This window comes from Erinaceus europaeus, unplaced genomic scaffold, assembly GCF_950295315.1.
Source record: "Erinaceus europaeus unplaced genomic scaffold, mEriEur2.1 scaffold_882, whole genome shotgun sequence".
NCBI lineage: Eukaryota > Metazoa > Chordata > Mammalia > Eulipotyphla > Erinaceidae > Erinaceus > Erinaceus europaeus.
In genome coordinates this window covers 1-52,518 of record NW_026647929.1, presented here as the reverse complement: position 1 = coordinate 52,518, position 52,518 = coordinate 1, and the positions used below count along the sequence as shown (strand labels likewise).

General features: G+C 43.5%; 1 protein-coding gene, 1 non-coding gene and 1 pseudogene across 2 annotated transcripts; 1 reads left to right on the top strand and 2 right to left on the bottom strand.

The window, feature by feature from the left end:
• Positions 1–4,578: 4,578 nt before the first annotated feature.
• Positions 4,579–38,097, bottom strand: LOC132536528 (tyrosine-protein phosphatase non-receptor type 11-like). Its single transcript, XM_060184531.1, has 4 exons — positions 37,885–38,097; positions 12,380–12,502; positions 8,336–8,530; positions 4,579–4,933 (listed from the first exon to the last, which is right to left on the bottom strand). The coding sequence occupies exons 1-4, from the start codon at positions 37,896–37,898 to the stop codon at positions 4,594–4,596; spliced, it is 672 nt and encodes a 223-aa protein (XP_060040514.1). The 5' UTR covers positions 37,899–38,097; the 3' UTR covers positions 4,579–4,593.
• A 270-nt stretch (positions 38,098–38,367) lies between these two features.
• On the top strand, positions 38,368–40,414 carry LOC132536529 (PHD finger-like domain-containing protein 5A; annotated as a pseudogene).
• Positions 40,415–42,639: 2,225 nt separating this feature from the next.
• Positions 42,640–42,770, bottom strand: LOC132536530 (small nucleolar RNA SNORA17). The gene has a single exon (XR_009548072.1). It is a non-coding gene; the product is annotated as a small nucleolar RNA SNORA17 (small nucleolar RNA).
• Positions 42,771–52,518: the final 9,748 nt, after the last annotated feature.

Genomic DNA, 52,518 nt, shown 5'->3' with positions numbered 1-52,518 from the left:
GAACATGTAACACTCTGAGGAGCGTTATTTTATTCAAAAGAACAAATGACAATATTTTTTTTTTCAAAGAGAGGAGGAGGAAGAAAAAGAAAAATTCAAAAAAGAGGACCAGGTGATGGCACACCTGATTAAGCACACCAGTTACCATGCACAAAGACCCAGGTTCAAGTCCCCAGTACCCATTTGCAGGGAGGAAGCTTCACGAGTGATGACGCAGTGCTGCTGTGTTTGTCTTTCTCTTTTCCCTCTCAATTTCTGTCTTATCAAATAAAAAGAAATAAATATATTTTTTAATGAGGGCTGGGGAGATAGCACAATGATTATGCAAAGAAACTTTCATGCCAGAGGCTACAAAGTCCAAGGTTCAATTGCCAGCACTACCATGAGCCCGAGCTGAGTAGTGCTCTGGTCTCGGTCTCTGGTCTCCTGTCTCCTCTCTCTCTCTCTCTCTCTCTCTCTCTCTCATTAAAATAAATATTTTTTAAAAAATGAAATGGCTGACTCATGGAAGAACAGCAAGCTGTATGTATTAACTTGCCCTAAATTAAATGTATTAATTTATTCTCAGCTCCTGAGTAACCTTCAAAATCAACAACCGTGTAACTATCGTAGCTGTAAAAACAAGCAACCTGGCAAAACCCAGAAGGACAGTGGGGATTTGGAGCTTTCTCAAGAGATCTATCTCTAGAAAACTATCACTACCTGGCTAGTTTTGCCACTCCTTGTAAAAGCACTGAAAACAGTGCTTGTATTTATTTGACTGGTTTAGGGCTCACTCAATTCTGTCTCCAGGGAATCTGCCAAAAACAATCAGCAACAATTGTTTAATAAATATCAAAGCCGTCTGGGGCAGCACAATCACTTAGGTCAAATAAGAAACTGGTCAAAAATTAAAACGTAGGCAATGTCTTTAGGAGGTTCTGGATGCCTCCAACATATTCTCAAGAATCTAGAAGGCCTTGTGCAGTGTTGTGTCCAGGGTAGATTCAAGAAAGCTCTAATCATCACCTCTAGTTGACCTTAAGGTTTTCCAAAGACAGGAAGTGAAAGCAACAGCAGTCTTAAGTTGCCAGAACCTGGAAGACGTGCCCCAACACACAGACATCCACACTCCTTTCGGCAAAGGGTAGACTTTGAAGTTCAAGGTCCAGGAGGTGGCGCAGTGGATAAAACATTAGATTCTCAAGCATGAGGTCCTGAGTTCAATCCCCAGTAGCACATGTACCAGAGGATGTCTGGCTTTCTCTTTCTCTTTCTTTCTCCCTCCCTCCTACTTTCTTCATGAATAAATAAAATCTTTAAAAAAATAAAAAAATAAAATAAAATGTTCAAGGTGTTAAGGGAAATCTCTGTCCCACTATTAACTGACCACTAAACTAGCCAACTAAAGACTTCAGTGGCTACCCATGACAATAAAGGAAAGTCAATTAACAGAAACAACTACAATCATGCCTGCAAGCCAAGGTAGAGCTCTGCCCCTGGCTAATTGAAGGAAACTGGTGCTGAGAGGGCCCCCCCCTCTTTTTTCCTCTTAAAGATTTTATTAACTAGAAAGATAGGAGAGGGAGAGAGAGAGAGAGAGAGAGAGAACCAGACATTAATTACTCTGGTACATGTGCTGCCAGGGATTGAACTCAGGACCTCATGCTTGAGAGTCCAGTGCTTTATCCACTGTGCCATCTCCCAGACTACTCTTTCACTCTCGCCCCTCACACCCCTGCCTCTCTGTCTCTATCCAAAGAAGTAAAAAACAATAAAAGATAGTAATGACAAACCCTGGGTAAGTAGGGAATCTTGATTTCCAGAGCTGCTACACTGTATTACTTCAGAAGTCGAAAGTAAAAAGTTATGAGAGAGGACAGTATGATATATACACAAGATAAAAAGCTGTCCTTGGGGAGTCAGGCAGTAGCACAGTGGGTTAAGCACAGGTGGCACAAAACATAAGGACTGGCGTAAGGATCCTGGTTCAAGCCCCCGACTCCCCACCTGCAGGGGAGTCGCTTCACAAGCAGTGAAGCGACTCCCCGTCTTCCCCTCCTCTCTCCATCTCACTCTGTCCTATCCAACAACGACAACGACATCAATTAACAACAATAATAACTACAACAACAATAAAAACAAGGGCAACAAGAAGGAAATAAATATTTTAAAAAGCTGTCCTTGAAAAAGCTTGTTTAAATATGTTCAAAGAACTGAAAGACACTAGCCTAGAAATCAAATGAAAATATGAGCAAGATGTCTCCTCAAATAAAGATTATCACAAAATGCATGGACATTATACACAGTATACATGTGTGTGCACCCGTGTGTATTGATATTTTTATTTACTTTTTTATATTTATTCCCTTTTCTTGCCCTTGTTGTAGTATTGTTGTAGTTACTGTTTTTGATGTCGTCATTGTTGGATAGGACAGAGAGAAATGGAGAGAGGAGGGGAATACAAAGAGGGGGAGAGAAAGATAAGACTAACCTACAGACCTGCGGCACCGCTTGTGAAACGACTCCCCTGCAGGTGGGGAGCCAGGGGGCTCAAATCAGGATCCTTACGCCGGTCCTTGCACTTTGTACCACCTAAGCTTAACCTGCTGTGCTACCACATATTCACTTTGTTTTAAGATTTTTTTTTATTATTATTCATGAGAAAGGCAGGAGGAGAGAGAAAGAACCAGACATCACTCTGGTACATGTGCTGCCAGGGACTGACCTCGGGACCTCATGCTTGAGAGTCCAATGCTTTATCCACTGTGCCACCTCCCAGACCACTGTATAGATATTTTTATACACACACACAAATGTTCACAGCAGCATTATTCATAATAGTCAAAATGTTCACCAATATTTAGTGAGTTTTTTAAGTTTTTTGACTGACTAGACAGAATGTGGTATTACCTATACAATTACCTAGACAACCGTATTAGACAACAAAAAGGTCAGTGACACATGTCATCCTTGGGGAAAAAAATCACAGAATATTGTTCTGGGTGCATAACTTATCAATATACTAAGAACTAAATTTTTTACTTTGAATTTAACTGTGGGTGCCAGCAGTAACTCTGGTGGCAAAAAAACAAAAGTGAATTGTATGATGTGTTTTTGTTTTTTTACTTAATTAGAATACAGAAGTAGGGGGCTGGCTGGCAACACACATGACGGAGCACACAGGACAGTGCACAAGGACCTGGGTTTAAGCCTCTGCAGGGCGATGCTTCACAAGTGGTGAGCAGCACTGCAGATGTCTCTCTCCCTCCACATTCTCTCTCAGTTCCCCTCTGTCTCTATCCAAAATAAACAAATACATTTTTTTAAATGTATTTTTTTTAAATGTCTGGGATATGGTGCAGTGGATAAGGCACTGGACTCTCAAGTATGAGGTTTCAAGTTCAATCCCTGGCAGCACATGTACCAGAGTGATGTCTGGTACTTTCTATATTTCTCATTAATAAATAAAATCTTTAAAAAAAAATACAGAAGCAGTAAGTAAATAGACAGTTTCGATTTAAGAATATGTCACAGCTGGGGAAACAGAATAATGGTGATGTAAAAAGACTTTCATGCTGAGCAGGGGTAGATAGCATAATGGTTCTGCAAATACACTCTCATGCCCAAGGCTCCATCGCCCCAGGTTCAATCTCCTGCACCAGCATAAGCCAGAGCTGAGCAGTGTTCTGATCTCTATATTGTTCTCCCTGTATCTCTTTCATTAAAATAAAATAAATATTTTAAAAAGTAATAAGGGCTGGGTGGTGGCGCACTGGGTTGAGCACACAGAGTGATAAGTGCAAAGACCCATGCAAGGATCTGGGTTTGAGCCCCTGGCTCTCCACCTGCACTTCACAAACGGTGAAGCAGGTCTGCAGGTGTCTTATCTTTCTCTCCCCCCTCTGCCTTCCCCACCTCTCTCAATTTCTGTCCTATCAAAAAAGAAAAGAAAAGAAAAAATGGCCATAGGAGGTGAATTCATAGTGCAAGCACTGAGCCTCAGCGATAAACTTGGAGGCAAAAAAAAAAGTAATCTTTTTTTTATGAGGACAATTTTAATTCTTTTTAACTTATGAGAGAGAAAAGAGGAAAAACTGGAGTATCACTCTGGCAAATGCAATGCCAGGAATCAACTCAGAACCACGTTTAGAGCTCAATACTTCATTCACTGTACCACCTCCTAGGCTACATAAATAAATCTGGAAGGAAAGGGGGAAAGAAAGAGGGAAGGGAAGGGAGGGAGAAAGAGAGGGAAGGAGAGTAGCAGGGGAGACATCTCAACTGGCAGAGCACTTAGCTTGCACACCTGAGGTTCCCTGTTTCATCCCCACATATACTAGAGTGATACTCTGGTTTTCCTCTCAATATCTCTCCAGTATCTCTCTCTTTCAATATATATATATGTATTTTTTTTTTTAATGAAGACAAGCACTGTCTGGGTTTGACTGTGACAATCCTAAGAAGGAGTTGAGGCCATCACTTTAGACACAGAGAACAGAGGCAGACTCCAGCTGTGATCCAGTTTAAGCAGATTAGAAATGGCTGGATAGATGGTGATACACTAAGGCATGATTTAATCTGCCAAGATAAGCAGGAAATAAATAATTTAATCTAGCTCTGGAATGATGAGACACTGGGAGCAAACCAGTGCAGCAGCCCAAACTTCCAGCAAAAGGAAATCTGACTCTGGGAGCAGTGGAGCCTGTCTTCCGCCAGCAGGAAACTCTGCGCCAGACCCACAGCAGCACTGGGCCTTACCTGACAGCGGATCATGACGTGGGTCACTTTTGACTTGCCGTCATTGCTCTCCCCTTTGTCATCACCAGTTCGAACGGAGAGGACAAAATCCCCAGGGTGGCTCTGGCTCTCTCGGACAAGAAAGCTGCCGTGTTTTCCTTTCTCAGTTAACAATTTCTCTGCTTCCTTCCCAGAGAGGTGTCCGTGAAACCATCTAAATGTTCAAAAATGAAAATGAATTGCTTTTGCCCCCAGGTTCTCAACATTCTTTTATCAAAATTACCATATATAACCAGCACTCTTAGACACGATTAAAAAGCAGACACATTCCTCTTGGAGAGTGAGCAATCCCCCATAAAATGAGATTTGCATCCCAAGCAGGCTGGGAGAAGGACAAAGGTGTTAAAAATGGGCATTCTATTTCTCAAATGAGCCCACAGTCATTTGGAGATACACATTCTTCATCTTTTCCTTTAAATCTCCCATCTTTTTAAGAATGCAATTTCAGGGCCTCAGGAGATAGCACAGTGGTTTATAAATGCAATTTCAGGGCTTCAGGGCTAAAGAAGTAACTCAGGTAGAGCATGGGGCTGAGATACTTGAGGCCCTACATTTGATCCCGGCACCACAAATTCAGGAAGCTCAGTAGTGTTCCTGTCTCTTATCTCTCATAAACATAAACAACCAAGCCAGCCTCAAAAAGACCAACTAAGTAATTACATCTTTTTTTTTTCCCCTTGCTAGAACTCAGTTCTAGCTTATGGTGGTGCTGGAAGTTGAACCTGGGACTTGGGAGTCTCGAGCATGAAAATCTTTCATGTAATTAGTGTGCTACTCCCAAGCTCAATCACATCTATTTATTTATTTATTTATTTTATTTATTTATTTTAAAGTTTTTTATTTATTTATTCATGAGAAATGATAGGAGAGAGAAAGAACCAGACATCACTCTGGTACATGTGCGGCCGGGGATTGAACTTGGGACCTTCATGCTTGACAGTCCAAAGCCTTATCCACTGCACCACCTCCCGGACCACCAATCACATTCATTTAAATAAGCTGTAATACAAAGTCACAGTAGAGACAGAGAATTGTTCAAATGCTGCCCCTCGCTTTGACACTTGGAACATTACATAAGAAAATCATCATGCCTGGGGCTCTAAAGTCCCAAGTTCAATCCCTATACCAACATAAGCCAGAGCTAAGAAGTGTTGTGGTTAAAAAAAAAAAAGAAAAGAAAAGAAAGGGGCCAGGTGGTGGCGTACCTGGTCGTGTGCACATATTATAGTGCACAAGAACCTGAGTTCGAGCCCCCAGTCCTCATCTACAGGGGGAAAGCTTTGCAAATAGTGAAGCAGGTCTGCAGGTGTCTCTGTCTCTCCCTCTCTATCTCCCCTTCTCCTCTCCATTTCTGGCTGTCTCTATCCAATAAATAAATAAAGATAATTTTTAAATTTTTAAAAATATATAAAAGGCCTACATTAATAATCTTCCATATTTCTAATACATATACTTCAATAGTTCCATATGGCATCTCTAGACTATATACTGGATTCTCATCTCAAATTTTAATGCACAGAAGATATGGAATAGGGAGGGCTGAGTGGTAGCACATCTGGCTGAGACCACCTATTATCATGCAAAAGGACCCAGGTTCAAGACTGATCCCCAACTACAGGAAGCTTCACAAGTGGTAAAGCAATCTTTAGGGAGGACTCAATTTCTTGCTTCCTCTCTCTCTCTCTCCCCTCTGAAATTATCTTTATCCAAAATAAATAAAAAATATTTTTAAAAATTTAGAGCCGCAGGGCGGAGGGTAGATAGCATAATGGTTATGCAAAGAGACTCTCATGCCTGAGGCTTCAAAGTCCCAGGTTCAATCCCCCGCACCACCAGAGCTCAGCCAGAGCTGAGCAGTGCTCTGGTTAAAAAAAAAAAAAAAAAAAAATTAGTGAGTCCAGTGGTAGCACAGTGCTTAAGTGCACGTGGCGCAAAGCACAAGTACCGGCTTAAGGATCCCGGTTCAAGCCCCCGGCTCCCCACCTGCAGGGGGGTCGTTTCACAGGTAGTGAAGCAGGTCTGCAGGTGTCTATCTTTCTCCTCCCCCCGTCTTCCCTTCCTCTTTCCATTTCTCTCTGTCCTATCTAACAACAATGACATCAATAACAATAATAACTACAACAACAATGAAAAACAACAAGGGCAACAAAAGGGAAAATAAGTAAATATTTAAAAAATTAGAGTAGGAGTGAATAGACTAAGTTGGAAGGCTTTTAGCAAGCTGTGTTTTTAACCAGCATAACATCATCCTAATATTAGCTGTCCAAAGACAGGCTTTGAGACAATACTGCTCAAAATTACTATAGACGACATCTTAACATAGTCATACTAATAATGTGGCTTTTCCCCCTCAGGATCTTAGTAAGAAAGCAACATTATCATGGCAGCAGTGCTAATGACTCATCTCTAAAGGGAATGTGCTTTGTGCTGTTTGTCATCCACCTTCAACTGAATAGAATAAAACTTAGAAATAACTGCAGTTGGTTGACAGCCTCTTGCTTGAAGCTACAACACTAGCTGGAGAAACAAATTATCAGCACATAATAGCAATGATATAAAAAGTACAAGATGAAGAAACCTACCTGCAGAGAGAAAACAGCAAATCTCAAAAGACCCTGAAATTGTTCTGAGTCAGAAGAGAGAGTGGGAATGCAGAAACTCATTAAAATCAATACCAATAAATCAAGCCTGAGCTTTAACAGCTTAGTTCCAACAGGGCTGGAAGAGCAAAATCTCTGAACTCATTTAATTCCCTCTAAGCAAGGTCATTCTTACACATCTGTGACCAAGATACAAAAGAACCGATGAAATAGTAGACCCTCTGAGGGCACTCTGCTTTTCCTCTTCTGAGCCTAAACTGACATCTGTTGGTGGCAACGCTGAATAACCGGTCAGAAGCTCCTATAGAGAACTGTTGGTATTTCGGTGGCAGCGTTGTCATTTGCTCTCTTCTCATAACTCTCAAATTTTATTGCCAGCTGAAGTTAGATATTCTTCAAACACACCTAAAAGTACTGTATGTGTGGTCCGGGAGGTGGCACAGTGAAGGCACTAGACTCTCAAGCATGAGGTCCTGAGTTCGATCCCCAGCAGCACATGTACCAGAGTGATGGCTGGTTCTTTCTCTCCTCCTATCTTTCTCATGAATAAATGCTTAAAAAAAAAAAAAGGGCAGGGGTAGATAGCACAATGGTTATGCAAACAGACTCTTGTGCCTGAGGCCCTCTCAAGTCCCAGGTTCAATCCCCTGCACCACCATAAGCCAGAGCTGAGCAGTGCTCTGGTTAAAAAAAAAAAAAAAAAAAAAAAAAAAGAAAGTACTATATGTACCAAGTATATAAAGGAACAGTCTGAGACTCCTAGAGAATGAATGCAAGACAACAATGAGTGACGCTTTTGAGTCACAAAAAGGGCACTTTGAGAAGATAATACTCCTGTTACTCTTGCGTTAGTAGAAAATGGAAAGCCTCAGTTTGAGGAACAGGCTATTCACCAAACTTCCATAAAGCATTTGCATCTACCTGTGGCACGCGTGGGAGACATATATGTCACTGACCTTTCAGAGGTAGGATCTGCACAGTTCAGAGGGTATTTGAGTTCAATGACATCGCCATTCTTCTCTTTTAGTTGCCCATGGTGCTCCATGTAATACTGGACCAACTCAGCCAAAGTGGCAAACTTCTCCCCTCCATACAAGTCATAGTAATCACCAGTGTTCTGAATTTTGATGTGGGTGACAGCTCCATTTCTTCTAAAATAGTCCATGGGAGGGGGCAAAAGAAGCAAGTTGAGAGCTACACTAGTGAACATAAATCTCAACTTCAATATCAGACTTCACCCAAAACTCTGAAACAAAACCAAGCAACAGGCTGACCCTCCTGTTAAACTCAATGGGTGAAAGAACCATACAGTCAAACAGTTCAATGCAAAGGGCTCGGTTTATTATTAGTTTCTTTCCCTTAAGCATCTTCTATAAAGTCTTAACAGATGAAATTGCAAATATTAAGTCATAATATTTTTTTTATAGGACAGAGAAATTGAGAGGGAGAAGAAGATAGAATAAGAGAAAGACAGACACCTGCAGACCTGCTTCACTACTTGTGAGTGACACACACACACACACACACACACACACACAGGTGGGTAGCCAGGGACTCAAACAGGGATCCTTGTGTTTTGTACTATGTGCACTTAATCCAATGTGCCACTGCCTGGTCCCTCCGTCACAATAATTTTCTCATCATTAAATAATTAAGACACAGGGGATTCGTAGTGTAGGCACCAAGCCCCAGCAATAACTCTGGAGGCAAAAAATAAAATAAAATGTAAGAAAAAAAAAAAGACATATGAATTAAAGTTAAATATATAACTACCTTATAATTCATTCCTAAATGCTTTAACCAAGAGAACTGTCTGACTACTAAAAGACTGATTTAAGGGGAGTCGGGCGGTAGCACAGCAGGTTAAGCGCACGTGGCACAAAGCCTAAGGACCAGCTTAAGGATCCCGGTTCAAGCCCCCGGCTCCCCACCTGCAGAGGAGTCACTTCACAGGCAGTGAAGCAGGTCTGCAGGTGTCTATCTTTCTCTCCCTGTCTTCCCCTCCTCTCTCCATTTCTCTCTGTCCTATCCAACAACTACGACATCAATAACAACAACAATAATAACTATAACAACAATAAAACAAGGGCAACAAAAGGGAATAAATAAATATTTTTAAAAAGTGTGATGAAGGGGGTCGGGCGGTGGCGCAGTGGGTTAAGCGCATGTGGCGCAAAGCGCAGGGACCGGCGTAAGGATCCCGGTTCGAGCCCCCGGCTCCCCACCTGCAGGGGAGTCGCTTCACAGGCGGTGAAGCAGGTCTGCAGGTGTCTATCCTTCTCTCCCCTTCTCTGTCTTCCCCTCCTCTCTCCATTTCTCTCTGTCCTATCCAACAACGAATTGCGTCAACAAGGGCAATAATAATAACCACAATGAAGCTACAACAAGGGCAACAAAAGGGGGAAAAATGGCCTCCAGGAGCAGTGGATTCATGGTGCAGGCACCGAGCCCAGCAATAACCCTGGAGGAGGAAAAAAAAAGTGTGATGGAAACAGCATAACGGTTATGTAAACAGACTCTCATGCCTGAGGCTCCCAGGTCCCAGGTTCAATCCCCGTAACCAACATAAGCCAGAGCTCAGCAGTGTGCACTAGAGGGAGGAAAGAAGGGAGGGAGGAAGGAAAGAAAAGAAGGAAGAGAGGGGGCAAGGGAGGGAGGGAGGAAGAGAAAGATAGGGGGCAAGAGAGGGAGGGAGGGAGGGAGGGAGGGAGGGAGGAAGGAAGGATAGAAATGGGTCAAAGCAGTGGTGCACCAGGTTAAGCACACATAGTACAAAGCACAAAGACCCACACAAGGATCCTGGTTCTAGCCCCCAGCTCCCACCTGTGGGAGTGTGTGTGTGTGTGTGTGTAGGGGGTCACTTCACAAGCAGTGAAGCAGGTCTGCAGGTGTCTGTCTTTCCCTCCCCCTCTCTATCTTCCCCTTTCCTCTCAATCTCTCTGTCCTAGCCAATAAAATGGAGAAAGAAAAAAATAAAAGACCGCCAGGAGCAGTGGATTTGTAGTGCCAGCATCAAGCCCCAACAATAACCCCAGAGGCAAAAAAAAAAAAAAAAAAGAGGAAGGAAGGAAGATGGGAACTTAAACAAATAAAATCATCCATATTGATAATTACTGATAGTACTTCTAATTTTGGTAGACAGTCTTTTCTTTTTTTTTAATTTATTTCTTTATTGGGGAATTAATGTTTTACATTAATCAGTAAATACAATAGTTTGTACATGCATAACATTCCCCAGTTTCCCATTTAACAATACAACCCCCACTATGTCATTTATCATCCTTCATGGACCTGTATTCTCCCCACCCACCCACCCCAGAGTCTTTTACTTGGGTGCAATACGCCCATTCCATTTCAGGTTCTACTTGTGTTTTCTTTTCTGATCTTGTTTTTCAACTTCTGCCTAAGAGTGAGATCATCCCATATTCATCCTTCTGTTTCTGACTTATTTCACTCAACATGATTTTTTCAAGGTCCATCCAAGATCGGCTGAAAACGGTGAAGTCACCATTTTTTACAGCTGAGTAGTATTCCATTGTGTATATAGACCACAACTTGCTCAGCCACTCATCTGTTGTTGGACACCTGGGTTGCTTCCAGGTTTTGGCTATTACAAACTGTGCTGCCAAAAACATATGTGTACACAGATCTGGTAGACAGTCTTTTCTAGCAGGTGGGGGGGGGAGTTTAATGATTTAGCCTCTTTGTCTCAGCTTACTCACCTGTCAGATGATGCTGGGTATGGTATTCACTGACTGCTGGAAAAATTAAGTCAAATCCCATGGGCAGAGCGCTTGGCCCAACGGCACAGTATCTATGTCAAGTTTTTCAGTGAGGCCTGCCACCATCATTATGACCCTCACTGCTGTCAGTGAGTCATCTCCATCCCAATTCTCACAGTTTAAATGTCACACCACGTCAGCTTAGAAGTCTGTGCAGAGGACAAGCCCAAGAAGTTTTCCACCCACCCCTGATAGCAAAACGGAAGTAAAAGGCAGCAGCTAGGGCTCCTTGAGAAACTAGTCTACACCAAAAGGGACTTTCCAAGTCCCAAAGAGATCCTAGTGTCTTACTCACTTTTTTACTTAAAAAGAAGAAGCACACATTCATAAGGCAGTGCAGTTCTAGCTTCTGGAATGTGAGTTAGAATCAGGAAAATGAGGACATAAGAAAAAGTCAATTTCTAGAAAAGCTTCCTAACACCTGCTCAAAAAAACATGTAACAGGACTGTGGCCATACTGTTGAGAATAATGTAAAACAAACTGAAAATAGCCCAGTGCCCGACAACAGGAGGCTGGTAAAATGCACAGTATGGTGTACGGTCACACTGGGTGCATTTTATAGCCACTAAAGCTGATGTTTAGTTCTGTACATGCTGGCAGAGAACGTGAAAGTTTTTAAAAGGAAATTGCAGAACAGTGCTGTACAAAGCCATGAATGTGAGTTTTTAAAAACACACAAATCGACTTTACATTGTCCACATGGCACAAATGCCGTCAAACACAAAAACATGTTCAGGAAGGGTTCAGGCCAGCCTCTCACGGTGGCGGTTTCCTCTGGGGAGAGAGAGAGGGGAACAGGACCAGGCAGGGGCACAAACAGGACCACAACTTCCTCAGTAGTGTTTTATTTCTTGAGAAAGCAAAGTGACCTGAAGGAACTCTTTGAAAAAGTATTGTTGACATTAAGAAATCAACAGAAGGGAAAGGAAAATGCAGGGGACCAGGGTTACAAGGGAAACAGCTAAAGAATTAGTTATGACCTATTCCGACTCATCCTCTGGGGAGAAGGACAGCCCTGCCACTGAATTCCCAGCAGCTCACCCTCAGGAGGCCCCGCAGGCTGGGGTCACATCTCATCTGTGGGCCAGGGCCTCACAAGGCCGCAACCACAGGGTCGCAGACAGGCCTTCAGACTCTCAATAAGTGAGTACTCAGTTGTCCAAGAGTGATGTGTCCATTTCCTACCTGGAAAGCTCACTCTTGTACTTACAACTTACCTAACAGAAAGTGTGAAGTCTCCAGGGTTACTCTTACTGGGCCTAGCCAAAAAGCTGCCATCAACTCCCCGCGTCAAGAGAAGGTTTTCGGCCTCCACGCCAGTGATATTTGGGTGAAACCATCTGGAGAGAGAAGGGGGGGAAAGGAGACGACTTTGTCACAACAAGACTCCACTCCATTACAGCTCGCACTTCCTCCCTCCTTTCCCCTCTCTAGTGAAATTAAATCTTTTTCAAGTGAACTTTGTTTGCATTTTTAATTATTAAAATTAATCTGTTTGCTTGTTTGTTTGTTTATTACCAGAGCACTGATCAACTCTGGCTTATGGTGGAGCAGGGGACTGCACCTGGGGCTCTGGAGCCCCAAGCAGCATGACAGTCTCTTTGCATAAGCATATGCTATCTACCTCCATCCCACATTTAATAAGCATATGCTATCTACCTCCACCCCACATTTAATAAGCATATGCTATCTACCTCCACCCCACATTTATTTATTTTTACAAAAGAGATCACAGCACTGCTCAGATCTGACATATGTATTCCATGGATGGCCCCTGAGGCCTCATGCTTACAATTCCTGTGTTCTACTGCTGAAAGATCCCCTCGGTTCACAGATACATCTGTAGAGGGCTGGTGAAACAGCTAACTTGGACAGAGCATTGCTTTGCCTTGTGCACGACCCAGGTTCTAGCATGGCCCCACCATGGCTGAAGGAAGCGTCGACACTGTAGTCTCTTTCTCTCTCTTTCTGTGTCCCTCTGTCTATCACTATCTAAAATATATGTAAACAGGGAGTCGGGAAGTAGCGCAGCGGGTTACGTGCAGGTGGCGCAAAGCACAAGGATGGGTGTTAAGGATCCCGGTTCGAGCCCCCGGCTCCCCACCTGCAGGGGAGTCACTTCACAGGCAGTGAAGCAGGTCTGCAGGTGTCCATCTTTCTCTCCCCGTCTTCCCCTCCTCTCTCCATTTCTCTCTGTCCTATCCAACAACGAACGACATTAATAACTACAACAACATTGAAAAACAAGGGCAACAAAAAGAAAAATAAATAAATATTTTATTAAAAAAAAATATATATATATATGTATGTATATATAGGTAGCACAGGACTTTTAAGTGTGAGGTCTGTTGGCCTGGAAGATGATGCAGTGGGTAAGGCATTGGGTCTAAAGGCATAAGGCCCCAAGTTTGATTCCAGGCACCTAGAGTTTGACCCCTGGCATTGAATGTTCCAGAATAATGCTCTGGTTCCTTCCCCCCCCCCCCCCTCTCTCTCTCTCTCTCTCGTAGTTTTTTTTTTTTTTTTAATGTAAGCATGAGATCCTAAATTCAATTCCCAGCACTGCACATGTCAGAGTGGTGTTCTGATTCTTTCTCTTATTTTTTTATATCTATTTATTTTTTAATTGTTGTAGTCATCGTTGTTGGATAGGACAGAGAGAAATGGAGAGCAGAGGGGACGACAGAGGGGGTGAGAAAGATAGACACCTGCAGACCTGCTTCACTGCCTATGCCACATGCACTTAACCCGCTGTGCTACCTACCGCCTGACTCCCGAAGATTCTCTTATTAATAAATCTTTGTGGCAGACCTGGTAGAGCAGACATGTTAATAAATAAGGATGGATATATAAATATATGGTGTGTTGTGTTTTCATCAAAATATCTCACGTGTATAGTGTGATGCTTTGTCTCATTCATGCACGACCCAGGTTTGAAAACAGCCCCTACCAAGCTGACAAGAACTTCAGTGCTCCGGTCTCTTTGACTATCTCCATTTCTCTCTGTATAGCTAGTAAAACATAATATAAATATAAGAATAAACAAACATACATACAGGGTCGGTAAATAATTCATCCAGCAAAGCATACACTCTACCATGTGCAGGAGCCTAGGTTTGAACCCCAGCAGCACATGGAACATCTACACCACAGGAAGCCTCATGAATGCGTGAGCAATACTGTGGGCCCTCCTTTCTCCCACCCCAGCCCCCACCACAACCCCTCTCTCTATCTGAAATGAAAAGAAAAAGAGTCCACCTGGAGAAGAAGAATTGCTCAGGGATGAAAAGCCCCAGTTGCAGAGACCAGAAGTAGGAGGCGGTGTACACATGGACACAGATATGCTTTGAAAAACCCAAGTGATGAGGCCAACAGATACCACTCTAGTTTTCAGCAAGATTTCCTGCACGGATTCCACCAGTCATTAATAGTAAGCAGAGTAATTTCTTTTTTTTTTTTTAATTTTTTTTTTTTCCCTCCAGGGTTATTGCTGGGCTCGGTGCCTGCACCATGAATCCACCGCTCCTGGAGGCCATTTTTCCCCGCAGCCTCGTTGCGGTCATTATTGCCATTGTTGATGTTGCTTTGTTGTTGGATAGGACAGAGAGAAATGGAGAGAGGAGGGGAAGACAGAGAGAGGGGAGAGAAAGATAGACACCTGCAGACCTGCTTCACCACCTGTGAAGCGACTCCCCTGCAGGTGGGGAGCCGGGGGCTCGAACCGGGATCCTTACGCCGGTCCCTGCGCTTTGCGCCACATGCGCTTAACCCACTGCGCCATCGCCCGACTCCCAGCAGAGTAATTTCTAAAAGTCAAATTGTCCTGGACCATTATAGACTGATTCAATGCTTTTAAAGGCTCCCAGGAACAAAAGTCAATATTCATACATAGCACCCAGACAATCAAATGAACTTTTAAAAGATTTCTCAGCAAACAATGGCCCAACCACAGTGTTTCACTTGATGAGGGAGGGAGGGAGGTGACAGGGTGCAGAAGGGGCTAACCAGAGGGTCAAGGACATGCTGAGCCCCATAGTCCCTAGAGCTCTGAGCACAGAGTAAGCCCCCCACACACACACACACACAACACACACATACACACACACACACACACACATAAACAGGGCAGTGCTCTGGGGAGGGGAAAGAAAAGTTCTGATAAATGCAACAATACTAATGAACTTTGAAGCATCAAGCTAACTAAAGTAAGTCAGAGCAAAAGGCCCCACGTTGTATGATTCCACTATAGTGGAAAGTTCAGAAAAAGTAAGGAGATGGGTGGGGGAGATAGAGTGACAGTTATGCAAACAGTCTTTCCAGTCTGAGGCTCCAAGGTCTCAGGTTCTATCTCCCACCCACCATAAACCAGAGCTGAGCAATGTTCTGGTAAAATAAAAATAAAATAAGTAAAAAGTAAGGTCATAAGTTCCAGAGGTAGAACAGTGCTCACTTAGGGCTAAGGGGTTGGGGGGGGGGGGTCCGCTTCACAAGCGGTGAAGCAAGTCTGCAGGTATCTGTCTTCCCCTCCTCTCTCAATTTCTCTCTGTCCTAGCCAACAATAGCAGTAACAATACTAACAACAATATGGGTAACAAAAATGAGAAAAATGGCCTCCAGGAGCAGTGAATTTGTAGTCCAGGCACTGAGCCCCAGCAATAACCTTGGAGGAAAAAAAAAAAAAAAAAAACTAGGCAAGGAGATAATATAATGGTTATGTAAAGAGGCTGTCATGCCTGAGGCTCTGAGGTACCAAGTTGAATCCCCAGCACCACCAAAAACTAGAGCTGAGCAGTGCTCAGGTACAAATAAATAAATATATAACAAGGGCTGGGCGGCAGCACAGAGGGTTAAGTTGCACATGGCTCAAAGCGCAAGGACCAGCATAAGGATCCCAGTTAGAGCCCCCAGCTCCCCACGTGCAGGTGTCTGTCTATCTTTCTCTCCTTCTCTTGTCGATTTCTCTCTGTCCTATGCAACAACAATAACAACCACAAAGGCAACAAAATGGGAAAATAGCCTCCAGGAGCAGTGGATTCATATTGTTGGCACCAAGCCCCAGCAATAACCCTGGCAATAAATAGATAGATAAATAAATAAATATCCTAAAACTTGAGTGTGATCAACCAGAAAGTAAGAGGTACCACATATAGAGATGTGAAAGGGTAGAGAGCGGGAAATCAAATGTTAGACTTGGTACCTGTTAAATTTGAGAAGCCCTAGTCAAATGCCTATATAATCTGAAAGTGAGAAAGTACTGCTGACAATCTTGATGATAAGTAAGATTATTCTGAGAGAGTCGGGCAGTAGTGCAGCGGGTTAAGCGCAGGTGGCACAAAGTGCATGAACCAGTGTAAGGATCCAGTTCGAGCCCCCAGCTCCCCACCTGCAGGGGCGTCGCTTCACAGGTGGTGAAGCAGGTCTACAGGTATCTTTCTCTCCTCCTCTCTGTCTTCCCCTCATCTCTCAATTTCTCTCTGTCCTATCCAACAACAACGACATCAATAACAGCAATAATAACAACAACAAAAACAAGGGCAATAAAAAGGAAAATAAATAAATATAAAAATAAATAAAGTAAGATTATTGTGAAACTAAATAATCAGAAAGAGAAGCCGAAGAGGTGGCAGAGTGGATAAAGCATTGAACTCTCTCAGCCACCTGGTTATAGACGCTATCATGATGCCAACCTGACTTCCCTGGGCAGATGACCCCACCAATGTGTCCTGGAACCCCTCCTCCCCAGATACCTACCCCACTACGGAAAGAGAAAGACAGGCTGGGAGTATGGATTGACCTGTCAATGTCCATGTTCAGCGGGGAAGCAATTACAGAAGCCAGACCTCCAGTCTTCTGTACCCCATAATGACCTTGGGTCCATACTGCCAGAGGGATAAAGACTAGGAAAGCTGTGGTCTGGGAGGTGGCGCAGTGATAAAGCTTTGGACTCTCAAGCATGAGGTCCTGAGTTCGATTCCCAGCAGCACATGTGCCAGAATGATGTCTGGTTCTTTCTTTCTCCTCCTATCTTTCTCATTAATAAATAAATAAAATCTTTAAAAAAAAAAAAAAAAAAAAGACTAGGAAAGCTAACAAGGGAGGGGATTGGATATAGAGTTCTGGAGGTGGGAATTGTGGAATTGTACCCCTCTTATCCTATGGTCTTGTCAATATTTCCATTTTATCAATAAAAATTTAAAAAGGAGATTAAAGGGGGGAAAAAGATAAAGCCTCTGTCCCTCTCTTAAAAAAAAAAAAAAAAAAGCATTGAACTCTCAAGCACGAGGTCCCAAATTCAATCCTCAGCATCAAATATGCCAGTGAGTTTCTGGTAATGTATGTATGATTTTTATTTATTTAAAGAGAAAGATACAGAGGGAAAGATAGAGACCAGAACACTACTCAGATCTGGGTTACGGTGGTACTAGGGATTGAACTTAGGACCTGAGGGCCTTTGGTATGAAAATACATTTTGTATTACCATTATACTATCTCACCAGCCTGTGTGCACACATGCGCATGCGTCTGTGTGTGTGAGATATGTATTTTTTATGCAAAAATGTGTCATGACTTTTACCACAACATATATGTATATTATATAATTAATAGAAATTTATTGTGGTCCAGGAGGTGGTGCAGTGAATAAAGCATTATACTCTTAAGCATGAGGTCCCGAGTTCAATCCCTGGCAGCACATGTACCAGAGTAATGTCTGGCTCTTTCTCTCTCTCTCTCTCTCCTTCTCTTTCTCACTAATAAATAAATAAAATCTTTTAAAAAAATTTTTTTAATTCCTTATAACATATTATGAGGAATAGGGAGAAATCTAAATAGTATTCTGATTATCCTAGAGAAAAACCACAATTCTGAGATGAAAAGGAAAGAATACTGGCTTACTTGTTAACTCAGAGAGCTTATCAGATGATCAAGACAGAAATTAGCCCAAGAAAAATTCAATCTCAATTTATTTGATACCTATCATTCCACAACCCAATACTTTTGTATCTAGTCAGCTTAATTAAACTATCCAATTTTCTTTTTAATCTTATACACAGCTTCTTTGATCTCTGGTTTCCATCTGGGTCCCCGTAGGCCCTGGGAGTTACAGAGTAGTCATACAGGACTTCTGGTTATTTATAGCTTTTCAATAATAATAACAATAATGAAAATCTTCTACCACTAACCCTCAACTTGTCTACCTGCATAAGCTAATTAAATGTCAAATCTCTTGGTTTTGGTTGCAAAACAACTGTTACTTGGTGTGGCAGTATGAAACTGAATATATATCCAGGAAAACTAATTCTTGTATAGTAGACAAGGGTTTGAACAAACATTTTCAGGACAGGGACAGAGAGATAACTCACCAGCAACAAGGAAGTTTCATGAGCAGTGAAGCAGTTCTATAGTGTCTCTCCTTTTCTGTCCTGTTCTGTCTCTCACCCTCTGTCTAAATAAATAAATCCCACTGGAAGCAGTAAAATCATGCAGGCACAAAGTCCCAGTGAAAACCCTGGAGGCGAAACATGCATGCACACACACACACTAAAAGTTATCTGAAAAATAATAACAGAAAAACATTTTTAAAAAGTGGATTGGTGGGTGGGTGGGGAGAATACAGGTCCAAGAAGGATTCAGAGGACCTAGTGGGGGTTGTATTGTTATATGGGAAACTGGGGAATGTTATGCATGTACAAACTATTGTACTTACTGTTGAATGTAAAACATTAATTCCCCAATAAAAAAAAATTTTTTTAAATGGTGAATTCACCTTCATCTCATCTTGGAAAGAGCTTGAAGGAATCTTGTTAAGTGAGTTAAGTCAGAAATAGAGGGGTGAACATGGGATGAAGTTGAAAAATAAAAACAGAATAGAAAGCACAAAGGAGAACTGGGACTGGATTTGGTGGACTGCTCCACAGTAAAGGGCACTGAGGTGGGGTGGTGTTCAGGTCCTGGAACATGATGGAGGAGAACATGGGTTGTTGGGTGTGTGGGGTGTTGATGTTACATGGAAAACTGAGAAATGTTACATATGTACCAACTACTTTCTTTTACTGTTGATTGTAAACTCCCCAATAAAGAAAAAAATGACAAAACAATAAAATAAATAAATAAATAAAAATAAATTTAAAAAAAAAAAAAAAGAGCTGGACTGTACTCAAGAGCACCTGGCTAGTGCCCTGCAGAAGCTTGAGGAAGCTGAAAAAGTCATTGAAAATCGAGTCTTAAAAGACGAAGAAAGGGGAGTCAGGCGGTAGCGCAGCAGGTTAAGCGCACGTGGTGCAAAGCGCAAGGACCAATATAAGGATCCCAGTTCAAGCCCCGGCTCCCTACCTGCAGGAGAGTCGCTTCACAGGCGGTGAAGCAGGTCTGCAGGTGTCTATCTTTCTCTCCTCCCTCTCTGTCTTCCCCTCCTCTCTCCATTTCTCTGTCCTATCCAACAATGACGACATCAAAACAACAATAATAACTACAACAATAAAAGGGAACAACAAAAGGGAATAAGTAAATATTTTTTTAAAAAGACGAAGAAAGATGCAGCTTCAGGAAATCCAACTGAAGGAAGCAAAGCATGTTGCAGAAGAGACAGATAGAAAATAAAGAGTTAGCTCACAAATTGGTGATTACAGGGGGGACTTGGAACTCTCCATAGGAGAGAGAATGATATCAACAAGGTCTCCTTAGACAAATTTTACCGTTTTCATCAAAAGTGATCAAATAGATTAAGATGATGAGACCTCTGTGACCAGTTCCGTATCTTATTCCTGGCCCTTCCCAACCACTTACAGAATGGATCATGTGCCCTTTATGCCCCCACTTGAAAGAAAAAATATATATATATTTTGGCTAAATGAAATTCATCTCATCACCCTCTTCTGGGTCAGAAGCTGCTATCCTTAAATGTGCCATCTCATCATACTTTGTATTGGTTACTGCTAGAGAAATCTTAAATAGCTTATATACAAAACTTTTTCTATTATTTTGAAAGTTTGCTTCTTTGTACTAGCTACCCCATCTGGCTGTGAGAGCACTCTATAAGCCTGTGGGCTGGCAGTGTCCTGATTCTTTACAAATTTCTTTCACTACCTAAATTCTCCCTTTTTAGTAAAGTTTCAGTGAAGTTTGTAGATGTGCATCCTGCAGCTTATTGGCTTAAAACGTACTCTCCTGGGAGTTGGGCGGTAGCGCAAAGGCGCAAGGACTGGCGTAAGGATTCCAGTTCAAGCCCTTGGCTCCCCACCTGCAGGGGAGTCGCTTCACAAGTGGTGAATCAGGTCTGCAGGTGTCTATCTTTCTCCCCTCCTCTCTGTCTGACCCTCCTCTCTCCATTTCTCTCTGTCCTGTCCAACAATGACAACGGCAATAACTACAACAATAAAAACAAGAGCAACAAAAGGGAAAATAAATTAGTAAATATAAAAAAAAATGTGTGGATGCATTAACAAGCTATTCTTATTACCTTTAGGGATATTAATTATTATATGAATTTTACAGCACATGTCAAAAAAAAATGTACTCTCCTTTGGTGTGGTCTCCTTGTGGGGGGAGGGTGATTGGGAGGAAAACAAAAAGTATATCTGTGTTAACTATTTTGATACTGAAAATTGACATGACTTTTTGAAACAAAGAACCAGTCCCTGCAACCCTTAAACCTAAAAAAATTAAAAATTAATTAATTAATTAAGTCTTTTTTCTTAATGTTTATTAGCACAGAGACCAGGAGATAGTTTACCTGGTAGGGGATATGAGGTAGGGTCAGCCCCCAAAGCCATGAGTTAGGTCTATGAAAAGGCTGTATAACATAAATGATGCATATGCCAAAATGGTCTCTGTGAAACTCACATAATTATGCACTAGAAGAGTTTATCCTGCTTATCTTTCGCCAGTAATAATAGCTAGTGTTCAGCATAAGGATCCCGGTTCGAGTCCCCGGCTCCCCACCTGCAGGGGAGTCCCTTCACAGGTGGTGAAGCAGGTCTGCAGGTACCTATCTTTCTTCCCCTCTCTGTCTTCCCCTCCTCTCTCCATTTCTCTCTGTCCTATCCAACAACAATGACATCAATAACTACAACAATAATAACTACAATAAAAAACAAGGACAACAAAAGGGAAAATAAATATTTTTAAAGTAATAATAATAATAGCTAATGTTTATTAAACACAACCCAGATTCAAAAAAACTAGCACCACATGGGAGTTCCACAGCACCAGAAATTCCAGGGATGACAGAACAGTGCTACATCTCTCCCTCTGTCTGTCTCTATCTAAAATTAAAAGAGTGAAAATAGGAGCCAGGTGGTGGCGCACCTGGTTGAGCGCACATGTTACAATATGCAAGGACCTGGGTTTGAGCCCTCGGTCCCCACCTACAGGGGGAAAGCTTTGTGAATGGTAAAACAGTGCTGCAGGTGTCTCTTTTTCTCTCTCCCTATCTCCCCTACCCTCTTGAATTCTGGCTGTCTCTATCAAACAAAGTAATTTTTTAAAAAATAAGAATTAGGGTCTGGGTGGTGGTGCACCTGGTTAAGCGCACATGTTACAATGCACAATGGCCCAGATTCGAGCCCCCAGTCCCCACCTGCAGGGGGAAAGTTTTGCAAGTGGTGAAGCAGTGCTGCAGGTGTCTCTCTGTCACTCTCCCTCGCTATTTCCCCCTTCCCTCTTGATTTCTGGCTGTCTCTACCCAATAAATAGATCATTTTAAAAATTAAAAATAAAGGAAAAGATACAAAAGAGTGAAAATATAGGCCCAGAGTGGTAGAATTGCACACGCACATCACCAGAAAATAAAATAAAGCCAGGGAGACAGCATAATGAGTACGCAAAAGACTTATGCCTAAGGCTCTGAGATCCCAGGCTCAATCGCCAAAGCTGATCAGTACTCTGGTATCTCGCTGTACCTTTCATTAAAATGAATGTATATATATATATACACATCCCTTTGGACTAATAGTCCCTTTGGAACTAGGAATTTCGTTTAAAGTCAAAAGATCAACAAAATATTTGTAATGAAGTCCCAGAAGGTAACAGGACGCTGCCAGGTGTGACTTCTCCATTCTCCTCAAGTGCACCACAAGTGAGCTAAGCATGAACTCTTCTGCAGTCAGGCCCTCTCCCCCAACAACCCTACCTTCTCAATGCATCACATAAGTGATTCCGATGTGTTCAATCACACATTTCCGAAACAGGCAAGTTAGAGACAAAACGGCCAGCTCCACAGGACACAGAACATGTCCAGTCATTCTTCATCCAGCCCTAAAGAGGGGCCCATGCAGATACCAACAGGGGATGGTGGAGCAGTAAGAGATGAGAAATTACCCTGGAAGCTGGCAAGATAGCTCACCTAGAAGGCTGCTTGCTCTGCCATAGACTTGGCCCAGGTTCAAGCCCACAGCACCACAAAGACATTCTACATTACTGGGGGAAACTCTGGTGCTTCAGTGTCTCTCACTCTGTCACTACCTGTCTCTCTCCCTATCTGGAAAAGTAGTCCAGAGCAATGAAGTCACACATATGCAAGACCCTAAACATACACACACTATATATATATCTATATCTGTATCTCTATCTCTATCTATCTATCTATCTATCTATCTATCTATCTATCTATCTATATGCATGGATGCAGTGGGGGGAGTGTGGGGACAGGCCAAGGAGACAGCATAGTAGTTCTGCAAAAGACTTCCATGCCTAAGGCTCAGAGGGCCCAGGTTCAATCCCATTACCAGAAGCCAAAGCTAAGCAGTGCTGAACATGGCCTAAGTCAGAGCTGAATGGTGCTTTGATTCATTCTCATTCTCGCTCTCGTAAAAATATTTAAAAATAAAAATAAAAGTGACTTTTACTGAAAGTGAGGCTCCACCCCATGAGGTAGATTGGTAACAGAAGATCCTCTCCTTACCCCTTTATTAAATAAGCTCTATTATTTCATTTACAACCTACCATTATTCCTATCATGTTATTAAGAGGGAACAGAAGAGTTGTTTACTAGAGTGATGTTTACAGGAGAAACTTAGTAACTGGCATTTAGTACAAAGTTTGGACAGGGTAAGGGTTTAATAAACATTAGCTATTATTACTGGTGAAAGATAAGCAAGATAAACTCTTCTAGTACATAATTATGTGAGTTTCACAGAGACCATTTTGGCATATGCATCATTTATGTTATACAGCCTTTTCATAGACTTAACTCATGGCTTTGGGGGCTGACCCTACCTCATATCCAACAGCATATAATTAAAAATGGAAAGTTCTAGCCCATAGCCCCACTATTTAAGCTCCAATGTATTTGATTACCTCCCTTGGCTGTTTTTTAGGGGTTTTTTTAAAAATATTTACTTATTCCCTTTTGTTGCCCCTGTTATTTTTTATTGTTGTCATTGTTGTTATTGTTAATGATGTCATCATTATTGAATAGGACAGAGAAATGGAGAGAGGAGGGGAAGACAGAGAGGGGGAGAGAAACAGAGGCACCTGCAGACCTGCTTCACCACCTGTGAAGCAACTCCCCTGCAGGTGGGGAGCTGGGGGCTCCAACCGGGATCCTTACGCTGGTCCTTTCACTTTGTGTCAACTGCACTTAACCCACTGCACTAGCACCCGACTCCTTTTAGGGTTTTTTTAAATTTTATTTTATTAGACAAGACTATTCTCATGGCTGGAGAAAGGACTCAACTGGTAGAACATCAGATTTTCATGCCCAAGGGTCCCAGGTTGACCCGTGGCAATGCATGTTCCAGAGTGGCCCTCTGGCTTCTTTCTCTCTCCTCCTCCCTCCCTGCTTCTCTCTGCCTCATATGAAATTCCTTTCTGATAAAGGGATTGAACCTGGGCCCTCTGAACCTCAGGCATGGAAGTCTTTTGCAGAAAGACTTTTGCCCAACCAGGTCCTCTACCATCCAGCCCAAAGAATCTAATTTTTGTTTCTTGCCTAAATTTAAAGTAATCCTGGGTCTATCTTTCTTACCTGCTGCTTGAGAAAAATTATCTTTGTCCCTGGGGGGAAAGTTTATAGCCTAGTCTTTTCTGCAGATTTTAAGTTGTACTCTTTTCTCATTAAATTTTAATACCCTACAGGAGAAGACCAAGTCAATCAAATGGCAACAAAGCACTGAGTAACACGCAAGAAAAAAAGTGTCATAAGGGCAGCTTTTTAATGGCAAGGGGTAGTTAGGTCTTTCTAAATCAGAGTGCACTCAACGAATTTCATTGGTCAGCACCTCTGCTCTGAGCACAAGGCAATAAACCCGTCTCCAAAAATCTATCCACTAATAACTTCCACTTTGGTTCAAAGCCTGCACGCACATGCATGGACAATACGCACCTCTCCCTCTCCCTCTCTCCCTTACTCCCTCTCTCCTCCTCTCTCTGAGTCCACACATGCCTCCCATAGTCCTTCCTTCACAGCAGTCGGGGATATTTTTAAATACATCAGCTCATGCCACCCACCTCAGTTGTACATTGCTCTTAAAATATAATCCAAACTGCTCTCCATGGCCCATGTGACCCTGAGAATCTGAAATTTCCTGTGTGGTCTAACCCCTACCTCCCCTCGAAGAGCCAGCCCCAAGCACCTGCTTGACTCTGCACTTTCAAGCTCACTGTTTCCTAAAACGTGGAACAACACCCAAGGCCCAGCCCAGTACCTGACACTTTGTAATCCCAAGATAAATAGCTCTCCAACAAAAGGATCTGTTTCTCAGCAGAGGGTCAGTTCCTCTTTGTCTCTATCTCAACAGATGAATAAAATAATAAATATAGGGTAGGGGAAGATAGCATAATGCTTATGCAAAAAGATTTTCATGTTGGGAGTCAGGCAGTAGTGCAGTGGGTTAAGCGCACATGACAGAAAGCGCAAGGACCGACATAAGAATCCCATTTTGGGGGAGTCGGGCAGTAGCACAGCGGGTTAAGCACACGTGGCATGAAGAGTAAGGACCAGCATAAGGATCCCGGTTGAGCTCCCAGCTCCCCACCTGTAGGGGAGTCGCTTCACAGGCGAAGTAAGTCTGCAGGTGTCTATCTTTCTCTCCCCGTCTTCCCCTCCTCTCTCCATTTCTCTCTGTCCTATCCAACAATAAAATAACAAGGGCAACAAAAAGGGAAAATAAATATACATTAAAAAAAAAAGAATCCCGGTTCGAGCCCCCGGCTCCCCACCTGCAGGGGAGTCCCTTCACAGGTGGTGAAGCAGGTCTGCAGGTGTCTTTCTCTCCCCATCTCTGCCTTCCCCTCCTCTCTCCATTTCTCTCTGTCCTAACAACGACATCAATAACAACAACAAAAGCCTCATGCCTGAGGCTCCAAAGTCAGTTTGTTTTTTTAATTTTTATTTATTTCCCCTTTTGTTGCCCTTGTTATCTTTGTTGTTGTTGTAGTTATTATTGTTGTTGTTATTGATGTCGTTGTTGAATAGAACAGAGAGAAATGGAGAGAGATGGGGAAGACAGAGATGGGGAGAGAAAGACATCTGCAGACCTGCTTCACCGCCTGTGAAGTGACCCCCCATGCAGGTGGGAAACCAGGTGCTCGAACCAGGATCTTTACACCAGTCCTTGCACTTCCCGCCACGTGCGCTTAACCCACTGTGCTACTGCCCGACTCCTTCCAAAGTCCCAGTTTTGACGCCACCACTCCACCATAAACCAGAGCTGAACAGAGCTCTGATAAAATCATTAACAATAATAACAAAGTTTATAACTTGGATTTATAGCCAATTACTTTTTTTTTTTTTTTTGGAGCCTCTCACCTACATGCCACAATTTCACTACTGCCGGCAAACTTTCTCTTCTTTCAATTTCAGGCACAGACAGGATGAAAGACAAGGAGAAACACCACAGCACTGCTTCACCATTCATGTGGTGTCCTTTGGTCCTCCCATGTGAGGCCAGGGACCCAGACTTGAGTGCTTTGAGCAGAGTAATGTGTGTGCTCTACCAGGTTAGCTACCTCCCAGGCACTAATCAATTACTTATTTTAATTAAAGAATGGTTTGACTGGGGGCAGGCAGTGGTGCACCTGGTTAAGCGCACACATTACAGTGTGCAAGGATCTGGGTTCAAGCCCCTGGTCTCCACCTACAGGGAGAAAGCTTCACGAGTGGTAAAGCAGGTCTGCAGGTGTCTCTCTCCCACACTATTTCCCCCTCCCCTCACAATTTCTCTCTGTCTCTATTCAAAATAAATAAAGATTTAAAAAAAAATTTTTTTTTAAAGAATGGTTTGGGGTGGGCATAGACAGCATAATGGTTATGCAAAGAAATTCTCATGCCTGAGGCCCCAAAGTCCCAGGTTCAATCCCCCACACCACCATAAGCCAGAGCTGAGCAGTGCTCTGGTGTTTCTCACTGTGTCTTCCTATCTCTGTATCTCTCTCAAAAATATAATAAACAAACAAACAAGTATGCTCAACCAGGTGTGCCACCACCCAGCCCTGCCTTTCCTTTTCTTAAAGGGGGGGGGGGGGTCAGCAGGGAAGGCAAGTGATGTCTGTGTTTCCCAAAGGGAAAGAGTTAGAATAAGCACAGAGTCCTCTATTGTTTTGTAGCCTAAAAAAGTACACCGAGACCTACTAGTAACAATTACAAACAGGAGCTGAGCTGGCTCTGCTTTTCCAGGATCTTGTCTGACTCTAAAACAGCTTCCTTGCTTACCGGGTACAATAAGACTAAGTAATAATAGCAGTGGCCCCACACACTGAGCAGCTCTGGTCAAAAACCTATGTTTATTCAGGGACCAGACATTAATACAGACATCCCAGGGTCAACTCTGCAGGCAGAGAACTGTTTCTCAGTAAGGCTAGTTTATTTATTCCCACAGGAGATAAACAAACATGGCCACCAGGGAGAGCTTGGGACAAACTGTACTTGATCTCCAATAGTTAAACCAAAAGCCGAGAGTGTAAATAAGCGAGAAACTTTCCATCCCTCTCAGCCAGAGTCACCAGACATTATCTATCAGGGAACAAAAGCAAATGTAAAGGATGTCCCATATGCCAGAGGAATGTAGGAAGTTTTCTCAGCTGAACAAGGCAGAGAAGTGGAGACAGGCAATCACAAAATCTAAATTCAGCAAGACCGCTAAATTGGGGAAGGGGAGGGAGGGTTGTTCAATGTCTCTACCTCACATACTTCTTCTTCTTCTAGCGTTTGCCCTTCTTCCATAGCCAGTCAACAGCTGAGAGGTACCAGTACACTGATTCTAACTACTGAATGTACACAAAGTCCATATCCTACACACCCGCCTAAAGGATGTTGACAATTCAAGCAAAACAAAATGCAGAAATTTTGTTATTCAGAAGTCAATTTATGATCAGATCCTCAGGAAAATAAAAGAAGAAAGAAACCTGTCCTAAACCCTTTATCAGGATAACCAGCCACATTCTCTTCCATTTCTGAGTTGTTTTTTTCTTCCACCAGCTATTACCTGAAATTGTCTTATTAATTCATGTTTGTCTAATCTTTCTCTCTCAGCCATGAGAATAGCAACCTTTAACTAGCTTACTGCTATATCCTTTCTGACTGAGTCACTACTTGAATGAATCAACACTGAGGTTAAAAAATAATTTGCAGTGGCCCGGTGTGAATAAAGCACTCGACTCTCAAGCATGAGGTCCTGAGTTCAATCCCCGGCAGCACATGTACCAGAGTGATGTCTGGTTCTTTCTCTATCTTTCTCATTAATAAATAAATAAAATCTTTAAAAATAATAATAATTTGCAGCGGAGGATGGATAGCATAATGGTTATGCAAAGGGACTCTCATGCCTGAGGCTCCAAAGTCCCAGGTTGAGTCCCCCACACCACCACAAGCCAGAGCTGAACAGTGCTCTGGTTAAAGAATTTAAAAAAAAAAATTTTTTAATTTAAATAAAAGTTAAAATAATAACTTGCAGGGAGTAGGGCAGTAGCACAATGGGTTAAGCGTACGTGGCACAAAGTACAAGGACCAGCACAAGGATCCCAGTTCGAGCCCCCGGCTCCCTACCTGCAGGGGAGTCGCTTCACAGGTGGTGAAGCAGGTCTGCTGATCTTTCCTCCTCTCTGTCTTCCCCTCCTCTGCCCATTTCTCTCTGTCCTATCTAACAACAACAACAATAATAACTACAACAATAATTAAAAAACAACAAGGGCAACAAAAGGGAAAATAAATAAATATGAAAAATAATAATAATTTGCAGTGGTCTAGGAGGTGACGTAGTGGATAAAACATTGGACTCTCAAGCGTGAGGTCCTGAGTTCAATCCCTGGCAGCACATGTACTGGCGTGATGTCTGGTTCTTTCTCTCTCCTCCTACTTTCTCATTAATAAATAAAATTTTTTAAATAATAATAATAATTTGAAAAGCACACATCATATGAAGCAGAAAGACCTGAGCAAGGATCCCAGTTGAGCCCCTGGCTCCCCACTTGCAGGGGGGTCACTTTGCAAGCAGTGAAGCAGGTCTGCAGGTATCTTTCTCTCCCCTTCTCTATCTTCCTCTCCTATTTTCTTTTAATATTTTATTTATTTATCAATGAGAGGGATGGGAAGAGAGAGAGAATCAGACATCATTCTGGTATATGTGCTGCTGGGGATTGAACTCAGGGCTTCATGCTTAAGAGTCCAATGCTTGGGAGTTGGGCAGTAGCACAGCGGGTTAAGTGCACATGGCTCAGAGCGCAAGGACCGGCGTAAAGAATCCAGTTGGAGCCCCCGGCTCCCCACCTGCAGGGGAGTCGCTTCACAGGCGGTGAAGCAGGTCTGCAGGTGTCTATCTTTCTCTTCCCCTCTCTGTCTTCCCCTCCTCTCTCCATTTCTCTCTGTCCTGTCCAACAACAACGACAATAATAGTAACAACACCGATAAACAACAAGGGCAACAAAAGGGAAAAAATGGCCTCCAGAAGCAGTGGATTCGTAGTGCAGGCACCGAGCCCCAGCAATAACCCTGGAGGCAAAAAAATAATAATAATAAGTTTAAATGAAAAATGAAAAAAAGGCATGGTTGAGGAAATGCCTTACATGTCTAAAGCACCTGGTTTGATCCCCAGCACCGCAGGTATCAGAGTGGCACCATGGCTTCTCGGTCACATATGCAACTCTCATATGTATAAATAAAATCAATCTTTTGGGGCTGGGTGGTGGTGCACCTGGTTGAGTGTACATGTTACAGTGCTCAAGGACCAGGGTTCAAGCCCCCGGTCCCCACCTGCAAAGGAAAAGCTTTGCAAGTGATAAAGCAGGGCTGCAGGTGTCTCTCTGTCTCCCTATCACCCTTTCCCACTCGATTTCTGGCTGTCTCTATCCAGTAAATAAAGATAATAATTAATTTTTTAAATAAATAAATAAATAAAATAATCTTTCAAAATGAAAAGGTGGGCTGGGTGGTGGCACATCTGGTAGATTGCACAGGCTACCATGCAAAAAGGAGCCAGGTTCAAGCCTCTAGTCCCCACCTGCAGGGGGGAAGCTTCAGGTAGAACAGTGCTGTAGGTATCTCTTACTTCCTCTCCCTCTCTGTCATAAGGAAAAAAAAAAAAAGAAAAAGAAAAGAAAGTGTAATCATGCTTGTACTCAGCCCCAATGATAATCCTAGAGGCAAAAAACTAATTTTTTAAAAAATGAAAAGACAAATCTCAGTCTAAGAAAATATTCAAAAATATTCAAAATCCTGATAAAAGACTTGTACCTACAGTAAAGAACTCTTAAACATAATACAATAATACAAAAAAAAAAAGTGGATCAAAGAGAAAGAGACGGGGTTGGGGAAATAGCTCACTTGTACAGTGTGCTGCTTTGCCATGTGCACAACTCAAATTCAAGCCTGGGCCTCACTGCACTGCATGAAGCTTAAGTGCTGTGGTCTCTCAATCTGTCTCTCTGTCTCTGTCTTAAAAAAAAAGGAAGATATCAATCAAACACTCAAGTCACCAAAAAAGAGATAGAGGACAAATAAGCACATGAAAATTAATTAATATGGGGCCGGCAGGGCCTCACCAGGCTGCGTGCACACGTTCTTCATGCACAAAGGTTTAGGTTCCAACCCCAGACCACCACATGGAAGCACCTGAGCAAGGGAATTTTCACGAGTGATGGAGCTTTGCTGCAGTGTCACTTCTTTCCTGTCTCTCTCTCTCTCTTTTTTTTTATTGGGAGATCAATGGTTTAGAGTCAACAATAAAATACAGTAGTTTGCACATGTGTAACATTTTTCAGTTTTCCACAAAACAATTCAACCTCCTCAGGGCCAGGCAGTGGTGCACCTGGTTAAGTGCTCACATTATTATGCGCAAGGACCCAGGGTCAAGCCCCTGGTCCCCACCTCCAGGGGGAAGCTTCATGAGTGGTGAAGCAGGACTGCAGGTGTCTCTCTGTCTCTTTCTAACTCTACCTACCCTACCCCCTCTCAGTTATTCTGTCTCTATCCAATTAAAAAAAAAAAATTCAACCCCCTATGGATCCTCCTCTGCCAACATGAGCCAGGACCTGAATCCTCCCCTCCCAACCCGAGTCTTTTACTTTGGTGCAACAAACCAAATCCAACCCAAGTTCGGCTATGTGTTTTCCCTTCTGTTCTTATTTTTTTAATTTCTGTCTGAGTGAGATAATCCCATATTAATCCTTCTCTTTCTTACTTATCTCATTTAACATGATTCCTTCAAGCTCCATCCAAGGTAAGGTGAAGAAGGAGAATTCACTATTTTTAATAGCTGAGTAGTATTCCATTGTGTATATGTTCCACAACTTACTCAGCCACTCATCTGTTGTTGGACACCTGGTTGCTTCCAGGTTTTGGCTGTTACAAATAACCTCTCTATTTCTTACCCTCTACCTAAGAGCAGAGGTGGAGATCATATGGTCTGGCTCTGCCAAGGCAACCACCTGTGGGACCTAAAATTCAGTGAATCTATGAGCTTTAAAAAAAAAAATATATATATATATATATATATCGGAGTCGGGTGGTAGCGCAGCGGGTTAAGTGCATATGGCACAAAGTGCAAGGACCGGTGTAAGGATCCCAGTTCGAGCCCCTGGCTTCCCACCTGTAGGGGAGTCGCTTCATAGGCGGTGAAGCAGGTCTGCAGCTGTCTTTTTTACTGTCTCCCCTCCTCTCTCGATTTCTCTCTGTCCTATCCAATGATAGCAACAACAATAATAACCACAACAATGATGAAACAAGGGTAACAAAAGGGGAAAAATGGTCTCTAGGAGCAGTGGATTCGTGGTGCAAGCACCAAGCCCCGGCAATAACCCTGGAGGCAAAAAAAAAAAAAAAATCAGGGACCAAGCGGAAGTACAGTGGGTTAAGAGCATATGGCATGAAGCCCAAGAACCTGTATAAGAATCCCAGTTCGAGCCCCGGGTTCCCCACCTCCAGGGGGTTCGCTTCACAAGGGATGAAACAGGTGTGCAGGTATCTATCTTTGTCTCCCTGTCTTCCCCTCCGCTCTCGATTTCTCTCTGTCCTATCCTACCACAGCAACAACAACGGCAACAAAATGAAAAAAATGGCATCTAGCAGTGGATATGTATTGCAGGCACTGAGCCCCAGCTATAAAAATCCTTAGGGCTGTGGGTTGGGTGGCAGCGTAGCGGGTTAAACTCACATGGTGCAAAGCCCAAGGACAGGGCTCCACACCAATAGGGGTCACTTCACAAGCGGTGAAGTAGATCTGCAGGTCTATCTTTCTCTCCCCATCTTCCCTTCCTCTCTCGCTTTCTCTCTGTTCTATCCGACAACAACAACAGCAATACCAACAGTAACAACAATGGCAACAAAAGGGAAAATGGCCTCCAGGAGCAGTGGATTCTAGTGCAGGCACCGAGCCCCGGCAATAACCCTGAAGGCAAAAAATAAAAAATAAAAAAGATCCTTAGGGCTGGGGAGCCAGCAAAATGGTTATGCAAAAGATTTCATGCCTAGGGCTGGATGGTGGCTCGCCTAGCTGAGCTCATATGTTACAATGTGCTAGGACCAGGGTTCAAACCCCCAGTCCCCACCTGCAGGGGGAAAGCTATGTTAGTGGTGAAGCAATAATGCAGGTGTCTCTCTCCCTCTCTACTCCCCTCACTTCTCGATTTCTGGCTGTCTTTATCCAATAAATAAATAAATATTTAAACAAAAATGATTTCATGCTGAAGTCCCAGGTTCTATCCCCAGCATCACCATAAGCCAAAGCTGGGCAGTGCTCAACTCAATCTTTCCCTGGGTATCTTTCTCTCCCTCTCTCTCATTAAAATAATTATTCTTAGTAGTTGATGAATATGATTGAACATGAGGAAAAATACAAACTAAAACTATAGTGAGGGGCCAGCTGGTGGCACACCTGGTTGGGTGCACATGTTACAGTACACAAAAGACCAGGGTTCTAGTCCCTGGTCCCCCACCTGCAGGAGGAAAGCTTTACAAGTGGTGAAGCAATGCTGCAGGTGTCTTTTCTCTCCATCTTTTCCTCCCCCTTCTTGATTTCTGGCTGTCTCTATCAAATAAACAAATAAAGATAAAAAAAATAAATAAATATGAGATACAGCAGTACAGCCACTAAAATGGTGGAGGAGAGGCAGGGGAATATTGGGGAGAATGTGGACAAACTGATAATTTTTATAATACATAGATATCTATCTACTATTGATATATGATCTAGCCATAACACTGATAAACATTTATTGGCATAAATAAAGGTATACGTTCATAAGAGAATACCTGCATTGGGGTCGGGCATTAGTGCAATGGGTTAAACACAGATGGCGTAAAGCACAAGGACCTCTGTTTGAGCAGGGGGGGGGGGTCACTTCGCAAGAAGTGAAATATGTCTGCAGGTATCTATCTTTCTCTCCACCTCTGTCCTCCCCTCCTCTCTTCATTTCTCTCTGTCCTATCCAACAACAGCAATAACAACAATAATAATAACCACAACAACGATAAAACAACATGGGCAACAAAAGGAAAAAAATAGCCTCCTGGAGCAGTAGGTTCACGGTGCAGGCACTGAGCCACAGAAATAACCCTGGAGGCAAAATAATAATAATAACATTATTATTATTAACAACAACAATAATAATAATACACCTGCACTAGGGCGCTGAGAGGTGGCACATCCGGTTAAGTGCACATAGTACGAAGCCCAAGGATGCCAGTTCGAGCCCCAGGCTCCCCACCTGCAGGGGGGGGTCACTTCGAAAGAAGTAAAGCATGTCTGCAGGTGTCTATCTTTCTCCCTCAGCCTTCCCCTCCTCTCTAATTTCTCTCTATCAACAGATAGAACTCCTATCTAGCAACAGTAATAGCAACAATAGGGAGTCAGGCAGTAGCACAGCAGGTTAAGCAAACGTGGCGCAAAGTGCAAGGACCCGCATAAGGATCCTGGTTGGAGCCCCCCCACCTGCAGGGGAGTGGCTTCACAGGCGATGAAGCAGGTCTGCAGGTGTCTATCTTTCTCTTCCCCTCCTGTCTACATTTCTCTCTGTCCTACCCAACAATGACAACATCAGTAACAACAATAACTATAACAGTAAAACAAGGGCAACAAAAGGGGATAAATAAATGTTTCAAAATAATAGCAACAACAATAACAATGACAACAATGGAAAAAAGGCACGAAGCCCCAGTGATAACCCTGGAGGCAAAACAAAACACCTGTACTCTTTTGTTTCCTGGTACTCCAATAAGAATTGATTCCCGGGAGTCGAGCGGTAGCGCAGCGGTTAAGCGCAAGTGGCACAAAGCACAAGGACCGGCATAAGGGTCTCGGTTCAAGCCCCCGGCTCCCCACCTGCAGGGGAGTCGCTTCACAAGCGGTGAAGCAGGTCTGCAGGTGTCTATCTTTCTCCCTGTCTCCCCCTCCTCTCTCCATTTCTCTCTGTCCTATCCAACAACGAAGGCATCAATAACAACAACAATAATGACTACAACAATAAAACAAGGGCAAAAACAAAGGGAAAATAAATAAATAAATAAAAATAATTGATTCCCTTCAATTCCTCTCCTGGGGATAGATCCTAAGGAACCCAACACATCCATCCAAAAAGATCTGTGTACACATATGTTTTTGGCAGCACAATTTGTAACAGCCAAAACCTGGAAGCAACCCAGGTGTCCAACAACAGATGAGTGGCTGAGCAAGTTGTGGTCTATATACACAATGGAATACTACTCAGCTGTAAAAAATGGTGACTTCACCGTTTTCAGCCGATCTTGGATGGACCTTGAAAAAATCATGTTGAGTGAAATAAGTCAGAAACAGAAGGATGAATATGGGATGATCTCACTCTCAGGCCGAAGTTGAAAAACAAGATCAGAAAAGAAAACACAAGTAGAACCTGAAATGGAGTTGGCGTATTGCACCAAAGTAAAAGACTCGGGTGGGTGGGTGGGAAGAATACAGGTCCAAGAAGGATTCAGAGGACCTAGTGGGGGTTGTATTGTTATATGGGAAACTGGGGTATGTTATGCATGTACAAACTATTGTACTTACTGTTGAATGTAAAATATTAATTCCCCAATTTAAAAAAAAAGTAAAAAAAAAAAAGAAACTCAAAATGATTAATGAAGAAGAAGAAATGATTCCCTCCTTTTTTTTTTTTTTTTTCTGGTGTGGAGGAGGGAGAGAATGTATTATCTATCCTTTTTGTTGTTATCTTTCCTTACTTCCCTAAAGTGCTTGTGTCAGAGGAATGGTTGATGGAGACAGAAGAAAGAAGAATGAATGTTAGTCTGACAAGTTCAATCTTGTTAAGGTATTAAATTTGAGCTACTGGATGTTTCTCTCCTGGAGATTATCTACCTGAATGCTCACTCAAGAACTCTTTCTCAATAAACATTTCATATTTGTTCCATCTAAAAAAGGGTAGGAAAAAAAAAGTCCAGAAGATCATACACTGGATAAGCACTGGACACTCAAGCAGGAGGTCCAGGTTGAATCACTGGCAGCACATGAACCAGAGTAATATCTGGTTCCTTCTCTCTCTCCTATCTTTCTCATTAATAAATAAATAGAATTTAAAAAAAAAGTCTGCACTTGAGCTTTGGGGCACCTTTCTCTGTAATAGTCAAACTCTAGAAACAACCTTAGTGTCTATCAACAGGTGAACAGAAAAACAAATAGCAGTGCCTCCATGCCATGGATAAACTCTCAAAACAGCTACGCTGCACTGAAGAAGCCAAACATAAAATTATATTAACGTAAAATTCTAGGAAATGCAGTCAGAAAACAGAACTGAGGTTGCCTGAAAACCAGGAAGAAATTAGAAAGGGCAAAAGAAAACAATTCAAGGGGGTGACCATTATCTTGATTGCTGAGATGATTGCACAAGTGGACACATTATGTCAAAAATGTTATCAAATGTCCCAAGTGGACACATTATGTCAAAAATATTATCAAATTGTCCCAAGTGGACACATTATGTCAAAAATGTTATCAAATTGTCCATTAAGCATGTGCAACTTACTATATGGCATTTACATGTCAAAATAAAACTGGCTCTGAATAATATAAAAAAATAAGAATAATTCCCAATTACATGTGTCATGCTGACAACCTGACTTTTTAGGTAGCACACATTTCTTTTCTATAACAGGTAAATGAAGAAGGACTAGATGAAAAGAATCACTCTGTTTCAAACTGTCACCTTAACCATTTGCTGTTTTTGGCTATCTTCACTCTTCCCAGCTTCTAAGCTCGACAAAGTAGGGTCTATTACCACCCTGTTCCTTCCCCACCCCCAGCCCATAGTCTTTTTGTCTCCTAGAGAAGCAGATCCTTACTTGCCTGGAAGAGCAGACACAAGGAACAAAAGGCTCAATGGCTATTTGACAGATTAAAGAATAGACAACTGTTTTACTTTAAAAAGCTCCCTAAAGAATTAGAACATTGGGGGTCGGGCAGTAGCGCACATGGCACAAAGGGCAAGGACTGGTGTAAGGATCCCAGTTCGAGCCCGGCTCCCCACCTGCAGGGGTGTCGCTTCACAGGCGGTGAAGCAGGTCTGCGGGTGTGTCTTTCTCTCCCCCTCTGTCTTCCCCTCCTCTCTCCATTTCTCTCTGTCCTATCCAACAACTAACAACATCAACAATAACAATAATAGCCACAACAAGGGCAACAAAAGGGGGGGGGATGACCTCCAGGAGCAGTGAATTCATGGTGCAGGCACTGAGCCCCAGCAATAACCCTGGAGGCAAAAAAAAAAAAAAAAGGGAAAAAACAGCCTCACAGTGCCAGCATGCACCGAATCCCAGCAATAACCCCGGAGGAAAAAAAAAAAAAAAAGAATTAGAACATTTGAGGCTATAAACTATTCTGTTGAAATGGAGTTATACATTAGCCAGATCTGTGAAGCACTTGCCAGCCAAGACCTGCCCAAATCACTCGCTTCCCATGAGTTTTCAAATTTTTCTTTTTCTGTATTTTGGTTCCAGATCCATAAAATGAACAGCCTTCAGGTGTCTTTAGAGAAGACATTAATAATTTGACAAGTCTCTCATTCAAACAACCCCCAAGTGTTTGAAACAGCTTTTCACATGTCTGAGACAGTGACCACCACAGGCCAATCAAGGGATTAAAAACCAAACAATGGGTCTTCTGTGTGAAAAGTACATAAAGAGTGGTGATACAAAATAGCAGGATTGGTATCTGAAAACAGCAGGTCACACTACTGTTTCACAACAAAATTAAGGCTTACAAATGACTAGTGGTCATTATAGAAGAGTAACAGCTGCAGTTAACAGCAATGGCTAACAGTGGGGATTCTAACTCCACCACTTATCCATCTGATAAACCTTCAATGATTGAAATTGGCCTTTCGATTTAGAAACACACACAACAGTACCTATCAACAGGAGGGTTGGAAAGATCAACTGTGTCTGGGTTTGCCATGAAAGCTAAATGAATGTGAGTTATTAGTACTATGACGGTGAACTCTCAAAAGACCTAATTAGCATTTCAGTCATCCTCCTGACTCTTCAGTTCCAAACCTGTCATTTACCAGCATGGAACAGCTGAGTCTCAGTTTCCACATCCGTAAAACGGGGATGAATAATGCTACCTGAGTTTTAAGGTTGCGATGAACGACCAAACAACTGAAGATACAGCTCCCTTCCCTCCCGTCTCCCAAAGCGAAGATCTCAGAGGAAGGAAATACTTCTAATAGCTGCCGATACAGTCAGTTTTTCCATTTCTGGCACGTGAGGGGCGACCGGGTAGGGGGCGGGGAGGAGATGCAAAAAGGCGAGTGACCAGGCTGGGGACCCCGAGAAAGCCCCCACAGGCGCCGGGCGGCAGAGTGACCCGGAGCCGACTGACCGTCGGAGGCCAGGCCGGGCCGGTTCGACTCGCTCCTGAGTCCCGGGCCCAGGAGCTTCCCCAAGTGAGCTCGGTTATTTCGGAATCTCCATGAGGCAATTCTCATGAGGCAATGGGTCAGGAATGCGGCGCCGAGCCCGGCGCCCGGCGCCCGCGGTTCCCCCGCCAGCTCTACCTGCCCGGGTCCCGCCGGGCATCCCCCGGGCGGCGCAAGCCGGAACTCGGGGAGGCAGGAAATGAATGGGGACCCGAGGGTGGGGGCGCGGCGGGCCCGGCCCCCCGCCCCAGCAGAGTAAGGAGCTCCAGAGACACCCCGGGCCCCCTGTCCCCCGGGCCAGAGTGCGCAGCCCGGCTGGGGCGCCCCCTCCCGGGCAGGGCTGAGCGATCGCGGCAGGATGGGGGGCGGGTGCCGGGCTGAGGCCCGAACCGGGCCCCTCGGGGCTCCTCACCTCCGCGATGTCATGTTCCTCCCGCCCTCGGCTCCGCGACGGACCCGCTCCTTGCTCAGGCTCCGCTGGGCCCGGTCACATCGGGCTGGCCCGAGGGAGGCCCGCTCGGGACCGGACGGGCGGGCAGAACCAGCCGGCCGCGCGCAGACCCCCCTCCAGGCCTGGGGATCCCGGAGATTGTGCAGCCGCCCCCTATAAGCCCGGTTCGCTCCTCCTCCTCCCCCCCGCCCTTTACCGCCGGCGCCGCCGTGACGTCATTGCGCGCCGCCCGCCGCCACTTCCTGCTTCCAGTCCAGCCCGGGACTGAGCCGTGGCGGGTTGTGTCGGTCGCCACGCCGTTCCCCGAGCATCCCCGCGCCCTCTGCTCCACCTGAGCTGCACAACGGGCAGAGTTATCCGCACTCTCAGCCCCCGATGGCTTCTGCTGCCATTGGGTCCATTCCCGCTCCTGCACTGACATGACAGCCAAATGGGACTTCGTTCATTTCCTTCCTCGAACCGCCGCTCCACCTGCTAGCTCTGTAACCCTGGGCAAGTGCCTTGATTGTTCTCTAATCGTCAGTTTCGCCCTTTCTCTCATTTCTGTAAAAATGAAACTGGTACTCGTATTTTCGTCACAGGATTACGGTGAAGATTATAAATAGGTAAATTTACCGCTGGGCCTCGTCTGTTTAACAAGTGCAAGGGCTGAGGAGCTGTCTGTAGAAATAACTCGAGGGCATCACATTTCAAATTCAGAGAGAGGAGAGAGCCAAGTGCAAAGACCCCTGAGGCAGGAGGCTGCCTCCTGTGTCTGAAGAACAGTAAAGAGGTGTCTGATCAAAGTCCTTAGCAGTCTAGGTAAACACCTGTTGAGGGTTTTCTCTCTGCAAGACTGTTTTAGACTAAGGTGATACACTAGTGAACTGGAAAGTGAGAACTACCTGTGTTCTCATGGGCGAATTGCCGTAATCAAGATTAAAATACTCACACCCTTTCTTATTTTTTTTTACCCAAATCTCTTCATTACAACATTTTAAATGGGATAGTTGTCTCTGAAGACATCTGAGTAAAGATCTGATGCAGGAGCTGAGTTGCTGTCTGTGGTAATAATAACTCGGGGGTGTCACATTTCAAATTTAGGGAGAAGAGAGCCAAGTGCAAAGGCCCCTGAAGTAGGAGGCTGCCTCCTTGTTTTTTAAGACTAGTAAAGAGGTCTCTGGCCGGGGGCCGGGCGGTAGCACAGTGGGTTAAGCGCACGTGGCGCAAAGCGCAAGGACGGGCATAAGGATCCCGGTTCGAGCCCCCAGATCCCCACCTGTAGGGGGGTCGCTTCATAGATGGTGAAGCAGGTCTGCAGGTGTCTATCTTTCTCTCCCCCTCTGTCCTCCCCTCCTCCATTTCTCCCTGTCCTATCCACGACAACAACAGTAATAACAACAATGATAAATAACAAGGGCAACAAAAGGGAAAAAATAGCTTCCAGGAGCCATAGATTCGTAGTGCAGGCACCGAGCCCCAGCAATAACCCTGGAGATAAGAAAAAAAAAAAGATCACTGGTCAAAGTGTGTATGGTAGGAGTAGGGTATGTGTGTTCAAGAAAGAGTAGTAGGAGGGGCGCGTCGCTTACTTTGGTAGCTATGGCTAAACATCATCTAGATTTGATCTTTTGCCACAAACAAGCTGGAGTAGCTATGCGAAGACTGCGAACAATGTGGTGGAGTGCTGTGTGATCTGTGGAGGTCCAGGAGTCTCTGATGCCTATTATTGTATGGAATGCACCATCCAGGAGAAGGATAGAGATGGTTGGCCAGAGATTGTCAACTTGGGGAGTTCCAAGACAGATCTATTCTATGAACGCAAAAAATACAGTTTCAAGAAGAGGTAATGGTTGGGCTGCCTCATCAGGCTGCTGCATCTGCCTTCAACACAGCTGCAGCCAGTGGACAGGTGGTAGACTCAAAGCATCACCTGCACTGGCTGTGTGAAGCATTGGCACCTTTCCACCCTTTCCTCTCACCCAGACATATGCTAGCAATGGAAAAAGGATTCCTGACACAGCACTCCAGAAGACCATATCAGGAAAAAAGTGATAAGATTACTTCACAGTTTTCCTTGAATTCAGAAAAAGACAGTTTTTCATATTGATGTGTTCTCTTTACACCAAAAGTTTACAAAACAGAAATAACCAATAAGGGCAACAAAAAAAGGGGAATAAATAAATAAATATTTTTTAAAAAAATAAAAAAAAAAACAGAAATAACACCAGTTTCTGTCTTCTGTTTGAAGAGTTAACTATGAAGTTCCTACCCACATTGAGAAATAGCAAGAGCTTCAGACGGGTGGTAATTGTCCTGATCAAACATCTGTGGTGTGGTAGGAAGGCCTCAGAACAAATGTGGGCACTTCATCCTCAACAAGTAGTGCTGGTCTGTGTTGTTTTCCTTCTAAGACATTGGAAAGCTTTTTCTATAGCTATTTTATTAATAAAGTGGGTGCTTATTTTCTGGTAAAAGAAAGAGTAGCAGGAGATGAAGTTAGAAAGGACAAAGGAAAAACAACTGAGAACTAGCATGCCTGAGGTCCCCTGTTAAATGTTCAGTGTCATGTGTACCAGAGTGGTATTCTGACTTCTTTGTCACTCTTGTGTGAAATTCTTGATCTAAGAGGGGCCAGGTGGTGGCACACCTGGTTGAGCGCACACATTACAGTGCACAAGGACCAGCTTCAAGTCCCTGGTCCCCACCTGCAGGGGGAAAGCTTCACAAATGGTGAAGTAGGGCTGCAGGTGTCTCTCTGTCTCTCTCCCTTTTTACCCCCACCTCCCCTCTCAATTTCTCTTTGTCTCTATTCAGTAATAAATAAGTAAATAAAAATATTTAAAAATTAGACAACAAAAAAGGAAGGAAGAAAGAGGGGAAAGTTGGCCACTGGGAGTAGTGGATTCATGGTGCCGGCACCGAGAGAGAGAGAGAGAGAAGGAGAAGGAGAAAGGAGAGAGAAGAGGGGATTAAAGAGACCAAAGCTTCCTTCAGATCGGATTCAAACCTCAGTCTCGCACATGGCAAAACACAGCACTATGCAAATAAACTTCCACCGGCTCCCATCCACCTATTCTCTGTGACCAAGCCATGCTGCAGGACTTTCAGTCCCCCCTTAGTACCCTATATTCTATCTCAGAACCTCTTAACTAACTGCTCCTTCTCCCCAGGATTCTTTCCAATCACTTTCTCCAACAACTCCAGCCAATGTCACATGTCAGACTTGAAGTCACCACTCCAAGATAGGAATCCATGGTTCACTCTGCAGGACAAGGTCAGATGGTCCCCCAGACTCCGACCCTCACTTAGAACCTGTTGCTCTTCATGTGTATCTAAGATGCAGTATTACATGGGAGTTAAGTTCTTGAGTATTAAAGCTCAGTCCACCTGCTTGGGCATCGTCCTCTGAGTCCCAGTTTTCTCTGCTGGACAATAAAGATTGAAATATTATCTCCTCTACAGGGTAAATTGTGAAGTATTGATATGAAGGAGTTAATGTGTATGAAGTACTTAGAACAATGCCTGGCAAAGTCTATGCTTGGTAAATGCTGATAATCATTTGTCTCTTTTCCAGAGTAAACTGTAAGCACTTTGAATGTAAAAACCATTGCTTCTCTGGTCTTTGCCATATCCTGTATGTTCCTTGTTTGCTAGGTATTTATTTAAGGGGCTGGGCAATGGCACACCTGGTTGAGCACACATATTAAAATTCACAAGGACCTGGTTTAAGCCCCTAGTCCCCACCTGCAGGATGGAAGCTTTATAAGCAGTGAAGCAGTGCTGGAAGTGTCTATCTCTCCCCTCTTCTCTCAACTTTTTCTCTGTCTCTATACAAAACATTTATTTATTCAGGAGCAAGAGATCCAGACCATTACTCTAGCATTTTAGATGCTGAGGATGGAACTTCGAATACCATGCTGGAGAGCCCAATCCCTTATCTATTGCGCCAATTCCAGGCCTACTTTGCATTTTTTTTGCCTCCAGGGATATTACTGGGACTGGGTGCAAGCACTATGAATCCACAGCTCCTAGCGGTCATTTCTTTTCTTTCTTTTTTAAAATTGGATAGGACAGAGAGAAATTGAGAGGAGAAGGGGAGATAGCGAGGGAGAGAGAGGGATAGACTCCTAAAAACCTGCTTCATCACTTGTGAAGCGAAATCCCCCTGCAGGTGGGGAGCTGGGGACTTGAACCGGAAACCTTGCGTGGGTTCTTGTGCTTTGTACTATGTACATTCAATCCAGTGTGCCACCCAACCCCAACCCATTGTACATCTTCTACATTCCTTAACTAGAATAATTTTTCTGAGGGGTGTGTGTGAGAGAGAGAGAGAGAGAGAGAGAGAGAGATCATGTAATTCTCTTGTTCTATGAAGGGTGTTAAATTGTGCCAACTGCTCAGTTTCATTTAATGCTTCTTTTTCAAATAATTTTGAAGTTTCCAAAGGCTTCTTAAAAAGATTTATTTATTCATTCATCCATTTATGAAAGAGAGAGGAAGGGGATAAAAAGAGGAAACAAAGGGGATATCATGCTTGAGAATCTAATACATTATCTACTGCACCAACTCCTGGGCTGCAGAAAAGTAATCTTTAAGAAATAAAAGGGGGGAGTAGGGCAGTAGCGCTGTAGGTTAAGTGCAGGTGGAGCAAAGCACAAGGACCCTTGGAAGGATCCCGGTTACCTGCAGGGGAGTCGCTTCACAGGTGGTAAAGCAGGTCTGCAGCTGTCTATCTTTCTCAGACTATCAATCACCCAGTCGCCAACAAGTCAGAGCACTGGACGTAGACAAGCCTCTCTTCTCTCTGCCACCTAATGACACACATGTGACACAGCAGTCACATCTGTAATGCCTCTAGGGTCAGGGAGGTGTCTATCTTCCTCTCCCCCTCTCTGTCTTCCCCTACTCTCTCCATTTCTCTCTATCCTATCCAACAACAATGACATCAATAACAACAAGGGCAACAAAAGGGAATAAATAAATAAAAAATATTTTAAAAATTAAAAAAAAGAAATAAAGTGGGGGGAGTCAGGCAGTAGCCAGCGGTTTAAGCACAAGTGATGCAAGTACAAGGACCGGCTTACGAATCCCAGTTCGAGCCCCCGGCTCCCCACCTGCAGGGGAGTCGCTTCACAGATGGTGAAGCAGGTCTGCAGGTGTCTGTCTCTCCCCCTCTGTCTTCCCCTCCTATCCATTTCTCTCTGTCCTATCCAATAACAACAACATCAGTAACAACAACAGTAATAACTACAACAACAATAAAAAAAACAATGGCAACAAAAGGGAAAATATAAATAAATATAAAAAAAAATTTTTTAAAGAAAAGAAAAGGGTGGTTCAGGAGGTGGCTCAGTGGATAAAGCACTGGATTCTCCACCATGAGGTCCTGAGTTCGATCCCTGGCAGCACATATACCAGAGTGATGTCTGGTTCTTTCTCTCCTATCTTTCTCATAAATAAATCTTTAAAAGAAAAGAGAAGAAATTAAGGAAGAAAGAGAAAAAAAAGTAGGCAGGCCATCAAAATAGCTTATTTGAATAGTGTGTTGCTCTGCCATGAGCCTAGCCCTCACCTCATTAAAGGAAGCTTCAGTGCTATGGTTCCTTGCATTTCCCTCTCTGCCTCTCTATCTCTCTGTCTCTAAAAAAATTAAGTATAGCTAATTTATTTAATTCATTTATTATGAGAAAGAGTGAGAGGTTGTCCAGGAGGTAGCACAGTGGAAGGAACATTGAACTCTCAAGCATGAGGTCCTGAGTTCAGACCCTGGCAGCTCATGTATCAGAGTGATGTCTGGTTCTTTCTCTCTCTGCCTATCTTTCTCATTAATAAAATTTTTAAAAATAGAGAGATGAAGAGGAGGGGGTGAGAGCACCTGAGTATCATTGATATATGCAAAGCTAAAAATTGAACTTAGGGCCTTACCTAAAATAAGATGCCTTATTTTAGGGCCAATAGATAGCTCACCCAGGAAGGCACACATTTTACTATGAGCTAAAGCCTCGGTTTAAGCCCCTTAACATCTGCTTTGGGAAATCTTCATATCACTATGACCACCACCACCATCACCACAACCACTTAACCAGAGCACTGCTCAGCTCTGGCTTATGGTGGTGTGGGAATTGAACCTGGGACATTTGGTGCCTTAGGCATGAAAGGCTTTTTGCATAAATATTGTGTTTGCTGCCCAGCCTTACACCTTACTTTAGTGTCTTCCTCAACTACAACCAAGTTCCTTTCACTAAGGAAAAAAAAAATTAAAATTAAAAAAACCTCAGTAGTTTCCCCTGCTCTCCCTAGATTCACTTTTCCTACTGCCTCCTCCCCTCAACACACACAGACACCAGTGTGGGTGGTTTGGTTTGGTGTATGCTCAGCTCTGGTTTATGGTGGGAACTCAGGCATGAGAGTCTCTTTGGGAAACCATAATGCTATCTACCACCCATACTTTTTTTTGGGGGGGGGCATTCAGGGTTATTGCTCAGGCTAGGAAACAATTGCTCCTAGTGGTCATTTCTTCCATTTTACTGGACAGGACTACATAGTCAACGACTGCCACCTCTCCAGATTCAAAGGAGGTCTCGAAACTTTACATCAGGCTCAACCTGACGCTGTTGACTGGCTACGGAAGAAGGGCAAACGCTAGAAGAAGAAGAATTGGACAGGACAGAGGAATTGAGAGAGAGGAAGATAGAGAAAAGGATAAACAACTGCAGAGCTGTTTCACCGCTTGTGAAGCAACCCCCTTGCAGGTGGGAACCAGGGTCTCAAACCAGGATCCTTGAGCAGGTCCTTGTGCTTCATACTATGTGCAATTAACCCAGTGTGCCACAACCCGGCCTGCTCCCATACCTTTTTTCCCCATCCCATCAGAGCACTGATTGTGGTAGTATGTAGGTTAGAACCTGTGACCTCAAAGCCTCATACTTTTCTCAATACCTCTGCAAACACACCCACATTGAGCATGTTGCATCATATACCCATACTCACCCACAAGTATAGCAGAGGTTTATTTTTATTTAATTCTGTTTATACTGTAGAGCTGCTCAGCTCTGGTTTATGGTGGTACTGGGGATTAAACCTGAAACCTCATAGCCTCAAGTATGAGAATCTTCTTCTAGAACCATTATGCTGTCACCCCACCGGAATATTTTTCCTAGTTTATTTATTTATTTTTTCCTCCAGGGTTATTGCTGGGCTCGGTGCCTGCACCATGAATCCACCACTCCTGGAGGCCATTTTTTCCCCCTTTTGTTGCCCTTGTTGTTGTAGCCTCATTGTGGTTATTATTATTGCCATTGTTGATGTTGTTCGTTGTTGGAGAGAAATGGAGAGAGGAGGGGAAGACAGAGAGGGGGAGAGAAAGACACCTACAGACCTGCTTCACCGCCTGTGAAGCTACTCCCCTGCAGGTGGCAAGCCGGGTGCTCGAACCGGGATCATTACACAGGTCCTTGCGCTCTGCGCCACATGCGCTTAACCCACTGCTCCACCGCCCGACCACCCCTAGTTTATTTTTTAAATAATTTTAAATATTTATGTATTTATTAGATAGAGACAAAAAGAAATTGAGATGGGGGGAGAGATACAGAGACACCTGCAGCTCTCCTTCACCATTCGTGAAGCTTTCCCACTGGGCAGCGGGTTAAACACACATGGTGCAAAGGGCAAGGACCAGCATAAGGGTCCTGGTTCGAGCCCCAGACTCCCCACCTGCAAGGGGGTTGCTTCACAGGTGGTCATGCAGGTCTGCAGGTGTCTATCTTCCCTTCCTCTCTCGATTTCTCTCTGTCCTATCTAACAATAATAATAACAAGGCAACAAGGGCAACAAAAGGGAAAAGTGGCCTCCAGGAACTTTGGATTCATACTCCAGGGCTCCAGCAATAACCCTGGAGGCAAAAAAAAAAAAATCAAACTTGGAACCTCATGCTCTTTTTTTTTAAATTAAATATTTATTTATTCCCTTTTGTTGCCCTTGTTGTTTTATTGTTGTAGTCGTTGTTGGATAGGACAGAGAAATGGAGAGAGGTGGGGAAGACAGAAAGGGGGAGAGAAAGACACCTGCAGACCTGCTTCACTGCTTGTGAAGTGACTCCCCTGCAGGTGGAGAGCCAGGGACTCGAACCTTTATCCTTACGCCGGTCCTTGCACTTTGCATTACCTGAGCTTAAGCCGCTGTGTTACCACCTGACTCTCGAACCTCATGCTCTTGAATCTAAAGTACTACTGCCCGGAGCCAGGTGGTAGCAGAATGGGTTAAGTGCACATGGCGCAAAGCGCAAGGACGCAAAGACGCAAGGACTGGCATAAGGATCCCGGTTGGAGCCCAGGCCCCCACCTGCAGGGGGAGGTTACTTCACAAGAAGTGAAGCATCTATCTTTCTCTCCCCCTCTGCCTTCCCCTCCTCTCTCGATTTCTCTGTCTTATCCAACAACAAGAACAGCAGTAACAATAGCAACAACAATAACAAGGGTAACAAAATAGGAAAAATGATCTCCAGGAGCAGCGGATTCATAGTGCAGGCACTGAGCCCCAAGTGATAACCCTGGAGGCAATTAATTAATTAATTTTAAAAAGAAATAAAAAATCCAGTGGTCCGGGAGGTGACAAAGCACTAAACTCTCAAGCATGAGGTCCTGAGTTTGATTCCTGGCAGCACATGTACCAGACTGATGTCTGATTCTTTCTCTCCTTATACCAAATAAAATAAATATCTTTATTTCAAAAAATCCATGCACATGTAGTGCATATGGTAAACAGAGTATATATGAGCATAGTGTTTCTACATGTAAAAAAAGTTTAGATTAGTTATTTCTTTTTTTTTAATGCTATTTATTTCTTCCTGACTTTAGTTATATCTATCCTTCTGGTTGCCTTAGGGTTCCTTTGTTCTTCTAATTCTAGGTCTTTAATGTGTGCAATCAGGTTGTTTATTTGTGCTTTTTCTTGTTTCCTAATATGTGCTTGTATGGCTATGAACTTCCCTCTCAGTACTGCCTTAGCTGTGTCCCAAATATTTTGATAGCTTGTGTCTTCATTTTCACTGAACTCTCGATACATTTTGATTTTTTCCTTTATTTCCTCTTTGACCCAGTAGTTGTTAAGTAGTACACTGTTGAGCTTCCACATTTTGGGATTATTACTAATCTTTTGTTGATTGTTAAGTGTTAGTTTAATTCCACTGTGGTCTGAATTTATTTCTTTTTTTTAATGGCTCAAGTATTTATTATCAAAATGCCTAATTACAGTGAAGAACATTTACAAAAACATCAGCATTCATCTTTAATGATTCTCATAACAAATGACGAGGAAGAAGGCTTAGCAGAGAAATAGGGTATCAGTCTTTCTGTAAAGGTGTCAGTGATTGTATGTAAGTGGCACCACTGATTCATATCATAAAATGAAAGTTCTCCCAACTCATAGTCCAGAAAAATTCCAACATGGGTCTGTGCTCTCTGTGGGCTAAGTTGTATGTATGTGTACTGCTGATAAAGCCAACAGCCATTGCTTGGGGACAGTGGAATCTGGGCATCTCTGGGGAAAGATTCTTTGCACACCCCAAAGGACCACACAACTGTGCCTTGGAGTTCAATTTGCCAAAAATGCCTGCTTGCATAAAAGCCCTCACAACTCAGGGCTGCTGTGTGAGAAGTAAATGCCTTGGGTTTGGGAAACCAATTTGCATCTCTCCTTTCAAGAGGAAATGTGGCTACCTTCTATACTTCACAGATAGTGAGACAGGGGTGGGCAGTTTCAAGATCAAGTGTCAAACCCACCTGAAACTTGCTGATCATGTTATGTAGGCCACAATAGCTTTGAGGAAGACCAGGAACAGTCTCCGTGAATTTGTATGAAAATATGGTTGGGATCTGTAGGTCTTTATACTTGCTACACTGAAAGTAAAATTTTCTGATATTCATCAGTAGATCCAGGTCTGCCTGTGAACCCATCTCAGCAAATTCTCTCAGCAGACTCTTCACTGTGGAGCTGTAGACTGACATCTGGCCTCTGCATTCTGTAATTTTTTGCAAAATATTTCTTTCATCACGTTGAAGCATATTTTATTTTATTTTTTTTAATTTATTTCTTTATTGGGAAATTAATGTTTTACATTCATCAGTAAATACAATAGTTTGTACATGCATAACATTCCCCAGTTTCCCATTTAACAATACAACCCCCACTATGTCATTTATCATCCTTCATGGACCTGTATTCTCCCCACCCACCCACCCCAGAGTCTTTTACTTTGGTGCAATACGCCAACTCCATTTCAGGTTCTACTTGTGTTTTCTTTTCTGATCTTGTTTTTCAACTTCGGCCTGAGAGTGAGATCATCCCATATTCATCCTTCTGTTTCTGACTTATTTCACTCAACATGATTTTTTCAAGGTCCATCCAAGATCGGCTGAAAACGGTGAAGTCACCATTTTTTACAGCTGAGTAGTATTCCATTGTGTATATAGACCACAACTTGCTCAGCCACTCATCTGTTGTTGGACACCTGGGTTGCTTCCAGGTTTTGGCTATTACAAATTGTGCTGCCAAGAACATATGTGTACACAGATCTTTTTGGATGGATGTGTTGGGTTCCTTAGGATATATCCCCAGGAGAGGAATTGCAGGGTCATAGGGTAGGTCCATTTCTAGCCTTCTGAGAGTTCTCCAGACTGTTCTCCACAGAGGTTGGACCAATTGACATTCCCACCAGCAGTGTAGGAGGGTTCCTTTGACCCCACACCCTCTCCAGCATTTGCTGCTGTTACCTTTTCTGATGTATGACATTCTCACAGGAGTGAAGTGATATCTCATTGTTGTCTTGATTTGCATTTCTCTGACAATCAGAGACTTGGAGCATTTTTTCATGTGTTTCTCGGCCTTTTGGATCTCTTCTGTGGTGAATATTCTGTCCTCCCCCCATTTTTGGATGGGGTTATTTGTTGTCTTGTTGTTGAAATATTTTCAATGATGTTTTGATTCATTCTCAAAGAGTGATTAAGATGTTCAAATTCCAAGTCTAATTCAAACTCTTTCTTTTCCACCTTCTTGCAGAAATCACTTCTTTCATTGATTCGCATCTGTAGGCCCCATTTAGCATCTTCCAGATATTTCCTCAAGGTCTTCAGGTGGGATTTGAGCTTTTTCCTGTGCTGAACAGCAGCCTCCTGAGTGGAGGTGAGGGGGTGACCCTGCTGCTCACAGGATTCCCTGCACTGGGCACACACCAGCTCCAGGTCCTTCTCACAAAACAGGCTGAGGACTTGCTGGTGCTTCTCACACAGGGGCAGCAACTGCTGCTTCTTACTCATGCTCCCTGTGCTGAGCAACTGCTTCAGCATATGGACCAGGGCACTCAGCTGGCTGTTCTTCCGCTGCTTCCTGTAGGCACAGTGGTGCGGCAGACAGGACAGGGGAGGATGTCCAGCAGGCAGCACAGCAGTGGTGCCCACAGTCCAGGCTCACCAGGTCTTTTAGGAAATCCAGGCACACGGGGCAGCTGGCCTCTGACATCAGTTTTTCCAGGAAGCCTTCCTGTGCCATGGTGAATCCTTTACTCTGCTTCTGAGACCTTCAAGGTGCTTCTGGGACCAGTAAGGGTTGTATCCATGAAGGAAGGTTCTGCTCCTTCCCTTTGTCTCTGTAGCTATTGAGTCAGGTTCCAATCTCTGCTCTTGATGTTTTGCCAGGCTTTTCTAAGTGATGGAGGAAATAAGAAGCCTCTCTGTAATCCTCTTCACTGGGTGCCTGACCTCAGGGCTTCCATCCTCAAATGGGTGGCTTCATTGTCTGCTCACCTAATTCCTGGGAAGCTCTGCCCAGGTGTGTCTGTGCTTGGGATGTTCAGGCTCCTCCTTCCTGCAGAGCAGTCTGGTGTGTGGATCCAGCAAAGAGATCTCAGTGCCTCTCAGGTTTTCTGATGACTGCCTTTTTTAAATATTTATTTATTCCCCTTTGTTGCCCTTGTTGTTTTATTGTAGTTGTTATTGTCGTTGTTGTTGGATAGGACAGAGAGAAATCGAGAGAGGAGGGGAGGACAAACGGGGAGAGAAAGACAGACACCTGCAGCACTGCTTCACTACCTGTGAAGCAACTCCCCTGCAGGTGGGGAGCCGGGGGCTCAAACCCAGATCCTTATGCCAGTCCTTGTACTTTGCACCACGTGGGCTTAACCTGCTGCGCTACCACCCAACTCCCAAGATTAGTTATTTCTGTGAGCACAAGAAACCCAGTGTTCTGGGGAAACAAGCCTATGCCTGTATGTTGATCTGAGGCTTTAGACATGTCTGAGCATCTCTGGACAAGTCTAGTGAGCGAGGGGTTGTGTGGTGTATTTTCATCAGTGGTTTTCAACATCAAATTTACTTTCAAATCAGCTGAGGAGCGTTGCTTATTCCCTGGAGCAATTAATTAAGAATTTCTGTAACTAGAGCACTGGATTTAAAATTATGACGTCTCCGGGATTCGAATTCCGGAGGCTGAGCTACGAGCAGCAGATCGCTTTCTCTCCTCTCCTCTCCTCTCCTCTACTCTCCTCTCCTCTCCTCTCCTCTCCTCTCCTCTCCCAGATCAACTAGGAATACCAAAGGAGACCACCCGGGACCGAAACAAGACAGAACTAGAATGACCACAGGAAGCCAGTAAATCACCGGTGAGTACAAACACATGTGGCTGGTGACAGAGAGGAGAGAGGAGCCTAAGGAGAGATTAAGTGACTGCTAACAGTTCAGCAGTTTATCAGTTGAGACACTACCTCCAGTCTGCTCCACCAACAAGGGGACAGCTGAAGGGAGGAGAGGACTCCCCAGAGACTCACCAAGTGCAACTCTGAGTCTCCATTGCTACTACCCTCAGAATCTGGAGCAGTGGCAGGGAGGGACACCAGGGGACAGAGATCTAACCAGGAAACTCAGGAGAAGACCTATACCTCGGTGGCATAGCTGAGGGGCTGTGAAAGTCTCTTTGCATATCCACTGGATTATCTCTGCCACACCCTGCTTTATCTCTTGGTCAGGAGTCAGTGATTAAATTGAAGCCTATTGATAGTTTAAAAGCCCTCAGGCTCCCATAGCCTACAGGGAAGGAAAAAAAAAAAGAGGCTTTTAAACCACTGAGCTCCAACTCAGGGATTGAAACAACTGTTAACTTCCACCACTGTAAACCCTTTAATTAACTTACTTAGACACAAGTCAATCCAGGCAATAGTGATCAATAATTTGAAAAGTACTGATAAAGGGAACTCATAACATAATATATAAAATGGTTAAAACAGCAAGAAAAAATATTGGAGACTCGAACCAGGACAAGGGTCCAGCTAAAAGTCCTCCAGAGGGTGAAGCACAAAACAACAAGTTCAACATCCAAACATTAGCTAAGGAAATAATAACAGGAGTGAGTAAAGAATTTGAAAAAATTGTAATCAGAAATGCAGGAACAACAAATGAGAATATGGAAGAAAATTCTAATTATCTCATGGTTATTAGAGAGCTGAAAGCTGAAATCGCTGAGCTAAGAATGCAACTAGCTTGGCGCAAAGTGCAAGGACCGGCATAAGGATCCCGGTTCGAACCCCGGCTCCCCACCTGCAGGAGAGTCGCTTCACAGGCGGTGAAGCAGGTCTGCAGGTGTCTATCTTTCTCTCCTCCTCTCTGTCTTCCCCTCCTCTCTCCATTTCTCTCTGTCCTATCCAACAATGACAACAACAATAATAACTACAACAATAAAACAACAAGGGCAACAATAGGGAATAAATAAATAAATAAATAAATAAAATATTAAAAAAAAAAAAAAAAAAGAATGCAACTAGCTGAACAAGCTAAAACAGTATCAGAGCAGGGCAACAAAATAGATGAACTCCAGAAAGCAGTAGAGGGCAGAGAGAATAGGATCTATGAGGCTGAAGACAGAATTAGAAAGACTGAGGATGAATTAGAGACAACTAAAAAAGAAGTAAGAGATCTCAAAAAGAGATTAAGAGATGCTGAAAACAACAATAGAGTCCGATGGGATGACTTGAAAAGAAACAATATACGCATTATTGGCTTACCAGAGGAAGAAAGAGAAGGAGAGGAAGAAAGCATTCTCCAGGCCATAATAGCTGAAAATCTCTCTAGTCTAGACAACATCAAAGACATAAAGATTCAAGAAGCTCAGAGGGTCCCAAACAGAATTAACCCAGACCTAAAGACACCAAGACATATCATACTTAGAATGGAAAGGAATAAGGATAAAGAAAGGATCCTCAAGGCTGCAAGAGAAAAACAAAGAGTAACCTACAAAGGAAAACTCATAAGATTAGCAGCAGACTTCTCCATACAAACACTACAGGCCAGAAGAGAATGGCAAGATATCTATCGAGTGCTCAATGAGAAAGGCTTTCAGCCAAGAATACTATATCCTGCTAGACTGTCATTCAGACTAGAGGGAAGCATCAAAACCTTCTCAGACAAGCAACAGTTGAAGGAAGCAACCATCACCAAGCCTGCCCTGAAAGAAGTTCTGAAAGGTCTCCTATAAACAACCAGACCACCACAAATAGGACATACATCAAAACACTCTAAAACTCTACAAGAACTGCGTTAAAATATCTTCAATCTTTGATATCAATAAATG

Excerpts from the sequence above, each read along its gene's own strand:
- LOC132536528 (XM_060184531.1), bottom strand. Across the intron at positions 8,531-12,379 it reads GACTTCACACTTTCTGTTAG|AAGAAATGGAGCTGTCACCC; the intron begins GTAAGTTGTAAG and ends GGACTATTTTAG. Across the intron at positions 4,934-8,335 it reads GCAGATCCTACCTCTGAAAG|ATGGTTTCACGGACACCTCT; the intron begins GTCAGTGACATA and ends TTGAACATTTAG.